Raw genomic sequence first — 72,089 nt, forward strand, 5'->3', positions numbered from 1 at the left:
GTGGTAGAGACTTGAAACCAAGCTCTGCACCCCCATTTCTGGACATTCCGGATCTAACGGTGCCACCCTCGCGTCTCTACGAGGTCGGGAAGTGGGTCAACCAGAACCTTGAAGACTCTGGTGCATACCTCGACGGGTTTTTGGAGGATAACGTTTGAAGGAAAGGTGGTAGAGATGTGAAACTAAGCTCTGCACCCCCATTTTTGGACATTCCGGATCCAAGGGTACCACCATCGAGTCTCTACAAGGTTGGGAAGTGGGTCAACTAGAACCTCGAGGACTCTGGTGCATACCTGGATGGGTTTTTGTGGAATAACTTTTGAAGTGAATGTGGTACAGACTTGAAAGCAGGCTCTGCACCCCCATAACTTTGTCTGCACACACACACACACACACACACACACACACCCACACCCACAACACACATACATACACACACAAGTGAACACATCAGAATGTTAGGTGGCTGTGATGTCATCAAAGGCAACGTGATGACGTCACAGACACTGTGCTTTGATCTAGCATGGGCTCTGTGATGCCATCAGTGTTAGGTTATAACCCTAGCACCATGTCATTATCATACCTCCACTGGTTTTCGGGGGATAACTTTTGAAGGGATGGTGGTAGAGACTTGAAACCAAGCTCTGCACCCCCATTTCTGGACATTCCGGATCTAACGGTGCCACCCTCGCGTCTCTACGACGTCGGGAAGTGGGTCAACCAGAACCTCGAGGACTCTGGTGCATACCTCGACAGGTTTCGGGGGCTAACTTTTGAAGGGATGGTGGTAGAGACTTGAAACCAAGCTCTGCACCCCCATTTCTGGACATTCCGGATCTAACGGTGCCACCCTCGCGTCTCTACGAGGTCGGGAAGTGGGTCAACCAGAACCTTGAAGACTCTGGTGCATACCTCGACGGGTTTTTGGAGGATAACGTTTGAAGGAAAGGTGGTAGAGATGTGAAACTAAGCTCTGCACCCCCATTTTTGGACATTCCGGATCCAAGGGTACCACCATCGAGTCTCTACAAGGTTGGGAAGTGGGTCAACTAGAACCTCGAGGACTCTGGTGCATACCTGGACGGGTTTTTGTGGAATAACTTTTGAAGTGAATGTGGTACAGACTTGAAAGCAGGCTCGGCACCCCCATAACTTTGTCTGCACACACACACACACACACACACACACCCACACCCACAACACACATACACACACACACAAGTGAACACATCAGAATGTTAGGTGGCTGTGATGTCATCAAAGGCAACGTGATGACGTCACAGACAATGTGCTTTGATCTAGCATGGGCTCTGTGATGCCATCAGTGTTAGGTTATAACCCTAGCACCATGTCATTATCATACCTCCACTGGTTTTCGGGGGATAACTTTTGAAGGGATGGTGGTAGAGACTTGAAACCAAGCTCTGCACCCCCATTTCCGGACATTCCGGATCCAACGGTGCCACCCTCGAGTCTCTACGACGTCGGGAAGTGGGTCAACCAGAACCTCGAGGACTCTGGTGCATACCTCGACAGGTTTCGGGGGATAACTTTTGAAGGGATGGTGGTAGAGACTTGAAACCAAGCTCTGCACCCCCATTTTCGGACATTCCGGATCCAACGGTGCCACCATCGAGTCTCTACGACGTCGGGAAGTGGGTCAACCAGAACCTCGAGGACTCTGGTGCATACCTCGACGGGTTTTTGGAGGATAACGTTTGAAGGAAAGGTGGTAGAGACGTGAAACTAAGCTCTGCACCCCCATTTTTGGACATTCCGGATCCAAGGGTACCACCATCGAGTCTCTACAAGGTTGGGAAGTGGGTCAACTAGAACCTCGAGGACTCTGGTGCATACCTGGATGGGTTTTTGTGGAATAACTTTTGAAGTGAATGTGGTACAGACTTGAAAGCAGGCTCGGCACCCCCATAACTTTGTCTGCACACACACACACACACACACACACACCCACACCCACAACACACATACACACACACACAAGTGAACACATCAGAATGTTAGGTGGCTGTGATGTCATCAAAGGCAACGTGATGACGTCACAGACACTGTGCTTTGATCTAGCATGGGCTCTGTGATGCCATCAGTGTTAGGTTATAACCCTAGCACCATGTCATTATCATACCTCCACTGGTTTTCGGGGGATAACTTTTGAAGGGATGGTGGTAGAGACTTGGAACCAAGCTCTGCACCCCCATTTTCGGACATTCCGGATCCAACGGTGCCACCCTCGAGTCTCTACGAGGTCGGCAAGTGGGTCAACCAGAACCTCGAGGACTCTGGTGCATACCTCGACAGGTTTCGGGAGATAACTTTTGAAGGGATGGTGGTAGAGACTTGAAACCAAGCTCTGCACCCCCATTTTCGGACATTCCGGATCCAACGGTGCCACCATCGAGTCTCTACGACGTCGGGAAGTGGGTCAACCAGAACCTCGAGGACTCTGGTGCATACCTCGACAGGTTTCGGGGGCTAACTTTTGAAGGGATGGTGGTAGAGACTTGAAACCAAGCTCTGCACCCCCATTTCTGGACATTCCGGATCCAACGGTGCCACCCTCGCGTCTCTACGAGGTCGGGAAGTGGGTCAACCAGAACCTTGAAGACTCTGGTGCATACCTCGACGGGTTTTTGGAGGATAACGTTTGAAGGAAAGGTGGTAGAGACGTGAAACTAAGCTCTGCACCCCCATTTTTGGACATTCCGGATCCAAGGGTACCACCATCGAGTCTCGACAAGGTTGGGAAGTGGGTCAACTAGAACCTCGAGGACTCTGGTGCATACCTCGACAGGTTTCGGGAGATAACTTTTGAAGGGATGGTGGTAGAGACTTGAAACCAAGCTCTGCACCCCCATTTTCGGACATTCCGGATCCAACGGTGCCACCATCGAGTCTCTACGACGTCGGGAAGTGGGTCAACCAGAACCTCGAGGACTCTGGTGCATACCTCGACAGGTTTCGGGGGCTAACTTTTGAAGGGATGGTGGTAGAGACTTGAAACCAAGCTCTGCACCCCCATTTCTGGACATTCCGGATCCAACGGTGCCACCCTCGCGTCTCTACGAGGTCGGGAAGTGGGTCAACCAGAACCTTGAAGACTCTGGTGCATACCTCGACGGGTTTTTGGAGGATAACGTTTGAAGGAAAGGTGGTAGAGACGTGAAACTAAGCTCTGCACCCCCATTTTTGGACATTCCGGATCCAAGGGTACCACCATCGAGTCTCTACAAGGTTGGGAAGTGGGTCAACTAGAACCTCGAGGACTCTGGTGCATACCTGGACGGGTTTTTGTGGAATAACTTTTGAAGTGAATGTGGTACAGACTTGAAAGCAGGCTCTGCACCCCCATAACTTTGTCTGCACACACACACACACACACACACACACACACACACACCCACAACACACATACACACACACACAAGTGAACACATCAGAATGTTAGGTGGCTGTGATGTCATCAAAGGCAACGTGATGACGTCACAGACACTGTGCTTTGATCTAGCATGGGCTCTGTGATGCCATCAGTGTTAGGTTATAACCCTAGCACCATGTCATTATCATACCTCCACTGGTTTTCGGGGGATAACTTTTGAAGGGATGGTGGTAGAGACTTGACACCAAGCTCTGCACCCCCATTTTCGGACATTCCGGATCCAACGGTGCCACCCCCGAGTCTCTACGACGTCGGGAAGTGGGTCAACCAGAACCTCGAGGACTCTGGTGCATACCTCGACAGGTTTCGGGGGCTAACTTTTGAAGGGATGGTGGTAGAGACTTGAAACCAAGCTCTGCACCCCCATTTCTGGACATTCCGGATCTAACGGTGCCACCCTCACGTCTCTACGAGGTCGGGAAGTGGGTCAACCAGAACCTTGAAGACTCTGGTGCATACCTCGACGGGTTTTTGGAGGATAACGTTTGAAGGAAAGGTGGTAGAGATGTGAAACTAAGCTCTGGACCCCCATTTTTGGACATTCCGGATCCAAGGGTACCACCATTGAGTCTCTACAAGGTTGGGAAGTGGGTCAACTAGAACCTTGAGGACTCTGGTGCATACCTGGACGGGTTTTTGTGGAATAACTTTTGAAGTGAATGTGGTACAGACTTGAAAGCAGGCTCTGCACCCCCATAACTTTGTCTGCACACACACACACACACACACACACACACACCCACACCCACAACACACATACACACACACACAAGTGAACACATCAGAATGTTAGGTGGCTGTGATGTCATCAAAGGCAACGTGATGACGTCACAGACACTGTGCTTTGATCTAGCATGGGCTCTGTGATGCCATCAGTGTTAGGTTATAACCCTAGCACCATGTCATTATCATACCTCCACTGGTTTTCGGGGGATAACTTTTGAAGGGATGGTGGTAGAGACTTGGAACCAAGCTCTGCACCCCCATTTTCGGACATTCCGGATCCAACGGTGCCACCCTCGAGTCTCTACGAGGTCGGGAAGTGGGTCAACCAGAACCTCGAGGACTCTGGTGCATACCTCGACAGGTTTCGGGAGATAACTTTTGAAGGGATGGTGGTAGAGACTTGAAACCAAGCTCTGCACCCCCATTTTCGGACATTCCGGATCCAACGGTGCCACCATCGAGTCTCTACGACGTCGGGAAGTGGGTCAACCAGAACCTCGAGGACTCTGGTGCATACCTCGACAGGTTTCGGGGGCTAACTTTTGAAGGGATGGTGGTAGAGACTTGAAACCAAGCTCTGCACCCCCATTTCTGGACATTCCGGATCCAACGGTGCCACCCTCGCGTCTCTACGAGGTCGGGAAGTGGGTCAACCAGAACCTTGAAGACTCTGGTGCATACCTCGACGGGTTTTTGGAGGATAACGTTTGAAGGAAAGGTGGTAGAGACGTGAAACTAAGCTCTGCACCCCCATTTTTGGACATTCCGGATCCAAGGGTACCACCATCGAGTCTCTACAAGGTTGGGAAGTGGGTCAACTAGAACCTCGAGGACTCTGGTGCATACCTGGACGGGTTTTTGTGGAATAACTTTTGAAGTGAATGTGGTACAGACTTGAAAGCAGGCTCTGCACCCCCATAACTTTGTCTGCACACACACACACACACACACACACACACACACACCCACAACACACATACACACACACACAAGTGAAAACATCAGAATGTTAGGTGGCTGTGATGTCATCAAAGGCAACGTGATGACGTCACAGACACTGTGCTTTGATCTAGCATGGGCTCTGTGATGCCATCAGTGTTAGGTTATAACCCTAGCACCATGTCATTATCATACCTCCACTGGTTTTCGGGGGATAACTTTTGAAGGGATGGTGGTAGAGACTTGAAACCAAGCTCTGCACCCCCATTTCCGGACATTCCGGATCCAACGGTGCCACCCTCGAGTCTCTACGACGTCGGGAAGTGGGTCAACCAGAACCTCGAGGACTCTGGTGCATACCTCGACAGGTTTCGGGGGATAACTTTTGAAGGGATGGTGGTAGAGACTTGAAACCAAGCTCTGCACCCCCATTTTCGGACATTCCGGATCCAACGGTGCCACCATCGAGTCTCTACGACGTCGGGAAGTGGGTCAACCAGAACCTCGAGGACTCTGGTGCATACCTCGACGGGTTTTTGGAGGATAACGTTTGAAGGAAAGGTGGTAGAGACGTGAAACTAAGCTCTGCACCCCCATTTTTGGACATTCCGAATCCAAGGGTACCACCATCGAGTCTCTACAAGGTTGGGAAGTGGGTCAACTAGAACCTCGAGGACTCTGGTGCATACCTGGACGGGTTTTTGTGGAATAACTTTTGAAGTGAATGTGGTACAGACTTGAAAGCAGGCTCTGCACCCCCATAACTTTGTCTGCACACACACACACACACACACACACACCCACACCCACAACACACATACACACACACACAAGTGAACACATCAGAATGTTAGGTGGCTGTGATGTCATCAAAGGCAACGTGATGACGTCACAGACACTGTGCTTTGATCTAGCATGGGCTCTGTGATGCCATCAGTGTTAGGTTATAACCCTAGCACCATGTCATTATCATACCTCCACTGGTTTTCGGGGGATAACTTTTGAAGGGATGGTGGTAGAGACTTGACACCAAGCTCTGCACCCCCATTTTCGGACATTCCGGATCCAACGGTGCCACCATCGAGTCTCTACGACGTCGGGAAGTGGGTCAACCAGAACCTCGAGGACTCTGGTGCATACCTCGACAGGTTTCGGGGGCTAACTTTTGAAGGGATGGTGGTAGAGACTTGAAACCAAGCTCTGCACCCCCATTCCTGGACATTCCGGATCTAACGGTGCCACCCTCGCGTCTCTACGAGGTCGGGAAGTGGGTCAACCAGAACCTTGAAGACTCTGGTGCATACCTCGACGGGTTTTTGGAGGATAACGTTTGAAGGAAAGGTGGTAGAGATGTGAAACTAAGCTCTGCACCCCCATTTTTGGACATTCCGGATCCAAGGGTACCACCATCGAGTCTCTACAAGGTTGGGAAGTGGGTCAACTAGAACCTCGAGGACTCTGGTGCATACCTGGATGGGTTTTTGTGGAATAACTTTTGAAGTGAATGTGGTACAGACTTGAAAGCAGGCTCTGCACCCCCATAACTTTGTCTGCACACACACACACACACACACACACACACACCCACACCCACAACACACATACATACACACACAAGTGAACACATCAGAATGTTAGGTGGCTGTGATGTCATCAAAGGCAACGTGATGACGTCACAGACACTGTGCTTTGATCTAGCATGGGCTCTGTGATGCCATCAGTGTTAGGTTATAACCCTAGCACCATGTCATTATCATACCTCCACTGGTTTTCGGGGGATAACTTTTGAAGGGATGGTGGTAGAGACTTGAAACCAAGCTCTGCACCCCCATTTCTGGACATTCCGGATCTAACGGTGCCACCCTCGCGTCTCTACGACGTCGGGAAGTGGGTCAACCAGAACCTCGAGGACTCTGGTGCATACCTCGACAGGTTTCGGGGGCTAACTTTTGAAGGGATGGTGGTAGAGACTTGAAACCAAGCTCTGCACCCCCATTTCTGGACATTCCGGATCTAACGGTGCCACCCTCGCGTCTCTACGAGGTCGGGAAGTGGGTCAACCAGAACCTTGAAGACTCTGGTGCATACCTCGACGGGTTTTTGGAGGATAACGTTTGAAGGAAAGGTGGTAGAGATGTGAAACTAAGCTCTGCACCCCCATTTTTGGACATTCCGGATCCAAGGGTACCACCATCGAGTCTCTACAAGGTTGGGAAGTGGGTCAACTAGAACCTCGAGGACTCTGGTGCATACCTGGACGGGTTTTTGTGGAATAACTTTTGAAGTGAATGTGGTACAGACTTGAAAGCAGGCTCGGCACCCCCATAACTTTGTCTGCACACACACACACACACACACACACACCCACACCCACAACACACATACACACACACACAAGTGAACACATCAGAATGTTAGGTGGCTGTGATGTCATCAAAGGCAACGTGATGACGTCACAGACAATGTGCTTTGATCTAGCATGGGCTCTGTGATGCCATCAGTGTTAGGTTATAACCCTAGCACCATGTCATTATCATACCTCCACTGGTTTTCGGGGGATAACTTTTGAAGGGATGGTGGTAGAGACTTGAAACCAAGCTCTGCACCCCCATTTCCGGACATTCCGGATCCAACGGTGCCACCCTCGAGTCTCTACGACGTCGGGAAGTGGGTCAACCAGAACCTCGAGGACTCTGGTGCATACCTCGACAGGTTTCGGGGGATAACTTTTGAAGGGATGGTGGTAGAGACTTGAAACCAAGCTCTGCACCCCCATTTTCGGACATTCCGGATCCAACGGTGCCACCATCGAGTCTCTACGACGTCGGGAAGTGGGTCAACCAGAACCTCGAGGACTCTGGTGCATACCTCGACGGGTTTTTGGAGGATAACGTTTGAAGGAAAGGTGGTAGAGACGTGAAACTAAGCTCTGCACCCCCATTTTTGGACATTCCGGATCCAAGGGTACCACCATCGAGTCTCTACAAGGTTGGGAAGTGGGTCAACTAGAACCTCGAGGACTCTGGTGCATACCTGGATGGGTTTTTGTGGAATAACTTTTGAAGTGAATGTGGTACAGACTTGAAAGCAGGCTCTGCACCCCCATAACTTTGTCTGCACACACACACACACACACACACACACACACCCACACCCACAACACACATACATACACACACAAGTGAACACATCAGAATGTTAGGTGGCTGTGATGTCATCAAAGGCAACGTGATGACGTCACAGACACTGTGCTTTGATCTAGCATGGGCTCTGTGATGCCATCAGTGTTAGGTTATAACCCTAGCACCATGTCATTATCATACCTCCACTGGTTTTCGGGGGATAACTTTTGAAGGGATGGTGGTAGAGACTTGAAACCAAGCTCTGCACCCCCATTTCTGGACATTCCGGATCTAACGGTGCCACCCTCGCGTCTCTACGACGTCGGGAAGTGGGTCAACCAGAACCTCGAGGACTCTGGTGCATACCTCGACAGGTTTCGGGGGCTAACTTTTGAAGGGATGGTGGTAGAGACTTGAAACCAAGCTCTGCACCCCCATTTCTGGACATTCCGGATCTAACGGTGCCACCCTCGCGTCTCTACGAGGTCGGGAAGTGGGTCAACCAGAACCTTGAAGACTCTGGTGCATACCTCGACGGGTTTTTGGAGGATAACGTTTGAAGGAAAGGTGGTAGAGATGTGAAACTAAGCTCTGCACCCCCATTTTTGGACATTCCGGATCCAAGGGTACCACCATCGAGTCTCTACAAGGTTGGGAAGTGGGTCAACTAGAACCTCGAGGACTCTGGTGCATACCTGGACGGGTTTTTGTGGAATAACTTTTGAAGTGAATGTGGTACAGACTTGAAAGCAGGCTCGGCACCCCCATAACTTTGTCTGCACACACACACACACACACACACACACCCACACCCACAACACACATACACACACACACAAGTGAACACATCAGAATGTTAGGTGGCTGTGATGTCATCAAAGGCAACGTGATGACGTCACAGACACTGTGCTTTGATCTAGCATGGGCTCTGTGATGCCATCAGTGTTAGGTTATAACCCTAGCACCATGTCATTATCATACCTCCACTGGTTTTCGGGGGATAACTTTTGAAGGGATGGTGGTAGAGACTTGACACCAAGCTCTGCACCCCCATTTTCGGACATTCCGGATCCAACGGTGCCACCCCCGAGTCTCTACGACGTCGGGAAGTGGGTCAACCAGAACCTCGAGGACTCTGGTGCATACCTCGACAGGTTTCGGGGGCTAACTTTTGAAGGGATGGTGGTAGAGACTTGAAACCAAGCTCTGCACCCCCATTTCTGGACATTCCGGATCTAACGGTGCCACCCTCGCGTCTCTACGAGGTCGGGAAGTGGGTCAACCAGAACCTTGAAGACTCTGGTGCATACCTCGACGGGTTTTTGGAGGATAACGTTTGAAGGAAAGGTGGTAGAGATGTGAAACTAAGCTCTGCACCCCCATTTTTGGACATTCCGGATCCAAGGGTACCACCATCGAGTCTCTACAAGGTTGGGAAGTGGGTCAACTAGAACCTCGAGGACTCTGGTGCATACCTGGACGGGTTTTTGTGGAATAACTTTTGAAGTGAATGTGGTACAGACTTGAAAGCAGGCTCTGCACCCCCATAACTTTGTCTGCACACACACACACACACACACACACACACACCCACAACACACATACACACACACACAAGTGAACACATCAGAATGTTAGGTGGCTGTGATGTCATCAAAGGCAACGTGATGACGTCACAGACACTGTGCTTTGATCTAGCATGGGCTCTGTGATGCCATCAGTGTTAGGTTATAACCCTAGCACCATGTCATTATCATACCTCCACTGGTTTTCGGGGGATAACTTTTGAAGGGATGGTGGTAGAGACTTGAAACCAAGCTCTGCACCCCCATTTTCGGACATTCCGGATCCAACGGTGCCAACCCCGAGTCTCTACGACGTCGGGAAGTGGGTCAACCAGAACCTCGAGGACTCTGGTGCATACCTCGACAGGTTTCGGGGGCTAACTTTTGAAGGGATGGTGGTAGAGACTTGAAACCAAGCTCTGCACCCCCATTTCTGGACATTCCGGATCTAACGGTGCCACCCTCGCGTCTCTACGAGGTCGGGAAGTGGGTCAACCAGAACCTTGAAGACTCTGGTGCATACCTCGACGGGTTTTTCGAGGATAACGTTTGAAGGAAAGGTGGTAGAGATGTGAAACTAAGCTCTGCACCCCCATTTTTGGACATTCCGGATCCAAGGGTACCACCATCGAGTCTCTACAAGGTTGGGAAGTGGGTCAACTAGAACCTCGAGGACTCTGGTGCATACCTGGACGGGTTTTTGTGGAATAACTTTTGAAGTGAATGTGGTACAGACTTGAAAGCAGGCTCTGCACCCCCATAACTTTGTCTGCACACACACACACACACACACACACACACACACACACCCACAACACACATACACACACACACAAGTGAACACATCAGAATGTTAGGTGGCTGTGATGTCATCAAAGGCAACGTGATGACGTCACAGACACTGTGCTTTGATCTAGCATGGGCTCTGTGATGCCATCAGTGTTAGGTTATAACCCTAGCACCATGTCATTATCATACCTCCACTGGTTTTCGGGGGATAACTTTTGAAGGGATGGTGGTAGAGACTTGGAACCAAGCTCTGCACCCCCATTTTCGGACATTCCGGATCCAACGGTGCCACCCTCGAGTCTCTACGAGGTCGGGAAGTGGGTCAACCAGAACCTCGAGGACTCTGGTGCATACCTCGACAGGTTTCGGGAGATAACTTTTGAAGGGATGGTGGTAGAGACTTGAAACCAAGCTCTGCACCCCCATTTTCGGACATTCCGGATCCAAAGGTGCCACCATCGAGTCTCTACGACGTCGGGAAGTGGGTCAACCAGAACCTCGAGGACTCTGGTGCATACCTCGACAGGTTTCGGGGGCTAACTTTTGAAGGGATGGTGGTAGAGACTTGAAACCAAGCTCTGCACCCCCATTTCTGGACATTCCGGATCCAACGGTGCCACCCTCGCGTCTCTACGAGGTCGGGAAGTGGGTCAACCAGAACCTTGAAGACTCTGGTGCATACCTCGACGGGTTTTTGGAGGATAACGTTTGAAGGAAAGGTGGTAGAGACGTGAAACTAAGCTCTGCACCCCCATTTTTGGACATTCCGGATCCAAGGGTACCACCATCGAGTCTCTACAAGGTTGGGAAGTGGGTCAACTAGAACCTCGAGGACTCTGGTGCATACCTGGACGGGTTTTTGTGGAATAACTTTTGAAGTGAATGTGGTACAGACTTGAAAGCAGGCTCTGCACCCCCATAACTTTGTCTGCACACACACACACACACACACACACACACACACACACACACCCACAACACACATACACACACACACAAGTGAACACATCAGAATGTTAGGTGGCTGTGATGTCATCAAAGGCAACGTGATGACGTCACAGACACTGTGCTTTGATCTAGCATGGGCTCTGTGATGCCATCAGTGTTAGGTTATAACCCTAGCACCATGTCATTATCATACCTCCACTGGTTTTCGGGGGATAACTTTTGAAGGGATGGTGGTAGAGACTTGACACCAAGCTCTGCACCCCCATTTTCGGACATTCCGGATCCAACGGTGCCACCCCCGAGTCTCTACGACGTCGGGAAGTGGGTCAACCAGAACCTCGAGGACTCTGGTGCATACCTCGACAGGTTTCGGGGGCTAACTTTTGAAGGGATGGTGGTAGAGACTTGAAACCAAGCTCTGCACCCCCATTTCTGGACATTCCGGATCTAACGGTGCCACCCTGGCGTCTCTACGAGGTCGGGAAGTGGGTCAACCAGAACCTTGAAGACTCTGTTGCATACCTCGACGGGTTTTTGGAGGATAACGTTTGAAGGAAAGGTGGTAGAGATGTGAAACTAAGCTCTGCACCCCCATTTTTGGACATTCCGGATCCAAGGGTACCACCATCGAGTCTCTACAAGGTTGGGAAGTGGGTCAACTAGAACCTCGAGGACTCTGGTGCATACCTGGACGGGTTTTTGTGGAATAACTTTTGAAGTGAATGTGGTACAGACTTGAAAGCAGGCTCGGCACCCCCATAACTTTGTCTGCACACACACACACACACACACACACACCCACACCCACAACACACATACACACACACACAAGTGAACACATCAGAATGTTAGGTGGCTGTGATGTCATCAAAGGCAACGTGATGACGTCACAGACACTGTGCTTTGATCTAGCATGGGCTCTGTGATGCCATCAGTGTTAGGTTATAACCCTAGCACCATGTCATTATCATACCTCCACTGGTTTTCGGGGGATAACTTTTGAAGGGATGGTGGTAGAGACTTAAAACCAAGCTCTGCACCCCCATTTTCGGACATTCCGGATCCAACGGTGCCACCCCCGCGTCTCTACGACGTCGGGAAGTGGGTCAACCAGAACCTCGAGGACTCTGGTGCATACCTCGACAGGTTTCGGGGGCTAACTTTTGAAGGGATGGTGGTAGAGACTTGAAACCAAGCTCTGCACCCCCATTTCTGGACATTCCGGATCCAACGGTGCCACCCTCGCGTCTCTACGAGGTCGGGAAGTGGGTCAACCAGAACCTTGAAGACTCTGGTGCATACCTCGACGGGTTTTTGGAGGATAACGTTTGAAGGAAAGGTGGTAGAGACGTGAAACTAAGCTCTGCACCCCCATTTTTGGACATTCCGGATCCAAGGGTACCACCATCGAGTCTCTACAAGGTTGGGAAGTGGGTCAACTAGAACCTCGAGGACTCTGGTGCATACCTGGACGGGTTTTTGTGGAATAACTTTTGAAGTGAATGTGGTACAGACTTGAAAGCAGGCTCTGCACCCCCATAACTTTGTCTGCACACACACACACACACACACACACACCCACACCCACAACACACATACACACACACACAAGTGAACACATCAGAATGTTAGGTGGCTGTGATGTCATCAAAGGCAACGTGATGACGTCACAGACGCTGTGCTTTGATCTAGCATGGGCTCTGTGATGCCATCAGTGTTAGGTTATAACCCTAGCACCATGTCATTATCATACCTCCACTGGTTTTCGGGGGATAACTTTTGAAGGGATGGTGGTAGAGACTTGACACCAAGCTCTGCACCCCCATTTTCGGACATTCCGGATCCAACGGTGCCACCCTCGAGTCTCTACGACGTCGGGAAGTGGGTCAACCAGAACCTCAAGGACTCTGGTGCATACCTCGACAGGTTTCGGGGGCTAACTTTTGAAGGGATGGTGGTAGAGACTTGAAACCAAGCTCTGCACCCCCATTTCTGGACATTCCGGATCTAACGGTGCCACCCTCGCATCTCTACGAGGTCGGGAAGTGGGTCAACCAGAACCTTGAAGACTCTGGTGCATACCTCGACGGGTTTTTGGAGGATAACGTTTGAAGGAAAGGTGGTAGAGACGTGAAACTAAGCTCTGCACCCCCATTTTTGGACATTCCGGATCCAAGGGTACCACCATCGAGTCTCTACAAGGTTGGGAAGTGGGTCAACTAGAACCTCGAGGACTCTGGTGCATACCTGGACGGGTTTTTGTGGAATAACTTTTGAAGTGAATGTGGTACAGACTTGAAAGCAGGCTCTGCACCCCCATAACTTTGTCTGCACACACACACACACACACACACACACCCACACCCACAACACACATACACACACACACACACAAGTGAACACATCAGAATGTTAGGTGGCTGTGATGTCATCAAAGGCAACGTGATGACGTCACAGACACTGTGCTTTGATCTAGCATGGGCTCTGTGATGCCATCAGTGTTAGGTTATAACCCTAGCACCATGTCATTATCATACCTCCACTGGTTTTCGGGGGGATAACTTTTGAAGGGATGGTGGTAGAGACTTGAAACCAAGCTCTGCACCCCCATTTTCGGACATTCCGGATCCAACGGTGCCACCCTCGAGTCTCTACGAGGTCGGGAAGTGGGTCAACCAGAACCTCGAGGACTCTGGTGCATACCTCGACAGGTTTCGGGAGATAACTTTTGAAGGGATGGTGGTAGAGACTTGAAACCAAGCTCTGCACCCCCATTTTCGGACATTCCGGATCCAACGGTGCCACCATCGAGTCTCTACGACGTCGGGAAGTGGGTCAACCAGAACCTCGAGGACTCTGGTGCATACCTCGACAGGTTTCGGGGGCTAACTTTTGAAGGGATGGTGGTAGAGACTTGAAACCAAGCTCTGCACCCCCATTTCTGGACATTCCGGATCCAACGGTGCCACCCTCGCGTCTCTACGAGGTCGGGAAGTGGGTCAACCAGAACCTTGAAGACTCTGGTGCATACCTCGACGGGTTTTTGGAGGATAACGTTTGAAGGAAAGGTGGTAGAGACGTGAAACTAAGCTCTGCACCCCCATTTTTGGACATTCCGGATCCAAGGGTACCACCATCGAGTCTCTACAAGGTTGGGAAGTGGGTCAACTAGAACCTCGAGGACTCTGGTGCATACCTGGACGGGTTTTTGTGGAATAACTTTTGAAGTGAATGTGGTACAGACTTGAAAGCAGGCTCTGCACCCCCATAACTTTGTCTGCACACACACACACACACACACACACACACACCCACACCCACAACACACATACACACACACACAAGTGAACACATCAGAATGTTAGGTGGCTGTGATGTCATCAAAGGCAACGTGATGACGTCACAGACACTGTGCTTTGATCTAGCATGGGCTCTGTGATGCCATCAGTGTTAGGTTATAACCCTAGCACCATGTCATTATCATACCTCCACTGGTTTTCGGGGGATAACTTTTGAAGGGATGGTGGTAGAGACTTGAAACCAAGCTCGGCACCCCCATTTTCGGACATTCCGGATCCAACGGTGCCACCCTCGAGTCTCTACGAGGTCGGGAAGTGGGTCAACCAGAACCTCGAGGACTCTGGTGCATACCTCGACAGGTTTCGGGAGATAACTTTTGAAGGGATGGTGGTAGAGACTTGAAACCAAGCTCTGCACCCCCATTTTCGGACATTCCGGATCCAACGGTGCCACCATCGAGTCTCTACGACGTCGGGAAGTGGGTCAACCAGAACCTCGAGGACTCTGGTGCATACCTCGACAGGTTTCGGGGGCTAACTTTTGAAGGGATGGTGGTAGAGACTTGAAACCAAGCTCTGCACCCCCATTTCTGGACATTCCGGATCCAACGGTGCCACCCTCGCGTCTCTACGAGGTCGGGAAGTGGGTCAACCAGAACCTTGAAGACTCTGGTGCATACCTCGACGGGTTTTTGGAGGATAACGTTTGAAGGAAAGGTGGTAGAGACGTGAAACTAAGCTCTGCACCCCCATTTTTGGACATTCCGGATCCAAGGGTACCACCATCGAGTCTCTACAAGGTTGGGAAGTGGGTCAACTAGAACCTCGAGGACTCTGGTGCATACCTGGACGGGTTTTTGTGGAATAACTTTTGAAGTGAATGTGGTACAGACTTGAAAGCAGGCTCTGCACCCCCATAACTTTGTCTGCACACACACACACACACACACACACACACACCCACACCCACAACACACATACACACACACACAAGTGAACACATCAGAATGTTAGGTGGCTGTGATGTCATCAAAGGCAACGTGATGACGTCACAGACACTGTGCTTTGATCTAGCATGGGCTCTGTGATGCCATCAGTGTTAGGTTATAACCCTAGCACCATGTCATTATCATACCTCCACTGGTTTTCGGGGGATAACTTTTGAAGGGATGGTGGTAGAGACTTGAAACCAAGCTCTGCACCCCCATTTTCGGACATTCCGGATCCAACGGTGCCACCCTCGAGTCTCTACGAGGTCGGGAAGTGGGTCAACCAGAACCTCGAGGACTCTGGTGCATACCTCGACAGGTTTCGGGAGATAACTTTTGAAGGGATGGTGGTAGAGACTTGAAACCAAGCTCTGCACCCCCATTTTCGGACATTCCGGATCCAACGGTGCCACCATCGAGTCTCTACGACGTCGGGAAGTGGTTCAACCCGAACCTCGAGGACTCTGGTGCATACCTCGACAGGTTTCGGGGGCTAACTTTTGAAGGGATGGTGGTAGAGACTTGAAACCAAGCTCTGCACCCCCATTTCTGGACATTCCGGATCCAACGGTGCCACCCTCGCGTCTCTACGAGGTCGGGAAGTGGGTCAACCAGAACCTTGAAGACTCTGGTGCATACCTCGACGGGTTTTTGGAGGATAACGTTTGAAGGAAAGGTGGTAGAGACGTGAAACTAAGCTCTGCACCCCCATTTTTGGACATTCCGGATCCAAGGGTACCACCATCGAGTCTCTACAAGGTTGGGAAGTGGGTCAACTAGAACCTCGAGGACTCTGGTGCATACCTGGACGGGTTTTTGTGGAATAACTTTTGAAGTGAATGTGGTACAGACTTGAAAGCAGGCTCTGCACCCCCATAACTTTGTCTGCACACACACACACACACACACACACCCACACCCACAACACACATACACACACACACAAGTGAACACATCAGAATGTTAGGTGGCTGTGATGTCATCAAAGGCAACGTGATGACGTCACAGACACTGTGCTTTGATCTAGCATGGGCTCTGTGATGCCATCAGTGTTAGGTTATAACCCTAGCACCATGTCATTATCATACCTCCACTGGTTTTCGGGGGATAACTTTTGAAGGGATGGTGGTAGAGACTTGACACCAAGCTCTGCACCCCCATTTTCGGACATTCCGGATCCAACGGTGCCACCCTCGAGTCTCTACGACGTCGGAAGTGGGTCAACCAGAACCTCGAGGACTCTGGTGCATACCTCGACAGGTTTCGGGGGCTAACTTTTGAAGGGATGGTGGTAGAGACTTGAAACCAAGCTCTGCACCCCCATTTCTGGACATTCCGGATCTAACGGTGCCACCCTCGCGTCTCTACGAGGTCGGGAAGTGGGTCAACCAGAACCTTGAAGACTCTGGTGCATACCTCAACGGGTTTTTGGAGGATAACGTTTGAAGGAAAGGTGGTAGAGACGTGAAACTAAGCTCTGCACCCCCATTTTTGGACATTCCGGATCCAAGGGTACCACCATCGAGTCTCTACAAGGTCGGGAAGTGGGTCAACCAGAACCTCGAGGACTCTGGTGCATACCTCGACAGGTTTCGGGAGATAACTTTTGAAGGGATGGTGGTAGAGACTTGAAACCAAGCTCTGCACCCCCATTTTCGGACATTCCGGATCCAACGGTGCCACCATCGAGTCTCTACGACGTCGGGAAGTGGTTCAACCCGAACCTCGAGGACTCTGGTGCATACCTCGACAGGTTTCGGGGGCTAACTTTTGAAGGGATGGTGGTAGAGACTTGAAACCAAGCTCTGCACCCCCATTTCTGGACATTCCGGATCCAACGGTGCCACCCTCGCGTCTCTACGAGGTCGGGAAGTGGGTCAACCAGAACCTTGAAGACTCTGGTGCATACCTCGACGGGTTTTTGGAGGATAACGTTTGAAGGAAAGGTGGTAGAGACGTGAAACTAAGCTCTGCACCCCCATTTTTGGACATTCCGGATCCAAGGGTACCACCATCGAGTCTCTACAAGGTTGGGAAGTGGGTCAACTAGAACCTCGAGGACTCTGGTGCATACCTGGACGGGTTTTTGTGGAATAACTTTTGAAGTGAATGTGGTACAGACTTGAAAGCAGGCTCTGCACCCCCATAACTTTGTCTGCACACACACACACACACACACACACCCACACCCACAACACACATACACACACACACAAGTGAACACATCAGAATGTTAGGTGGCTGTGATGTCATCAAAGGCAACGTGATGACGTCACAGACACTGTGCTTTGATCTAGCATGGGCTCTGTGATGCCATCAGTGTTAGGTTATAACCCTAGCACCATGTCATTATCATACCTCCACTGGTTTTCGGGGGATAACTTTTGAAGGGATGGTGGTAGAGACTTGACACCAAGCTCTGCACCCCCATTTTCGGACATTCCGGATCCAACGGTGCCACCCTCGAGTCTCTACGACGTCGGAAGTGGGTCAACCAGAACCTCGAGGACTCTGGTGCATACCTCGACAGGTTTCGGGGGCTAACTTTTGAAGGGATGGTGGTAGAGACTTGAAACCAAGCTCTGCACCCCCATTTCTGGACATTCCGGATCTAACGGTGCCACCCTCGCGTCTCTACGAGGTCGGGAAGTGGGTCAACCAGAACCTTGAAGACTCTGGTGCATACCTCAACGGGTTTTTGGAGGATAACGTTTGAAGGAAAGGTGGTAGAGACGTGAAACTAAGCTCTGCACCCCCATTTTTGGACATTCCGGATCCAAGGGTACCACCATCGAGTCTCTACAAGGTTGGGAAGTGGGTCAACTAGAACCTCGAGGACTCTGGTGCATACCTGGACGGGTTTTTGTGGAATAACTTTTGAAGTGAATGTGGTACAGACTTGAAAGCAGGCTCTGCACCCCCATAACTTTGTCTGCACACACACACACACACACACACACACCCACACCCACAACACACATACACACACACACAAGTGAACACATCAGAATGTTAGGTGGCTGTGATGTCATCAAAGGCAACGTGATGACGTCACAGACACTGTGCTTTGATCTAGCATGGGCTCTGTGATGCCATCAGTGTTAGGTTATAACCCTAGCACCATGTCATTATCATACCTCCACTGGTTTTCGGGGGATAACTTTTGAAGGGATGGTGGTAGAGACTTGAAACCAAGCTCTGCACCACCATTTTCGGACATTCCGGATCCAACGGTGCCACCCTCGAGTCTCTACGAGGTCGGGAAGTGGGTCAACCAGAACCTCGAGGACTCTGGTGCATACCTCGACAGGTTTCGGGAGATAACTTTTGAAGGGATGGTGGTAGAGACTTGAAACCAAGCTCTGCACCCCCATTTTCGGACATTCCGGATCCAACGGTGCCACCATCGAGTCTCTACGACGTCGGGAAGTGGGTCAACCAGAACCTCGAGGACTCTGGTGCATACCTCGACAGGTTTCGGGGGCTAACTTTTGAAGGGATGGTGGTAGAGACTTGAAACCAAGCTCTGCACCCCCATTTCTGGACATTCCGGATCCAACGGTGCCAGCCTCGCGTCTCTACGAGGTCGGGAAGTGGGTCAACCAGAACCTCGAGGACTCTGGTGCATACCTGGACGGGTTTTTGTGGAATAACTTTTGAAGTGAATGTGGTACAGACTTGAAAGCAGGCTCTGCACCCCCATAACTTTGTCTGCACACACACACACACACACACACACACCCACACCCACAACACACATACACACACACACAAGTGAACACATCAGAATGTTAGGTGGCTGTGATGTCATCAAAGGCAACGTGATGACGTCACAGACACTGTGCTTTGATCTAGCATGGGCTCTGTGATGCCATCAGTGTTAGGTTATAACCCTAGCACCATGTCATTATCATACCTCCACTGGTTTTCGGGGGATAACTTTTGAAGGGATGGTGGTAGAGACTTGACACCAAGCTCTGCACCCCCATTTTCGGACATTCCGGATCCAACGGTGCCACCCTCGAGTCTCTACGACGTCGGGAAGTGGGTCAACCAGAACCTCGAGGACTCTGGTGCATACCTCGACAGGTTTCGGGGGCTAACTTTTGAAGGGATGGTGGTAGAGACTTGAAACCAAGCTCTGCACCCCCATTTCTGGACATTCCGGATCTAACGGTGCCACCCTCGCGTCTCTACGAGGTCGGGAAGTGGGTCAACCAGAACCTTGAAGACTCTGGTGCATACCTCAACGGGTTTTTGGAGGATAACGTTTGAAGGAAAGGTGGTAGAGATGTGAAACTAAGCTCTGCACCCCCATTTTTGGACATTCCGGATCCAAGAGTACCACCATCGAGTCTCTACAAGGTTGGGAAGTGGGTCAACTAGAACCTCGAGGACTCTGGTGCATACCTGGACGGGTTTTTGTGGAATAACTTTTGAAGTGAATGTGGTACAGACTTGAAAGCAGGCTCTGCACCCCCATAACTTTGTCTGCACACACACACACACACACACACACACACACCCACACCCACAACACACATACACACACACACAAGTGAACACATCAGAATGTTAGGTGGCTGTGATGTCATCAAAGGCAACGTGATGACGTCACAGACACTGTGCTTTGATCTAGCATGGGCTCTGTGATGCCATCAGTGTTAGGTTATAACCCTAGCACCATGTCATTATCATACCTCCACTGGTTTTCGGGGGATAACTTTTGAAGGGATGGTGGTACAGACTTGAAACCAAGCTCTGCACCCCCATTTTCGGACATTCCGGATCCAACGGTGCCACCCTCGAGTCTCTACGAGGTCGGGAAGTGGGTCAACCAGAACCTCGAGGACTCTGGTGCATACCTCGACAGGTTTCGGGAGATAACTTTTGAAGGGATGGTGGTAGAGACTTGAAACCAAGCTCTGCACCCCCATTTTCGGACATTCCGGATCCAACGGTGCCACCCTCGAGTCTCTACGAGGTCGGGAAGTGGGTCAACCAGAACCTCGAGGACTCTGGTGCATACCTCGACAGGTTTCGGGAGATAACTTTTGAAGGGATGGTGGTAGAGACTTGAAACCAAGCTCTGCACCCCCATTTTCGGACATTCCGGATCCAACGGTGCCACCATCGAGTCTCTACGACGTCGGGAAGTGGGTCAACCAGAACCTCGAGGACTCTGGTGCATACCTCGACAGGTTTCGGGGGCTAACTTTTGAAGGGATGGTGGTAGAGACTTGAAACCAAGCTCTGCACCCCCATTTCTGGACATTCCGGATCCAACGGTGCCACCCTCGCGTCTCTACGAGGTCGGGAAGTGGGTCAACCAGAACCTTGAAGACTCTGGTGCATACCTCGACGGGTTTTTGGAGGATAACGTTTGAAGGAAAGGTGGTAGAGACGTGAAACTAAGCTCTGCACCCCCATTTTTGGACATTCCGGATCCAAGGGTACCACCATCGAGTCTCTACAAGGTTGGGAAGTGGGTCAACTAGAACCTCGAGGACTCTGGTGCATACCTGGACGGGTTTTTGTGGAATAACTTTTGAAGTGAATGTGGTACAGACTTGAAAGCAGGCTCTGCACCCCCATAACTTTGTCTGCACACACACACACACACACACACACACACACACACACACACCCACAACACACATACACACACACACAAGTGAACACATCAGAATGTTAGGTGGCTGTGATGTCATCAAAGGCAACGTGATGACGTCACAGACACTGTGCTTTGATCTAGCATGGGCTCTGTGATGCCATCAGTGTTAGGTTATAACCCTAGCACCATGTCATTATCATACCTCCACTGGTTTTCGGGGGATAACTTTTGAAGGGATGGTGGTAGAGACTTGAAACCAAGCTCTGCACCCCCATTTCCGGACATTCCGGATCCAACGGTGCCACCCTCGAGTCTCTACGACGTCGGGAAGTGGGTCAACCAGAACCTCGAGGACTCTGGTGCATACCTCGACAGGTTTCGGGGGATAACTTTTGAAGGGATGGTGGTAGAGACTTGAAACCAAGCTCTGCACCCCCATTTTCGGACATTCCGGATCCAACGGTGCCACCATCGAGTCTCTACGACGTCGGGAAGTGGGTCAACCAGAACCTCGAGGACTCTGGTGCATACCTCGACGGGTTTTTGGAGGATAACGTTTGAAGGAAAGGTGGTAGAGACGTGAAACTAAGCTCTGCACCCCCATTTTTGGACATTCCGGATCCAAGGGTACCACCATCGAGTCTCTACAAGGTTGGGAAGTGGGTCAACTAGAACCTCGAGGACTCTGGTGCATACCTGGACGGGTTTTTGTGGAATAACTTTTGAAGTGAATGTGGTACAGACTTGAAAGCAGGCTCTGCACCCCCATAACTTTGTCTGCACACACACACACACACACACACACACCCACACCCACAACACACATACACACACACACAAGTGAACACATCAGAATGTTAGGTGGCTGTGATGTCATCAAAGGCAACGTGATGACGTAACAGACACTGTGCTTTGATCTAGCATGGGCTCTGTGATGCCATCAGTGTTAGGTTATAACCCTAGCACCATGTCATTATCATACCTCCACTGGTTTTCGGGGGATAACTTTTGAAGGGATGGTGGTAGAGACTTGACACCAAGCTCTGCACCCCCATTTTCGGACATTCCGGATCCAACGGTGCCACCCCCGAGTCTCTACGACGTCGGGAAGTGGGTCAACCAGAACCTCGAGGACTCTGGTGCATACCTCGACAGGTTTCGGGGGCTAACTTTTGAAGGGATGGTGGTAGAGACTTGAAACCAAGCTCTGCACCCCCATTTCTGGACATTCCGGATCTAACGGTGCCACCCTGGCGTCTCTACGAGGTCGGGAAGTGGGTCAACCAGAACCTTGAAGACTCTGGTGCATACCTCGACGGGTTTTTGGAGGATAACGTTTGAAGGAAAGGTGGTAGAGACGTGAAACTAAGCTCTGCACCCCCATTTTTGGACATTCCGGATCCAAGGGTACCACCATCGAGTCTCTACAAGGTTGGGAAGTGGGTCAACTAGAACCTCGAGGACTCTGGTGCATACCTGGACGGGTTTTTGTGGAATAACTTTTGAAGTGAATGTGGTACAGACTTGAAAGCAGGCTCGGCACCCCCATAACTTTGTCTGCACACACACACACACACACACACACACCCACACCCACAACACACATACACACACACACAAGTGAACACATCAGAATGTTAGGTGGCTGTGATGTCATCAAAGGCAACGTGATGACGTCACAGACACTGTGCTTTGATCTAGCATGGGCTCTGTGATGCCATCAGTGTTAGGTTATAACCCTAGCACCATGTCATTATCATACCTCCACTGGTTTTCGGGGGATAACTTTTGAAGGGATGGTGGTAGAGACTTGAAACCAAGCTCTGCACCCCTATTTTCGGACATTCCGGATCCAACGGTGCCACCCCCGCGTCTCTACGACGTCGGGAAGTGGGTCAACCAGAACCTCGAGGACTCTGGTGCATACCTCGACAGGTTTCGGGGGCTAACTTTTGAAGGGATGGTGGTAGAGACTTGAAACCAAGCTCTGCACCCCCATTTCTGGACATTCCGGATCCAACGGTGCCACCCTCGCGTCTCTACGAGGTCGGGAAGTGGGTCAACCAGAACCTTGAAGACTCTGGTGCATACCTCGACGGGTTTTTGGAGGATAACGTTTGAAGGAAAGGTGGTAGAGACGTGAAACTAAGCTCTGCACCCCCATTTTTGGACATTCCGGATCCAAGGGTACCACCATCGAGTCTCTACAAGGTTGGGAAGTGGGTCAACTAGAACCTCGAGGACTCTGGTGCATACCTGGACGGGTTTTTGTGGAATAACTTTTGAAGTGAATGTGGTACAGACTTGAAAGCAGGCTCTGCACCCCCATAACTTTGTCTGCACACACACACACACACACACACACACCCACACCCACAACACACATACACACACACACAAGTGAACACATCAGAATGTTAGGTGGCTGTGATGTCATCAAAGGCAACGTGATGACGTCACAGACGCTGTGCTTTGATCTAGCATGGGCTCTGTGATGCCATCAGTGTTAGGTTATAACCCTAGCACCATGTCATTATCATACCTCCACTGGTTTTCGGGGGATAACTTTTGAAGGGATGGTGGTAGAGACTTGAAACCAAGCTCTGCACCCCCATTTTCGGACATTCCGGATCCAACGGTGCCACCCTCGAGTCTCTACGAGGTCGGGAAGTGGGTCAACCAGAACCTCGAGGACTCTGGTGCATACCTCGACAGGTTTCGGGAGATAACTTTTGAAGGGATGGTGGTAGAGACTTGAAACCAAGCTCTGCACCCCCATTTTCGGACATTCCGGATCCAACGGTGCCACCATCGAGTCTCTACGACGTCGGGAAGTGGGTCAACCAGAACCTCGAGGACTCTGGTGCATACCTCGACAGGTTTCGGGGGCTAACTTTTGAAGGGATGGTGGTAGAGACTTGAAACCAAGCTCTGCACCCCCATTTCTGGACATTCCGGATCCAACGGTGCCACCCTCGCGTCTCTACGAGGTCGGGAAGTGGGTCAACCAGAACCTTGAAGACTCTGGTGCATACCTCGACGGGTTTTTGGAGGATAACGTTTGAAGGAAAGGTGGTAGAGACGTGAAACTAAGCTCTGCACCCCCATTTTTGGACATTCCGGATCCAAGGGTACCACCATCGAGTCTCTACAAGGTTGGGAAGTGGGTCAACTAGAACCTCGAGGACTCTGGTGCATACCTGGACGGGTTTTTGTGGAATAACTTTTGAAGTGAATGTGGTACAGACTTGAAAGCAGGCTCTGCACCCCCATAACTTTGTCTGCACACACACACACACACACACACACACACACCCACACCCACAACACACATACACACACACACAAGTGAACACATCAGAATGTTAGGTGGCTGTGATGTCATCAAAGGCAACGTGATGACGTCACAGACACTGTGCTTTGATCTAGCATGGGCTCTGTGATGCCATCAGTGTTAGGTTATAACCCTAGCACCATGTCATTATCATACCTCCACTGGTTTTCGGGGGATAACTTTTGAAGGGATGGTGGTAGAGACTTGAAACCAAGCTCTGCAACCCCATTTTGGAACATTCCGGATCCAACGGTGCCACCCTCGAGTCTCTACGAGGTCGGGAAGTGGGTCAACCAGAACCTCGAGGACTCTGGTGCATACCTCGACAGGTTTCGGGAGATAACTTTTGAAGGGATGGTGGTAGAGACTTGAAACCAAGCTCTGCACCCCCATTTTCGGACATTCCGGATCCAACGGTGCCACCATCGAGTCTCTACGACGTCGGGAAGTGGTTCAACCCGAACCTCGAGGACTCTGGTGCATACCTCGACAGGTTTCGGGGGCTAACTTTTGAAGGGATGGTGGTAGAGACTTGAAACCAAGCTCTGCACCCCCATTTCTGGACATTCCGGATCCAACGGTGCCACCCTCGCGTCTCTACGAGGTCGGGAAGTGGGTCAACCAGAACCTTGAAGACTCTGGTGCATACCTCGACGGGTTTTTGGAGGATAACGTTTGAAGGAAAGGTGGTAGAGACGTGAAACTAAGCTCTGCACCCCCATTTTTGGACATTCCGGATCCAAGGGTACCACCATCGAGTCTCTACAAGGTTGGGAAGTGGGTCAACTAGAACCTCGAGGACTCTGGTGCATACCTGGACGGGTTTTTGTGGAATAACTTTTGAAGTGAATGTGGTACAGACTTGAAAGCAGGCTCTGCACCCCCATAACTTTGTCTGCACACACACACACACACACACACACCCACACCCACAACACACATACACACACACACAAGTGAACACATCAGAATGTTAGGTGGCTGTGATGTCATCAAAGGCAACGTGATGACGTCACAGACACTGTGCTTTGATCTAGCATGGGCTCTGTGATGCCATCAGTGTTAGGTTATAACCCTAGCACCATGTCATTATCATACCTCCACTGGTTTTCGGGGGATAACTTTTGAAGGGATGGTGGTAGAGACTTGACACCAAGCTCTGCACCCCCATTTTCGGACATTCCGGATCCAACGGTGCCACCCTCGAGTCTCTACGACGTCGGAAGTGGGTCAACCAGAACCTCGAGGACTCTGGTGCATACCTCGACAGGTTTCGGGGGCTAACTTTTGAAGGGATGGTGGTAGAGACTTGAAACCAAGCTCTGCACCCCCATTTCTGGACATTCCGGATCTAACGGTGCCACCCTCGCGTCTCTACGAGGTCGGGAAGTGGGTCAACCAGAACCTTGAAGACTCTGGTGCATACCTCAACGGGTTTTTGGAGGATAACGTTTGAAGGAAAGGTGGTAGAGACGTGAAACTAAGCTCTGCACCCCCATTTTTGGACATTCCGGATCCAAGGGTACCACCATCGAGTCTCTACAAGGTCGGGAAGTGGGTCAACCAGAACCTCGAGGACTCTGGTGCATACCTCGACAGGTTTCGGGAGATAACTTTTGAAGGGATGGTGGTAGAGACTTGAAACCAAGCTCTGCACCCCCATTTTCGGACATTCCGGATCCAACGGTGCCACCATCGAGTCTCTACGACGTCGGGAAGTGGTTCAACCCGAACCTCGAGGACTCTGGTGCATACCTCGACAGGTTTCGGGGGCTAACTTTTGAAGGGATGGTGGTAGAGACTTGAAACCAAGCTCTGCACCCCCATTTCTGGACATTCCGGATCCAACGGTGCCACCCTCGCGTCTCTACGAGGTCGGGAAGTGGGTCAACCAGAACCTTGAAGACTCTGGTGCATACCTCGACGGGTTTTTGGAGGATAACGTTTGAAGGAAAGGTGGTAGAGACGTGAAACTAAGCTCTGCACCCCCATTTTTGGACATTCCGGATCCAAGGGTACCACCATCGAGTCTCTACAAGGTTGGGAAGTGGGTCAACTAGAACCTCGAGGACTCTGGTGCATACCTGGACGGGTTTTTGTGGAATAACTTTTGAAGTGAATGTGGTACAGACTTGAAAGCAGGCTCTGCACCCCCATAACTTTGTCTGCACACACACACACACACACACACACCCACACCCACAACACACATACACACACACACAAGTGAACACATCAGAATGTTAGGTGGCTGTGATGTCATCAAAGGCAACGTGATGACGTCACAGACACTGTGCTTTGATCTAGCATGGGCTCTGTGATGCCATCAGTGTTAGGTTATAACCCTAGCACCATGTCATTATCATACCTCCACTGGTTTTCGGGGGATAACTTTTGAAGGGATGGTGGTAGAGACTTGACACCAAGCTCTGCACCCCCATTTTCGGACATTCCGGATCCAACGGTGCCACCCTCGAGTCTCTACGACGTCGGAAGTGGGTCAACCAGAACCTCGAGGACTCTGGTGCATACCTCGACAGGTTTCGGGGGCTAACTTTTGAAGGGATGGTGGTAGAGACTTGAAACCAAGCTCTGCACCCCCATTTCTGGACATTCCGGATCTAACGGTGCCACCCTCGCGTCTCTACGAGGTCGGGAAGTGGGTCAACCAGAACCTTGAAGACTCTGGTGCATACCTCAACGGGTTTTTGGAGGATAACGTTTGAAGGAAGGGTGGTAGAGACGTGAAACTAAGCTCTGCACCCCCATTTTTGGACATTCCGGATCCAAGGGTACCACCATCGAGTCTCTACAAGGTTGGGAAGTGGGTCAACTAGAACCTCGAGGACTCTGGTGCATACCTGGACGGGTTTTTGTGGAATAACTTTTGAAGTGAATGTGGTACAGACTTGAAAGCAGGCTCTGCACCCCCATAACTTTGTCTGCACACACACACACACACACACACACACCCACACCCACAACACACATACACACACACACAAGTGAACACATCAGAATGTTAGGTGGCTGTGATGTCATCAAAGGCAACGTGATGACGTCACAGACACTGTGCTTTGATCTAGCATGGGCTCTGTGATGCCATCAGTGTTAGGTTATAACCCTAGCACCATGTCATTATCATACCTCCACTGGTTTTCGGGGGATAACTTTTGAAGGGATGGTGGTAGAGACTTGAAACCAAGCTCTGCACCACCATTTTCGGACATTCCGGATCCAACGGTGCCACCCTCGAGTCTCTACGAGGTCGGGAAGTGGGTCAACCAGAACCTCGAGGACTCTGGTGCATACCTCGACAGGTTTCGGGAGATAACTTTTGAAGGGATGGTGGTAGAAACTTGAAACCAAGCTCTGCACCCCCATTTTCGGACATTCCGGATCCAACGGTGCCACCATCGAGTCTCTACGACGTCGGGAAGTGGGTCAACCAGAACCTCGAGGACTCTGGTGCATACCTCGACAGGTTTCGGGGGCTAACTTTTGAAGGGATGGTGGTAGAGACTTGAAACCAAGCTCTGCACCCCCATTTCTGGACATTCCGGATCCAACGGTGCCACCCTCGCGTCTCTACGAGGTCGGGAAGTGGGTCAACCAGAACCTTGAAGACTCTGGTGCATACCTCGACGGGTTTTTGGAGGATAACGTTTGAAGGAAAGGTGGTAGAGACGTGAAACTAAGCTCTGCACCCCCATTTTTGGACATTCCGGATCCAAGGGTACCACCATCGAGTCTCTACAAGGTTGGGAAGTGGGTCAACTAGAACCTCGAGGACTCTGGTGCATACCTGGACGGGTTTTTGTGGAATAACTTTTGAAGTGAATGTGGTACAGACTTGAAAGCAGGCTCTGCACCCACATAACTTTGTCTGCACACACACACACACACACACACACACCCACACCCACAACACACATACACACACACACAAGTGAACACATCAGAATGTTAGGTGGCTGTGATGTCATCAAAGGCAACGTGATGACGTCACAGACGCTGTGCTTTGATCTAGCATGGGCTCTGTGATGCCATCAGTGTTAGGTTATAACCCTAGCACCATGTCATTATCATACCTCCACTGGTTTTCGGGGGATAACTTTTGAAGGGATGGTGGTAGAGACTTGACACCAAGCTCTGCACCCCCATTTTCGGACATTCCGGATCCAACGGTGCCACCCTCGAGTCTCTACGACGTCGGGAAGTGGGTCAACCAGAACCTCGAGGACTCTGGTGCATACCTCGACAGGTTTCGGGGGCTAACTTTTGAAGGGATGGTGGTAGAGACTTGAAACCAAGCTCTGCACCCCCATTTCTGGACATTCCGGATCTAACGGTGCCACCCTCGCGTCTCTACGAGGTCGGGAAGTGGGTCAACCAGAACCTTGAAGACTCTGGTGCATACCTCAACGGGTTTTTGGAGGATAACGTTTGAAGGAAAGGTGGTAGAGACGTGAAACTAAGCTCTGCACCCCCATTTTTGGACATTCCGGATCCAAGGGTACCACCATCGAGTCTCTACAAGGTTGGGAAGTGGGTCAACTAGAACCTCGAGGACTCTGGTGCATACCTGGACGGGTTTTTGTGGAATAACTTTTGAAGTGAATGTGGTACAGACTTGAAAGCAGGCTCTGCACCCCCATAACTTTGTCTGCACACACACACACACACACACACACACCCACACCCACAACACACATACACACACACACAAGTGAACACATCAGAATGTTAGGTGGCTGTGATGTCATCAAAGGCAACGTGATGACGTCACAGACACTGTGCTTTGATCTAGCATGGGCTCTGTGATGCCATCAGTGTTAGGTTATAACCCTAGCACCATGTCATTATCATACCTCCACTGGTTTTCGGGGGATAACTTTTGAAGGGATGGTGGTAGAGACTTGAAACCAAGCTCTGCACCCCCATTTTCGGACATTCCGGATCCAACGGTGCCACCCTCGAGTCTCTACGAGGTCGGGAAGTGGGTCAACCAGAACCTCGAGGACTCTGGTGCATACCTCGACAGGTTTCGGGAGATAACTTTTGAAGGGATGGTGGTAGAGACTTGAAACCAAGCTCTGCACCCCCATTTTCGGACATTCCGGATCCAACGGTGCCACCATCGAGTCTCTACGACGTCGGGAAGTGGGTCAACCAGAACCTCGAGGACTCTGGTGCATACCTCGACAGGTTTCGGGGGCTAACTTTTGAAGGGATGGTGGTAGAGACTTGAAACCAAGCTCTGCACCCCCATTTCTGGACATTCCGGATCCAACGGTGCCACCCTCGCGTCTCTACGAGGTCGGGAAGTGGGTCAACCAGAACCTTGAAGACTCTGGTGCATACCTCGACGGGTTTTTGGAGGATAACGTTTGAAGGAAAGGTGGTAGAGACGTGAAACTAAGCTCTGCACCCCCATTTTTGGACATTCCGGATCCAAAGGTACCACCATCGAGTCTCTACAAGGTTGGGAAGTGGGTCAACTAGAACCTCGAGGACTCTGGTGCATACCTGGACGGGTTTTTGTGGAATAACTTTTGAAGTGAATGTGGTACAGACTTGAAAGCAGGCTCTGCACCCCCATAACTTTGTCTGCACACACACACACACACACACACACACACACCCACACCCACAACACACATACACACACACACAAGTGAACACATCAGAATGTTAGGTGGCTGTGATGTCATCAAAGGCAACGTGATGACGTCACAGACACTGTGCTTTGATCTAGCATGGGCTCTGTGATGCCATCAGTGTTAGGTTATAACCCTAGCACCATGTCATTATCATACCTCCACTGGTTTTCGGGGGATAACTTTTGAAGGGATGGTGGTAGAGACTTGAAACCAAGCTCTGCACCCCCATTTTCGGACATTCCGGATCCAACGGTGCCACCCTCGAGTCTCTACGAGGTCGGGAAGTGGGTCAACCAGAACCTCGAGGACTCTGGTGCATACCTCGACAGGTTTCGGGAGATAACTTTTGAAGGGATGGTGGTAGAGACTTGAAACCAAGCTCTGCACCCCCATTTTCGGACATTCCGGATCCAACGGTGCCACCATCGAGTCTCTACGACGTCGGGAAGTGGGTCAACCAGAACCTCGAGGACTCTGGTGCATACCTCGACAGGTTTCGGGGGCTAACTTTTGAAGGGATGGTGGTAGAGACTTGAAACCAAGCTCTGCACCCCCATTTCTGGACATTCCGGATCCAACGGTGCCACCCTCGCGTCTCTACGAGGTCGGGAAGTGGGTCAACCAGAAACTTGAAGACTCTGGTGCATACCTCGACGGGTTTTTGGAGGATAACGTTTGAAGGAAAGGTGGTAGAGACGTGAAACTAAGCTCTGCACCCCCATTTTTGGACATTCCGGATCCAAGGGTACCACCATCGAGTCTCTACAAGGTTGGGAAGTCGGTCAACTAGAACCTCGAGGACTCTGGTGCATACATGGACGGGTTTTTGTGGAACAACTTTTGAAGTGAATGTGGTACAGACTTGAAAGCAGGCTCTGCACCCCCATAACTTTGTCTGCACACACACACACACACACACACACACACACACACACACAACACACATACACACACACACAAGTGAACACATCAGAATGTTAGGTGGCTGTGATGTCATCAAAGGCAACGTGATGACGTCACAGACACTGTGCTTTGATCTAGCATGGGCTCTGTGATGCCATCAGTGTTAGGTTATAACCCTAGCACCATGTCATTATCATACCTCCACTGGTTTTCGGGGGATAACTTTTGAAGGGATGGTGGTAGAGACTTGACACCAAGCTCTGCACCCCCATTTTCGGACATTCCGGATCCAACGGTGCCACCCTCGAGTCTCTACGACGTCGGGAAGTGGGTCAACCAGAACCTCGAGGACTCTGGTGCATACCTCGACAGGTTTCGGGGGCTAACTTTTGAAGGGATGGTGGTAGAGACTTGAAACCAAGCTCTGCACCCCCATTTCTGGACATTCCGGATCTAACGGTGCCACCCTCGCGTCTCTACGAGGTCGGGAAGTGGGTCAACCAGAACCTTGAAGACTCTGGTGCATACCTCAACGGGTTTTTGGAGGATAACGTTTGAAGGAAAGGTGGTAGAGATGTGAAACTAAGCTCTGCACCCCCATTTTTGGACATTCCGGATCCAAGGGTACCACCATCGAGTCTCTACAAGGTTGGGAAGTGGGTCAACTAGAACCTCGAGGACTCTGGTGCATACCTGGACGGGTTTTTGTGGAATAACTTTTGAAGTGAATGTGGTACAGACTTGAAAGCAGGCTCTGCACCCCCATAACTTTGTCTGCACACACACACACACACACACACACACCCACACCCACAACACACATACACACACACACAAGTGAACACATCAGAATGTTAGGTGGCTGTGATGTCATCAAAGGCAACGTGATGACGTAACAGACACTGTGCTTTGATCTAGCATGGGCTCTGTGATGCCATCAGTGTTAGGTTATAACCCTAGCACCATGTCATTATCATACCTCCACTGGTTTTCGGGGGATAACTTTTGAAGGGATGGTGGTAGAGACTTGACACCAAGCTCTGCACCCCCATTTTCGGACATTCCGGATCCAACGGTGCCACCCCCGAGTCTCTACGACGTCGGGAAGTGGGTCAACCAGAACCTCGAGGACTCTGGTGCATACCTCGACAGGTTTCGGGGGCTAACTTTTGAAGGGATGGTGGTAGAGACTTGAAACCAAGCTCTGCACCCCCATTTCTGGACATTCCGGATCTAACGGTGCCACCCTGGCGTCTCTACGAGGTCGGGAAGTGGGTCAACCAGAACCTTGAAGACTCTGTTGCATACCTCGACGGGTTTTTGGAGGATAACGTTTGAAGGAAAGGTGGTAGAGATGTGAAACTAAGCTCTGCACCCCCATTTTTGGACATTCCGGATCCAAGGGTACCACCATCGAGTCTCTACAAGGTTGGGAAGTGGGTCAACTAGAACCTCGAGGACTCTGGTGCATACCTGGACGGGTTTTTGTGGAATAACTTTTGAAGTGAATGTGGTACAGACTTGAAAGCAGGCTCGGCACCCCCATAACTTTGTCTGCACACACACACACACACACACACACACCCACACCCACAACACACATACACACACACACAAGTGAACACATCAGAATGTTAGGTGGCTGTGATGTCATCAAAGGCAACGTGATGACGTCACAGACACTGTGCTTTGATCTAGCATGGGCTCTGTGATGCCATCAGTGTTAGGTTATAACCCTAGCACCATGTCATTATCATACCTCCACTGGTTTTCGGGGGATAACTTTTGAAGGGATGGTGGTAGAGACTTGAAACCAAGCTCTGCACCCCCATTTTCGGACATTCCGGATCCAACGGTGCCACCCCCGCGTCTCTACGACGTCGGGAAGTGGGTCAACCAGAACCTCGAGGACTCTGGTGCATACCTCGACAGGTTTCGGGGGCTAACTTTTGAAGGGATGGTGGTAGAGACTTGAAACCAAGCTCTGCACCCCCATTTCTGGACATTCCGGATCCAACGGTGCCACCCTCGCGTCTCTACGAGGTCGGGAAGTGGGTCAACCAGAACCTTGAAGACTCTGGTGCATACCTCGACGGGTTTTTGGAGGATAACGTTTGAAGGAAAGGTGGTAGAGACGTGAAACTAAGCTCTGCACCCCCATTTTTGGACATTCCGGATCCAAGGGTACCACCATCGAGTCTCTACAAGGTTGGGAAGTGGGTCAACTAGAACCTCGAGGACTCTGGTGCATACCTGGACGGGTTTTTGTGGAATAACTTTTGAAGTGAATGTGGTACAGACTTGAAAGCAGGCTCTGCACCCCCATAACTTTGTCTGCACACACACACACACACACACACACACCCACACCCACAACACACATACACACACACACAAGTGAACACATCAGAATGTTAGGTGGCTGTGATGTCATCAAAGGCAACGTGATGACGTCACAGACGCTGTGCTTTGATCTAGCATGGGCTCTGTGATGCCATCAGTGTTAGGTTATAACCCTAGCACCATGTCATTATCATACCTCCACTGGTTTTCGGGGGATAACTTTTGAAGGGATGGTGGTAGAGACTTGAAACCAAGCTCTGCACCCCCATTTTCGGACATTCCGGATCCAACGGTGCCACCCTCGAGTCTCTACGAGGTCGGGAAGTGGGTCAACCAGAACCTCGAGGACTCTGGTGCATACCTCGACAGGTTTCGGGAGATAACTTTTGAAGGGATGGTGGTAGAGACTTGAAACCAAGCTCTGCACCCCCATTTTCGGACATTCCGGATCCAACGGTGCCACCATCGAGTCTCTACGACGTCGGGAAGTGGGTCAACCAGAACCTCGAGGACTCTGGTGCATACCTCGACAGGTTTCGGGGGCTAACTTTTGAAGGGATGGTGGTAGAGACTTGAAACCAAGCTCTGCACCCCCATTTCTGGACATTCCGGATCCAACGGTGCCACCCTCGCGTCTCTACGAGGTCGGGAAGTGGGTCAACCAGAACCTTGAAGACTCTGGTGCATACCTCGACGGGTTTTTGGAGGATAACGTTTGAAGGAAAGGTGGTAGAGACGTGAAACTAAGCTCTGCACCCCCATTTTTGGACATTCCGGATCCAAGGGTACCACCATCGAGTCTCTACAAGGTTGGGAAGTGGGTCAACTAGAACCTCGAGGACTCTGGTGCATACCTGGACGGGTTTTTGTGGAATAACTTTTGAAGTGAATGTGGTACAGACTTGAAAGCAGGCTCTGCACCCCCATAACTTTGTCTGCACACACACACACACACACACACACACACACCCACACCCACAACACACATACACACACACACAAGTGAACACATCAGAATGTTAGGTGGCTGTGATGTCATCAAAGGCAACGTGATGACGTCACAGACACTGTGCTTTGATCTAGCATGGGCTCTGTGATGCCATCAGTGTTAGGTTATAACCCTAGCACCATGTCATTATCATACCTCCACTGGTTTTCGGGGGATAACTTTTGAAGGGATGGTGGTAGAGACTTGAAACCAAGCTCTGCACCCCCATTTTCGGACATTCCGGATCCAACGGTGCCACCCTCGAGTCTCTACGAGGTCGGGAAGTGGGTCAACCAGAACCTCGAGGACTCTGGTGCATACCTCGACAGGTTTCGGGAGATAACTTTTGAAGGGATGGTGGTAGAGACTTGAAACCAAGCTCTGCACCCCCATTTTCGGACATTCCGGATCCAACGGTGCCACCATCGAGTCTCTACGACGTCGGGAAGTGGTTCAACCCGAACCTCGAGGACTCTGGTGCATACCTCGACAGGTTTCGGGGGCTAACTTTTGAAGGGATGGTGGTAGAGACTTGAAACCAAGCTCTGCACCCCCATTTCTGGACATTCCGGATCCAACGGTGCCACCCTCGCGTCTCTACGAGGTCGGGAAGTGGGTCAACCAGAACCTTGAAGACTCTGGTGCATACCTCGACGGGTTTTTGGAGGATAACGTTTGAAGGAAAGGTGGTAGAGACGTGAAACTAAGCTCTGCACCCCCATTTTTGGACATTCCGGATCCAAGGGTACCACCATCGAGTCTCTACAAGGTTGGGAAGTGGGTCAACTAGAACCTCGAGGACTCTGGTGCATACCTGGACGGGTTTTTGTGGAATAACTTTTGAAGTGAATGTGGTACAGACTTGAAAGCAGGCTCTGCACCCCCATAACTTTGTCTGCACACACACACACACACACACACACCCACACCCACAACACACATACACACACACACAAGTGAACACATCAGAATGTTAGGTGGCTGTGATGTCATCAAAGGCAACGTGATGACGTCACAGACACTGTGCTTTGATCTAGCATGGGCTCTGTGATGCCATCAGTGTTAGGTTATAACCCTAGCACCATGTCATTATCATACCTCCACTGGTTTTCGGGGGATAACTTTTGAAGGGATGGTGGTAGAGACTTGACACCAAGCTCTGCACCCCCATTTTCGGACATTCCGGATCCAACGGTGCCACCCTCGAGTCTCTACGACGTCGGAAGTGGGTCAACCAGAACCTCGAGGACTCTGGTGCATACCTCGACAGGTTTCGGGGGCTAACTTTTGAAGGGATGGTGGTAGAGACTTGAAACCAAGCTCTGCACCCCCATTTCTGGACATTCCGGATCTAACGGTGCCACCCTCGCGTCTCTACGAGGTCGGGAAGTGGGTCAACCAGAACCTTGAAGACTCTGGTGCATACCTCAACGGGTTTTTGGAGGATAACGTTTGAAGGAAAGGTGGTAGAGACGTGAAACTAAGCTCTGCACCCCCATTTTTGGACATTCCGGATCCAAGGGTACCACCATCGAGTCTCTACAAGGTCGGGAAGTGGGTCAACCAGAACCTCGAGGACTCTGGTGCATACCTCGACAGGTTTCGGGAGATAACTTTTGAAGGGATGGTGGTAGAGACTTGAAACCAAGCTCTGCACCCCCATTTTCGGACATTCCGGATCCAACGGTGCCACCATCGAGTCTCTACGACGTCGGGAAGTGGTTCAACCCGAACCTCGAGGACTCTGGTGCATACCTCGACAGGTTTCGGGGGCTAACTTTTGAAGGGATGGTGGTAGAGACTTGAAACCAAGCTCTGCACCCCCATTTCTGGACATTCCGGATCCAACGGTGCCACCCTCGCGTCTCTACGAGGTCGGGAAGTGGGTCAACCAGAACCTTGAAGACTCTGGTGCATACCTCGACGGGTTTTTGGAGGATAACGTTTGAAGGAAAGGTGGTAGAGACGTGAAACTAAGCTCTGCACCCCCATTTTTGGACATTCCGGATCCAAGGGTACCACCATCGAGTCTCTACAAGGTTGGGAAGTGGGTCAACTAGAACCTCGAGGACTCTGGTGCATACCTGGACGGGTTTTTGTGGAATAACTTTTGAAGTGAATGTGGTACAGACTTGAAAGCAGGCTCTGCACCCCCATAACTTTGTCTGCACACACACACACACACACACACACCCACACCCACAACACACATACACACACACACAAGTGAACACATCAGAATGTTAGGTGGCTGTGATGTCATCAAAGGCAACGTGATGACGTCACAGACACTGTGCTTTGATCTAGCATGGGCTCTGTGATGCCATCAGTGTTAGGTTATAACCCTAGCACCATGTCATTATCATACCTCCACTGGTTTTCGGGGGATAACTTTTGAAGGGATGGTGGTAGAGACTTGACACCAAGCTCTGCACCCCCATTTTCGGACATTCCGGATCCAACGGTGCCACCCTCGAGTCTCTACGACGTCGGAAGTGGGTCAACCAGAACCTCGAGGACTCTGGTGCATACCTCGACAGGTTTCGGGGGCTAACTTTTGAAGGGATGGTGGTAGAGACTTGAAACCAAGCTCTGCACCCCCATTTCTGGACATTCCGGATCTAACGGTGCCACCCTCGCGTCTCTACGAGGTCGGGAAGTGGGTCAACCAGAACCTTGAAGACTCTGGTGCATACCTCAACGGGTTTTTGGAGGATAACGTTTGAAGGAAGGGTGGTAGAGACGTGAAACTAAGCTCTGCACCCCCATTTTTGGACATTCCGGATCCAAGGGTACCACCATCGAGTCTCTACAAGGTTGGGAAGTGGGTCAACTAGAACCTCGAGGACTCTGGTGCATACCTGGACGGGTTTTTGTGGAATAACTTTTGAAGTGAATGTGGTACAGACTTGAAAGCAGGCTCTGCACCCCCATAACTTTGTCTGCACACACACACACACACACACACACACCCACACCCACAACACACATACACACACACACAAGTGAACACATCAGAATGTTAGGTGGCTGTGATGTCATCAAAGGCAACGTGATGACGTCACAGACACTGTGCTTTGATCTAGCATGGGCTCTGTGATGCCATCAGTGTTAGGTTATAACCCTAGCACCATGTCATTATCATACCTCCACTGGTTTTCGGGGGATAACTTTTGAAGGGATGGTGGTAGAGACTTGAAACCAAGCTCTGCACCACCATTTTCGGACATTCCGGATCCAACGGTGCCACCCTCGAGTCTCTACGAGGTCGGGAAGTGGGTCAACCAGAACCTCGAGGACTCTGGTGCATACCTCGACAGGTTTCGGGAGATAACTTTTGAAGGGATGGTGGTAGAAACTTGAAACCAAGCTCTGCACCCCCATTTTCGGACATTCCGGATCCAACGGTGCCACCATCGAGTCTCTACGACGTCGGGAAGTGGGTCAACCAGAACCTCGAGGACTCTGGTGCATACCTCGACAGGTTTCGGGGGCTAACTTTTGAAGGGATGGTGGTAGAGACTTGAAACCAAGCTCTGCACCCCCATTTCTGGACATTCCGGATCCAACGGTGCCACCCTCGCGTCTCTACGAGGTCGGGAAGTGGGTCAACCAGAACCTTGAAGACTCTGGTGCATACCTCGACGGGTTTTTGGAGGATAACGTTTGAAGGAAAGGTGGTAGAGACGTGAAACTAAGCTCTGCACCCCCATTTTTGGACATTCCGGATCCAAGGGTACCACCATCGAGTCTCTACAAGGTTGGGAAGTGGGTCAACTAGAACCTCGAGGACTCTGGTGCATACCTGGACGGGTTTTTGTGGAATAACTTTTGAAGTGAATGTGGTACAGACTTGAAAGCAGGCTCTGCACCCACATAACTTTGTCTGCACACACACACACACACACACACACACCCACACCCACAACACACATACACACACACACAAGTGAACACATCAGAATGTTAGGTGGCTGTGATGTCATCAAAGGCAACGTGATGACGTCACAGACGCTGTGCTTTGATCTAGCATGGGCTCTGTGATGCCATCAGTGTTAGGTTATAACCCTAGCACCATGTCATTATCATACCTCCACTGGTTTTCGGGGGATAACTTTTGAAGGGATGGTGGTAGAGACTTGACACCAAGCTCTGCACCCCCATTTTCGGACATTCCGGATCCAACGGTGCCACCCTCGAGTCTCTACGACGTCGGGAAGTGGGTCAACCAGAACCTCGAGGACTCTGGTGCATACCTCGACAGGTTTCGGGGGCTAACTTTTGAAGGGATGGTGGTAGAGACTTGAAACCAAGCTCTGCACCCCCATTTCTGGACATTCCGGATCTAACGGTGCCACCCTCGCGTCTCTACGAGGTCGGGAAGTGGGTCAACCAGAACCTTGAAGACTCTGGTGCATACCTCAACGGGTTTTTGGAGGATAACGTTTGAAGGAAAGGTGGTAGAGACGTGAAACTAAGCTCTGCACCCCCATTTTTGGACATTCCGGATCCAAGGGTACCACCATCGAGTCTCTACAAGGTTGGGAAGTGGGTCAACTAGAACCTCGAGGACTCTGGTGCATACCTGGACGGGTTTTTGTGGAATAACTTTTGAAGTGAATGTGGTACAGACTTGAAAGCAGGCTCTGCACCCCCATAACTTTGTCTGCACACACACACACACACACACACACACCCACACCCACAACACACATACACACACACACAAGTGAACACATCAGAATGTTAGGTGGCTGTGATGTCATCAAAGGCAACGTGATGACGTCACAGACACTGTGCTTTGATCTAGCATGGGCTCTGTGATGCCATCAGTGTTAGGTTATAACCCTAGCACCATGTCATTATCATACCTCCACTGGTTTTCGGGGGATAACTTTTGAAGGGATGGTGGTAGAGACTTGAAACCAAGCTCTGCACCACCATTTTCGGACATTCCGGATCCAACGGTGCCACCCTCGAGTCTCTACGAGGTCGGGAAGTGGGTCAACCAGAACCTCGAGGACTCTGGTGCATACCTCGACAGGTTTCGGGAGATAACTTTTGAAGGGATGGTGGTAGAGACTTGAAACCAAGCTCTGCACCCCCATTTTCGGACATTCCGGATCCAACGGTGCCACCATCGAGTCTCTACGACGTCGGGAAGTGGGTCAACCAGAACCTCGAGGACTCTGGTGCATACCTCGACAGGTTTCGGGGGCTAACTTTTGAAGGGATGGTGGTAGAGACTTGAAACCAAGCTCTGCACCCCCATTTCTGGACATTCCGGATCCAACGGTGCCACCCTCGCGTCTCTACGAGGTCGGGAAGTGGGTCAACTAGAACCTTGAAGACTCTGGTGCATACCTCGACGGGTTTTTGGAGGATAACGTTTGAAGGAAAGGTGGTAGAGACGTGAAACTAAGCTCTGCACCCCCATTTTTGGACATTCCGGATCCAAGGGTACCACCATCGAGTCTCTACAAGGTTGGGAAGTGGGTCAACTAGAACCTCGAGGACTCTGGTGCATACCTGGACGGGTTTTTGTGGAATAACTTTTGAAGTGAATGTGGTACAGACTTGAAAGCAGGCTCTGCACCCACATAACTTTGTCTGCACACACACACACACACACACACACACCCACACCCACAACACACATACACACACACACAAGTGAACACATCAGAATGTTAGGTGGCTGTGATGTCATCAAAGGCAACGTGATGACGTCACAGACGCTGTGCTTTGATCTAGCATGGGCTCTGTGATGCCATCAGTGTTAGGTTATAACCCTAGCACCATGTCATTATCATACCTCCACTGGTTTTCGGGGGATAACTTTTGAAGGGATGGTGGTAGAGACTTGACACCAAGCTCTGCACCCCCATTTTCGGACATTCCGGATCCAACGGTGCCACCCTCGAGTCTCTACGACGTCGGGAAGTGGGTCAACCAGAACCTCGAGGACTCTGGTGCATACCTCGACAGGTTTCGGGGGCTAACTTTTGAAGGGATGGTGGTAGAGACTTGAAACCAAGCTCTGCACCCCCATTTCTGGACATTCCGGATCTAACGGTGCCACCCTCGCATCTCTACGAGGTCGGGAAGTGGGTCAACCAGAACCTTGAAGACTCTGGTGCATACCTCGACGGGTTTTTGGAGGATAACGTTTGAAGGAAAGGTGGTAGAGACGTGAAACTAAGCTCTGCACCCCCATTTTTGGACATTCCGGATCCAAGGGTACCACCATCGAGTCTCTACAAGGTTGGGAAGTGGGTCAACTAGAACCTCGAGGACTCTGGTGCATACCTGGACGGGTTTTTGTGGAATAACTTTTGAAGTGAATGTGGTACAGACTTGAAAGCAGGCTCTGCACCCCCATAACTTTGTCTGCACACACACACACACACACACACACACCCACACCCACAACACACATACACACAGACACAAGTGAACACATCAGAATGTTAGGTGGCTGTGATGTCATCAAAGGCAACGTGATGACGTCACAGACACTGTGCTTTGATCTAGCATGGGCTCTGTGATGCCATCAGTGTTAGGTTATAACCCTAGCACCATGTCATTATCATACCTCCACTGGTTTTCGGGGGATAACTTTTGAAGGGATGGTGGTAGAGACTTGAAACCAAGCTCTGCACCCCCATTTTCGGACATTCCGGATCCAACGGTGCCACCCTCGAGTCTCTACGAGGTCGGGAAGTGGGTCAACCAGAACCTCGAGGACTCTGGTGCATACCTCGACAGGTTTCGGGAGATAACTTTTGAAGGGATGGTGGTAGAGACTTGAAACCAAGCTCTGCACCCCCATTTTCGGACATTCCGGATCCAACGGTGCCACCATCGAGTCTCTACGACGTCGGGAAGTGGGTCAACCAGAACCTCGAGGACTCTGGTGCATACCTCGACAGGTTTCGGGGGCTAACTTTTGAAGGGATGGTGGTAGAGACTTGAAACCAAGCTCTGCACCCCCATTTCTGGACATTCCGGATCCAACGGTGCCACCCTCGCGTCTCTACGAGGTCGGGAAGTGGGTCAACCAGAACCTTGAAGACTCTGGTGCATACCTCGACGGGTTTTTGGAGGATAACGTTTGAAGGAAAGGTGGTAGAGACGTGAAACTAAGCTCTGCACCCCCATTTTTGGACATTCCGGATCCAAAGGTACCACCATCGAGTCTCTACAAGGTTGGGAAGTGGGTCAACTAGAACCTCGAGGACTCTGGTGCATACCTGGACGGGTTTTTGTGGAATAACTTTTGAAGTGAATGTGGTACAGACTTGAAAGCAGGCTCTGCACCCCCATAACTTTGTCTGCACACACACACACACACACACACACACACACCCACACCCACAACACACATACACACACACACAAGTGAACACATCAGAATGTTAGGTGGCTGTGATGTCATCAAAGGCAACGTGATGACGTCACAGACACTGTGCTTTGATCTAGCATGGGCTCTGTGATGCCATCAGTGTTAGGTTATAACCCTAGCACCATGTCATTATCATACCTCCACTGGTTTTCGGGGGATAACTTTTGAAGGGATGGTGGTAGAGACTTGAAACCAAGCTCTGCACCCCCATTTTCGGACATTCCGGATCCAACGGTGCCACCCTCGAGTCTCTACGAGGTCGGGAAGTGGGTCAACCAGAACCTCGAGGACTCTGGTGCATACCTCGACAGGTTTCGGGAGATAACTTTTGAAGGGATGGTGGTAGAGACTTGAAACCAAGCTCTGCACCCCCATTTTCGGACATTCCGGATCCAACGGTGCCACCATCGAGTCTCTACGACGTCGGGAAGTGGGTCAACCAGAACCTCGAGGACTCTGGTGCATACCTCGACAGGTTTCGGGGGCTAACTTTTGAAGGGATGGTGGTAGAGACTTGAAACCAAGCTCTGCACCCCCATTTCTGGACATTCCGGATCCAACGGTGCCACCCTCGCGTCTCTACGAGGTCGGGAAGTGGGTCAACCAGAAACTTGAAGACTCTGGTGCATACCTCGACGGGTTTTTGGAGGATAACGTTTGAAGGAAAGGTGGTAGAGACGTGAAACTAAGCTCTGCACCCCCATTTTTGGACATTCCGGATCCAAGGGTACCACCATCGAGTCTCTACAAGGTTGGGAAGTCGGTCAACTAGAACCTCGAGGACTCTGGTGCATACATGGACGGGTTTTTGTGGAACAACTTTTGAAGTGAATGTGGTACAGACTTGAAAGCAGGCTCTGCACCCCCATAACTTTGTCTGCACACACACACACACACACACACACACACACACACACACAACACACATACACACACACACAAGTGAACACATCAGAATGTTAGGTGGCTGTGATGTCATCAAAGGCAACGTGATGACGTCACAGACACTGTGCTTTGATCTAGCATGGGCTCTGTGATGCCATCAGTGTTAGGTTATAACCCTAGCACCATGTCATTATCATACCTCCACTGGTTTTCGGGGGATAACTTTTGAAGGGATGGTGGTAGAGACTTGAAACCAAGCTCTGCTCCCCCATTTTCGGACATTCCGGATCCAACGGTGCCACCCTCGAGTCTCTACGAGGTCAGAAGTGGGTCAACCAGAACCTCGAGGACTCTGGTGCATACCTCGACAGGTTTCGGGGGCTAACTTTTGAAGGGATGGTGGTAGAGACTTGAAACCAAGCTCTGCACCCCCATTTCTGGACATTCCGGATCTAACGGTGCCACCCTCGCGTCTCTACGAGGTCGGGAAGTGGGTCAACCAGAACCTTGAAGACTCTGGTGCATACCTCAACGGGTTTTTGGAGGATAACGTTTGAAGGAAAGGTGGTAGAGATGTGAAACTAAGCTCTGCACCCCCATTTTTGGACATTCTGGATCCAAGGGTACCACCATCGAGTCTCTACAAGGTTGGGAAGTGGGTCAACTAGAACCTCGAGGACTCTGGTGCATACCTGGACGGGTTTTTGTGGAATAACTTTTGAAGTGAATGTGGTACAGACTTGAAAGCAGGCTCTGCACCCCCATAACTTTGTCTGCACACACACACACACACACACACACACACACCCACACCCACAACACACATACACACACACACAAGTGAACACATCAGAATGTTAGGTGGCTGTGATGTCATCAAAGGCAACGTGATGACGTCACAGACACTGTGCTTTGATCTAGCATGGGCTCTGTGATGCCATCAGTGTTAGGTTATAACCCTAGCACCATGTCATTATCATACCTCCACTGGTTTTCGGGGGATAACTTTTGAAGGGATGGTGGTAGAGACTTGAAACCAAGCTCTGCACCCCCATTTTCGGACATTCCGGATCCAACGGTGCCACCCCCGAGTCTCTACGACGTCGGGAAGTGGGTCAACCAGAACCTCGAGGACTCTGGTGCATACCTCGACAGGTTTCGGGGGCTAACTTTTGAAGGGATGGTGGTAGAGACTTGAAACCAAGCTCTGCACCCCCATTTCTGGACATTCCGGATCTAACGGTGCCACCCTCGCGTCTCTACGAGGTCGGGAAGTGGGTCAACCAGAACCTTGAAGACTCTGGTGCATACCTCGACGGGTTTTTCGAGGATAACGTTTGAAGGAAAGGTGGTAGAGATGTGAAACTAAGCTCTGCACCCCCATTTTTGGACATTCCGGATCCAAGGGTACCACCATCGAGTCTCTACAAGGTTGGGAAGTGGGTCAACTAGAACCTCGAGGACTCTGGTGCATACCTGGACGGGTTTTTGTGGAATAACTTTTGAAGTGAATGTGGTACAGACTTGAAAGCAGGCTCTGCACCCCCATAACTTTGTTTGCACACACACACACACACACACACACACACACACACACACACACCCACAACACACATACACACACACACAAGTGAACACATCAGAATGTTAGGTGGCTGTGATGTCATCAAAGGCAACGTGATGACGTCACAGACACTGTGCTTTGATCTAGCATGGGCTCTGTGATGCCATCAGTGTTAGGTTATAACCCTAGCACCATGTCATTATCATACCTCCACTGGTTTTCGGGGGATAACTTTTGAAGGGATGGTGGTAGAGACTTGAAACCAAGCTCTGCACCCCCATTTTCGGACATTCCGGATCCAACGGTGCCACCCTCGAGTCTCTACGAGGTCGGGAAGTGGGTCAACCAGAACCTCGAGGACTCTGGTGCATACCTCGACAGGTTTCGGGAGATAACTTTTGAAGGGATGGTGGTAGAGACTTGAAACCAAGCTCTGCACCCCCATTTTCGGACATTCCGGATCCAACGGTGCCACCATCGAGTCTCTACGACGTCGGGAAGTGGGTCAACCAGAACCTCGAGGACTCTGGTGCATACCTCGACAGGTTTCGGGGGCTAAATTTTGAAGGGATGGTGGTAGAGACTTGAAACCAAGCTCTGCACCCCCATTTCTGGACATTCCGGATCCAACGGTGCCACCCTCGCGTCACTACGAGGTCGGGAAGTGGGTCAACCAGAACCTTGAAGACTCTGGTGCATACCTCGACGGGTTTTTGGAGGATAACGTTTGAAGGAAAGGTGGTAGAGACGTGAAACTAAGCTCTGCACCCCCATTTTTGGACATTCCGGATCCAAGGGTACCACCATCGAGTCTCTACAAGGTTGGGAAGTGGGTCAACTAGAACCTCGAGGACTCTGGTGCATACCTGGACGGGTTTTTGTGGAATAACTTTTGAAGTGAATGTGGTACAGACTTGAAAGCAGGCTCTGCACCCCCATAACTTTGTCTGCACACACACACACACACACACACACACACACCCACACCCACAACACACATACACACACACACAAGTGAACACATCAGAATGTTAGGTGGCTGTGATGTCATCAAAGGCAACGTGATGACGTCACAGACACTGTGCTTTGATCTAGCATGGGCTCTGTGATGCCATCAGTGTTAGGTTATAACCCTAGCACCATGTCATTATCATACCTCCACTGGTTTTCGGGGGATAACTTTTGAAGGGATGGTGGTAGAGACTTGAAACCAAGCTCTGCACCCCCATTTTCGGACATTCCGGATCCAACGGTGCCACCCTCGAGTCTCTACGAGGTCGGGAAGTGGGTCAACCAGAACCTCGAGGACTCTGGTGCATACCTCGACAGGTTTCGGGAGATAACTTTTGAAGGGATGGTGGTAGAGACTTGAAACCAAGCTCTGCACCCCCATTTTCGGACATTCCGGATCCAACGGTGCCACCATCGAGTCTCTACGACGTCGGGAAGTGGTTCAACCCGAACCTCGAGGACTCTGGTGTATACCTCGACAGGTTTCGGGGGCTAACTTTTGAAGGGATGGTGGTAGAGACTTGAAACCAAGCTCTGCACCCCCATTTCTGGACATTCCGGATCCAACGGTGCCACCCTCGCGTCTCTATGAGGTCGGGAAGTGGGTCAACCAGAACCTTGAAGACTCTGGTGCATACCTCGACGGGTTTTTGGAGGATAACGTTTGAAGGAAAGGTGGTAGAGACGTGAAACTAAGCTCTGCACCCCCATTTTTGGACATTCCGGATCCAAGGGTACCACCATCGAGTCTCTACAAGGTTGGGAAGTGGGTCAACTAGAACCTCGAGGACTCTGGTGCATACCTGGACGGGTTTTTGTGGAATAACTTTTGAAGTGAATGTGGTACAGACTTGAAAGCAGGCTCTGCACCCCCATAACTTTGTCTGCACACACACACACACACACACCCACACCCACAACACACATACACACACACACAAGTGAACACATCAGAATGTTAGGTGGCTGTGATGTCATCAAAGGCAACGTGATGACGTCACAGACACTGTGCTTTGATCTAGCATGGGCTCTGTGATGCCATCAGTGTTAGGTTATAACCCTAGCACCATGTCATTATCATACCTCCACTGGTTTTCGGGGGATAACTTTTGAAGGGATGGTGGTAGAGACTTGACACCAAGCTCTGCACCCCCATTTTCGGACATTCCGGATCCAACGGTGCCACCCTCGAGTCTCTACGACGTCGGGAAGTGGGTCAACCAGAACCTCGAGGACTCTGGTGCATACCTCGACAGGTTTCGGGGGCTAACTTTTGAAGGGATGGTGGTAGAGACTTGAAACCAAGCTCTGCACCCCCATTTCTGGACATTCCGGATCTAACGGTGCCATCCTCGCGTCTCTACGAGTTCGGGAAGTGGGTCAACCAGAACCTTGAAGACTCTGGTGCATACCTCAACGGGTTTTTGGAGGATAACGTTTGAAGGAAAGGTGGTAGAGATGTGAAACTAAGCTCTGCACCCCCATTTTTGGACATTCCGGATCCAAGAGTACCACCATCGAGTCTCTACAAGGTTGGGAAGTGGGTCAACTAGAACCTCGAGGACTCTGGTGCATACCTGGACGGGTTTTTGTGGAATAACTTTTGAAGTGAATGTGGTACAGACTTGAAAGCAGGCTCTGCACCCCCATAACTTTGTCTGCACACACACACACACACACACACACACACACCCACACCCACAACACACATACACACACACACAAGTGAACACATCAGAATGTTAGGTGGCTGTGATGTCATCAAAGGCAACGTGATGACGTCACAGACACTGTGCTTTGATCTAGCATGGGCTCTGTGATGCCATCAGTGTTAGGTTATAACCCTAGCACCATGTCATTATCATACCTCCACTGGTTTTCGGGGGATAACTTTTGAAGGGATGGTGGTACAGACTTGAAACCAAGCTCTGCACCCCCATTTTCGGACATTCCGGATCCAACGGTGCCACCCTCGAGTCTCTACGAGGTCGGGAAGTGGGTCAACCAGAACCTCGAGGACTCTGGTGCATACCTCGACAGGTTTCGGGAGATAACTTTTGAAGGGATGGTGGTAGAGACTTGAAACCAAGCTCTGCACCCCCATTTTCGGACATTCCGGATCCAACGGTGCCACCCTCGAGTCTCTACGAGGTCGGGAAGTGGGTCAACCAGAACCTCGAGGACTCTGGTGCATACCTCGACAGGTTTCGGGAGATAACTTTTGAAGGGATGGTGGTAGAGACTTGAAACCAAGCTCTGCACCCCCATTTTCGGACATTCCGGATCCAACGGTGCCACCATCGAGTCTCTACGACGTCGGGAAGTGGGTCAACCAGAACCTCGAGGACTCTGGTGCATACCTCGACAGGTTTCGGGGGCTAACTTTTGAAGGGATGGTGGTAGAGACTTGAAACCAAGCTCTGCACCCCCATTTCTGGACATTCCGGATCCAACGGTGCCACCCTCGCGTCTCTACGAGGTCGGGAAGTGGGTCAACCAGAACCTTGAAGACTCTGGTGCATACCTCGACGGGTTTTTGGAGGATAACGTTTGAAGGAAAGGTGGTAGAGACGTGAAACTAAGCTCTGCACCCCCATTTTTGGACATTCCGGATCCAAGGGTACCACCATCGAGTCTCTACAAGGTTGGGAAGTGGGTCAACTAGAACCTCGAGGACTCTGGTGCATACCTGGACGGGTTTTTGTGGAATAACTTTTGAAGTGAATGTGGTACAGACTTGAAAGCAGGCTCTGCACCCCCATAACTTTGTCTGCACACACACACACACACACACACACACACCCACACCCACAACACACGTACACACACACACAAGTGAACACATCAGAATGTTAGGTGGCTGTGATGTCATCAAAGGCAACGTGATGACGTCACAGACACTGTGCTTTGATCTAGCATGGGCTCTGTGATGCCATCAGTGTTAGGTTATAACCCTAGCACCATGTCATTATCATACCTCCACTGGTTTTCGGGGGATAACTTTTGAAGGGATGGTGGTAGAGACTTGAAACCAAGCTCTGCACCCCCATTTTCGGACATTCCGGATCCAACGGTGCCACCCTCGAGTCTCTACGAGGTCGGGAAGTGGGTCAACCAGAACCTCGAGGACTCTGGTGCATACCTCGACAGGTTTCGGGGGCTAACTTTTGAAGGGATGGTGGTAGAGACTTGAAACCAAGCTCTGCACCCCCATTTTCGGACATTCCGGATCCAACGGTGCCACCATCGAGTCTCTACGACGTCGGGAAGTGGGTCAACCAGAACCTCGAGGACTCTGGTGCATACCTCGACAGGTTTCGGGGGCTAACTTTTGAAGGGATGGTGGTAGAGACTTGAAACCAAGCTCTGCACCCCCATTTCTGGACATTCCGGATCTAACGGTGCCACCCTCGCGTCTCTACGAGGTCGGGAAGTGGGTCAACCAGAACCTTGAAGACTCTGGTGCATACCTCGACGGGTTTTTGGAGGATAACGTTTGAAGGAAAGGTGGTAGAGATGTAAAACTAAGCTCTGCACCCCCATTTTTGGACATTCCGGATCCAAGGGTACCACCATCGAGTCTCTACAAGGTTGGGAAGTGGGTCAACTAGAACCTCGAGGACTCTGGTGCATACCTGGACGGGTTTTTGTGGAATAACTTTTGAAGTGAATGTGGTACAGACTTGAAAGCAGGCTCTGCACCCCCATAACTTTGTCTGCACACACACACACACACACACACACACACACCCACACCCACAACACACATACACACACACACAAGTGAACACATCAGAATGTTAGGTGGCTGTGATGTCATCAAAGGCAACGTGATGACGTCACAGACACTGTGCTTTGATCTAGCATGGGCTCTGTGATGCCATCAGTGTTAGGTTATAACCCTAGCACCATGTCATTATCATACCTCCACTGGTTTTCGGGGGATAACTTTTGAAGGGATGGTGGTAGAGACTTGAAACCAAGCTCTGCACCCCCATTTTCGGACATTCCGGATCCAACGGTGCCACCCTCGAGTCTCTACGACGTCGGGAAGTGGGTCAACCAGAACCTCGAGGACTCTGGTGCATACCTCGACAGGTTTCGGGGGCTAACTTTTGAAGGGATGGTGGTAGAGACTTGAAACCAAGCTCTGCACCCCCATTTCTTGACATTCCGGATCTAACGGTGCCACCCTCGCGTCTCTACGAGGTCGGGAAGTGGGTCAACCAGAACCTTGAAGACTCTGGTGCATACCTCAACGGGTTTTTGGAGGATAACGTTTGAAGGAAAGGTGGTAGAGATGTGAAACTAAGCTCTGCACCCCCATTTTTGGACATTCTGGATCCAAGGGTACCACCATCGAGTCTCTACAAGGTTGGGAAGTGGGTCAACTAGAACCTCGAGGACTCTGGTGCATACCTGGACGGGTTTTTGTGGAATAACTTTTGAAGTGAATGTGGTACAGACTTGAAAGCAGGCTCTGCACCCCCATAACTTTGTCTGCACACACACACACACACACACACACACACACCCACACCCACAACACACATACACACACACACAAGTGAACACATCAGAATGTTAGGTGGCTGTGATGTCATCAAAGGCAACGTGATGACGTCACAGACACTGTGCTTTGATCTAGCATGGGCTCTGTGATGCCATCAGTGTTAGGTTATAACCCTAGCACCATGTCATTATCATACCTCCACTGGTTTTCGGGGGATAACTTTTGAAGGGATGGTGGTAGAGACTTGAAACCAAGCTCTGCACCCCCATTTTCGGACATTCCGGATCCAACGGTGCCACCCTCGAGTCTCTACGAGGTCGGGAAGTGGGTCAACCAGAACCTCGAGGACTCTGGTGCATACCTCGACAGGTTTCGGGAGATAACTTTTGAAGGGATGGTGGTAGAGACTTGAAACCAAGCTCTGCACCCCCATTTTCGGACATTCCGGATCCAACGGTGCCACCATCGAGTCTCTACGACGTCGGGAAGTGGGTCAACCAGAACCTCGAGGACTCTGGTGCATACCTCGACAGGTTTCGGGGGCTAACTTTTGAAGGGATGGTGGTAGAGACTTGAAACCAAGCTCTGCACCCCCATTTCTGGACATTCCGGATCCAACGGTGCCACCCTCGCGTCTCTACGAGGTCGGGAAGTGGGTCAACCAGAAACTTGAAGACTCTGGTGCATACCTCGACGGGTTTTTGGAGGATAACGTTTGAAGGAAAGGTGGTAGAGACGTGAAACTAAGCTCTGCACCCCCATTTTTGGACATTCCGGATCCAAGGGTACCACCATCGAGTCTCTACAAGGTTGGGAAGTGGGTCAACTAGAACCTCGAGGACTCTGGTGCATACATGGACGGGTTTTTGTGGAACAACTTTTGAAGTGAATGTGGTACAGACTTGAAAGCAGGCTCTGCACCCCCATAACTTTGTCTGCACACACACACACACACACACACACACACACACACACACACAACACACATACACACACACACAAGTGAACACATCAGAATGTTAGGTGGCTGTGATGTCATCAAAGGCAACGTGATGACGTCACAGACACTGTGCTTTGATCTAGCATGGGCTCTGTGATGCCATCAGTGTTAGGTTATAACCCTAGCACCATGTCATTATCATACCTCCACTGGTTTTCGGGGGATAACTTTTGAAGGGATGGTGGTAGAGACTTGAAACCAAGCTCTGCTCCCCCATTTTCGGACATTCCGGATCCAACGGTGCCACCCTCGAGTCTCTACGAGGTCGGAAGTGGGTCAACCAGAACCTCGAGGACTCTGGTGCATACCTCGACAGGTTTCGGGGGCTAACTTTTGAAGGGATGGTGGTAGAGACTTGAAACCAAGCTCTGCACCCCCATTTCTGGACATTCCGGATCTAACGGTGCCACCCTCGCGTCTCTACGAGGTCGGGAAGTGGGTCAACCAGAACCTTGAAGACTCTGGTGCATACCTCAACGGGTTTTTGGAGGATAACGTTTGAAGGAAAGGTGGTAGAGATGTGAAACTAAGCTCTGCACCCCCATTTTTGGACATTCTGGATCCAAGGGTACCACCATCGAGTCTCTACAAGGTTGGGAAGTGGGTCAACTAGAACCTCGAGGACTCTGGTGCATACCTGGACGGGTTTTTGTGGAATAACTTTTGAAGTGAATGTGGTACAGACTTGAAAGCAGGCTCTGCACCCCCATAACTTTGTCTGCACACACACACACACACACACACACACACACCCACACCCACAACACACATACACACACACACAAGTGAACACATCAGAATGTTAGGTGGCTGTGATGTCATCAAAGGCAACGTGATGACGTCACAGACACTGTGCTTTGATCTAGCATGGGCTCTGTGATGCCATCAGTGTTAGGTTATAACCCTAGCACCATGTCATTATCATACCTCCACTGGTTTTCGGGGGATAACTTTTGAAGGGATGGTGGTAGAGACTTGAAACCAAGCTCTGCACCCCCATTTTCGCACATTCCGGATCCAACGGTGCCACCCCCGAGTCTCTACGAGGTCGGGAAGTGGGTCAACCAGAACCTTGAAGACTCTGGTGCATACCTCAACGGGTTTTTGGAGGATAACGTTTGAAGGAAAGGTGGTAGAGATGTGAAACTAAGCTCTGCACCCCCATTTTTGGACATTCTGGATCCAAGGGTACCACCATCGAGTCTCTACAAGGTTGGGAAGTGGGTCAACTAGAACCTCGAGGACTCTGGTGCATACCTGGACGGGTTTTTGTGGAATAACTTTTGAAGTGAATGTGGTACAGACTTGAAAGCAGGCTCTGCACCCCCATAACTTTGTCTGCACACACACACACACACACACACACACACACCCACACCCACAACACACATACACACACACACAAGTGAACACATCAGAATGTTAGGTGGCTGTGATGTCATCAAAGGCAACGTGATGACGTCACAGACACTGTGCTTTGATCTAGCATGGGCTCTGTGATGCCATCAGTGTTAGGTTATAACCCTAGCACCATGTCATTATCATACCTCCACTGGTTTTCGGGGGATAACTTTTGAAGGGATGGTGGTAGAGACTTGACACCAAGCTCTGCACCCCCATTTTCGGACATTCCGGATCCAACGGTGCCACCCTCGAGTCTCTACGACGTCGGGAAGTGGGTCAACCAGAACCTCGAGGACTCTGGTGCATACCTCGACAGGTTTCGGGGGCTAACTTTTGAAGGGATGGTGGTAGAGACTTGAAACCAAGCTCTGCACCCCCATTTCTGGACATTCCGGATCTAACGGTGCCACCCTCGCGTCTCTACGAGGTCGGGAAGTGGGTCAACCAGAACCTTGAAGACTCTGGTGCATACCTCAACGGGTTTTTGGAGGATAACGTTTGAAGGAAAGGTGGTAGAGATGTGAAACTAAGCTCTGCACCCCCATTTTTGGACATTCCGGATCCAAGAGTACCACCATCGAGTCTCTACAAGGTTGGGAAGTGGGTCAACTAGAACCTCGAGGACTCTGGTGCATACCTGGACGGGTTTTTGTGGAATAACTTTTGAAGTGAATGTGGTACAGACTTGAAAGCAGGCTCTGCACCCCCATAACTTTGTCTGCACACACACACACACACACACACACACACACCCACACCCACAACACACATACACACACACACAAGTGAACACATCAGAATGTTAGGTGGCTGTGATGTCATCAAAGGCAACGTGATGACGTCACAGACACTGTGCTTTGATCTAGCATGGGCTCTGTGATGCCATCAGTGTTAGGTTATAACCCTAGCACCATGTCATTATCATACCTCCACTGGTTTTCGGGGGATAACTTTTGAAGGGATGGTGGTACAGACTTGAAACCAAGCTCTGCACCCCCATTTTCGGACATTCCGGATCCAACGGTGCCACCCTCGAGTCTCTACGAGGTCGGGAAGTGGGTCAACCAGAACCTCGAGGACTCTGGTGCATACCTCGACAGGTTTCGGGAGATAACTTTTGAAGGGATGGTGGTAGAGACTTGAAACCAAGCTCTGCACCCCCATTTTCGGACATTCCGGATCCAACGGTGCCACCCTCGAGTCTCTACGAGGTCGGGAAGTGGGTCAACCAGAACCTCGAGGACTCTGGTGCATACCTCGACAGGTTTCGGGAGATAACTTTTGAAGGGATGGTGGTAGAGACTTGAAACCAAGCTCTGCACCCCCATTTTCGGACATTCCGGATCCAACGGTGCCACCATCGAGTCTCTACGACGTCGGGAAGTGGGTCAACCAGAACCTCGAGGACTCTGGTGCATACCTCGACAGGTTTCGGGGGCTAACTTTTGAAGGGATGGTGGTAGAGACTTGAAACCAAGCTCTGCACCCCCATTTCTGGACATTCCGGATCCAACGGTGCCACCCTCGCGTCTCTACGAGGTCGGGAAGTGGGTCAACCAGAACCTTGAAGACTCTGGTGCATACCTCGACGGGTTTTTGGAGGATAACGTTTGAAGGAAAGGTGGTAGAGACGTGAAACTAAGCTCTGCACCCCCATTTTTGGACATTCCGGATCCAAGGGTACCACCATCGAGTCTCTACAAGGTTGGGAAGTGGGTCAACTAGAACCTCGAGGACTCTGGTGCATACATGGACGGGTTTTTGTGGAACAACTTTTGAAGTGAATGTGGTACAGACTTGAAAGCAGGCTCTGCACCCCCATAACTTTGTCTGCACACACACACACACACACACACACACACACACACACACACAACACACATACACACACACACAAGTGAACACATCAGAATGTTAGGTGGCTGTGATGTCATCAAAGGCAACGTGATGACGTCACAGACACTGTGCTTTGATCTAGCATGGGCTCTGTGATGCCATCAGTGTTAGGTTATAACCCTAGCACCATGTCATTATCATACCTCCACTGGTTTTCGGGGGATAACTTTTGAAGGGATGGTGGTAGAGACTTGAAACCAAGCTCTGCTCCCCATTGTCGGACATTCCGGATCCAACGGTGACACCCTCGAGTCTCTACGAGGTCGGGAAGTGGGTCAACCAGAACCTCGAGGACTCTGGTGCATACCTCGACAGGTTTCGGGAGATAACTTTTGAAGGGATGGTGGTAGAGACTTGAAACCAAGCTCTGCACCCCCATTTTCGGACATTCCGGATCCAACGGTGCCACCATCGAGTCTCTACGACGTCGGGAAGTGGGTCAACCAGAACCTCGAGGACTCTGGTGCATACCTCGACAGGTTTCGGGGGCTAACTTTTGAAGGGATGGTGGTATGGACTTGAAACCAAGCTCTGCACCCCCATTTCTGGACATTCCGGATCTAACGGTGCCACCCTCGCGTCTCTACGAGGTCGGGAAGTGGGTCAACCAGAACCTTGAAGACTCTGGTGCATACCTCGACGGGTTTTTGGAGGATAACGTTTGAAGGAAAGGTGGTAGAGATGTGAAACTAAGCTCTGCACCCCCATTTTTGGACATTCCGGATCCAAGGGTACCACCATCGAGTCTCTACAAGGTTGGGAAGTGGGTCAACTAGAACCTCGAGGACTCTGGTGCATACCTGGACGGGTTTTTGTGGAATAACTTTTGAAGTGAATGTGGTACAGACTTGAAAGCAGGCTCTGCACCCCCATAACTTTGTCTGCACACACACACACACACACACACACACACACCCACACCCACAACACACATACACACACACACAAGTGAACACATCAGAATGTTAGGTGGCTGTGATGTCATCAAAGGCAACGTGATGACGTCACAGACACTGTGCTTTGATCTAGCATGGGCTCTGTGATGCCATCAGTGTTAGGTTATAACCCTAGCACCATGTCATTATCATACCTCCACTGGTTTTCGGGGGATAACTTTTGAAGGGATGGTGGTAGAGACTTGAAACCAAGCTCTGCACCCCCATTTTCGGACATTCCGGATCCAACGGTGCCACCCTCGAGTCTCTACGACGTCGGGAAGTGGGTCAACCAGAACCTCGAGGACTCTGGTGCATACCTCGACAGGTTTCGGGGGCTAACTTTTGAAGGGATGGTGGTAGAGACTTGAAACCAAGCTCTGCACCCCCATTTCTGGACATTCCGGATCTAACGGTGCCACCCTCGCGTCTCTACGAGGTCGGGAAGTGGGTCAACCAGAACCTTGAAGACTCTGGTGCATACCTCAACGGGTTTTTGGAGGATAACGTTTGAAGGAAAGGTGGTAGAGATGTGAAACTAAGCTCTGCACCCCCATTTTTGGACATTCTGGATCCAAGGGTACCACCATCGAGTCTCTACAAGGTTGGGAAGTGGGTCAACTAGAACCTCGAGGACTCTGGTGCATACCTGGACGGGTTTTTGTGGAATAACTTTTGAAGTGAATGTGGTACAGACTTGAAAGCAGGCTCTGCACCCCCATAACTTTGTCTGCACACACACACACACACACACACACACACACCCACACCCACAACACACATACACACACACACAAGTGAACACATCAGAATGTTAGGTGGCTGTGATGTCATCAAAGGCAACGTGATGACGTCACAGACACTGTGCTTTGATCTAGCATGGGCTCTGTGATGCCATCAGTGTTAGGTTATAACCCTAGCACCATGTCATTATCATACCTCCACTGGTTTTCGGGGGATAACTTTTGAAGGGATGGTGGTAGAGACTTGAAACCAAGCTCTGCACCCCCATTTTCGGACATTCCGGATCCAACGGTGCCACCCTCGAGTCTCTACGACGTCGGGAAGTGGGTCAACCAGAACCTCGAGGACTCTGGTGCATACCTCGACAGGTTTCGGGGGCTAACTTTTGAAGGGATGGTGGTAGAGACTTGAAACCAAGCTCTGCACCCCCATTTCTGGACATTCCGGATCCAACGGTGCCACCCTCGCGTCTCTACGAGGTCGGGAAGTGGGTCAACCAGAAACTTGAAGACTCTGGTGCATACCTCGACGGGTTTTTGGAGGATAACGTTTGAAGGAAAGGTGGTAGAGACGTGAAACTAAGCTCTGCACCCCCATTTTTGGACATTCCGGATCCAAGGGTACCACCATCGAGTCTCTACAAGGTTGGGAAGTGGGTCAACTAGAACCTCGAGGACTCTGGTGCATACATGGACGGGTTTTTGTGGAACAACTTTTGAAGTGAATGTGGTACAGACTTGAAAGCAGGCTCTGCACCCCCATAACTTTGTCTGCACACACACACACACACACACACACACACACACACACAACACACATACACACACACACAAGTGAACACATCAGAATGTTAGGTGGCTGTGATGTCATCAAAGGCAACGTGATGACGTCACAGACACTGTGCTTTGATCTAGCATGGGCTCTGTGATGCCATCAGTGTTAGGTTATAACCCTAGCACCATGTCATTATCATACCTCCACTGGTTTTCGGGGGATAACTTTTGAAGGGATGGTGGTAGAGACTTGAAACCAAGCTCTGCTCCCCCATTTTCGGACATTCCGGATCCAACGGTGCCACCCTCGAGTCTCTACGAGGTCGGAAGTGGGTCAACCAGAACCTCGAGGACTCTGGTGCATACCTCGACAGGTTTCGGGGGCTAACTTTTGAAGGGATGGTGGTAGAGACTTGAAACCAAGCTCTGCACCCCCATTTCTGGACATTCCGGATCTAACGGTGCCACCCTCGCGTCTCTACGAGGTCGGGAAGTGGGTCAACCAGAACCTTGAAGACTCTGGTGCATACCTCAACGGGTTTTTGGAGGATAACGTTTGAAGGAAAGGTGGTAGAGATGTGAAACTAAGCTCTGCACCCCCATTTTTGGACATTCTGGATCCAAGGGTACCACCATCGAGTCTCTACAAGGTTGGGAAGTGGGTCAACTAGAACCTCGAGGACTCTGGTGCATACCTGGACGGGTTTTTGTGGAATAACTTTTGAAGTGAATGTGGTACAGACTTGAAAGCAGGCTCTGCACCCCCATAACTTTGTCTGCACACACACACACACACACACACACACACACCCACACCCACAACACACATACACACACACACAAGTGAACACATCAGAATGTTAGGTGGCTGTGATGTCATCAAAGGCAACGTGATGACGTCACAGACACTGTGCTTTGATCTAGCATGGGCTCTGTGATGCCATCAGTGTTAGGTTATAACCCTAGCACCATGTCATTATCATACCTCCACTGGTTTTCGGGGGATAACTTTTGAAGGGATGGTGGTAGAGACTTGAAACCAAGCTCTGCACCCCCATTTTCGCACATTCCGGATCCAACGGTGCCACCCCCGAGTCTCTACGAGGTCGGGAAGTGGGTCAACCAGAACCTTGAAGACTCTGGTGCATACCTCAACGGGTTTTTGGAGGATAACGTTTGAAGGAAAGGTGGTAGAGATGTGAAACTAAGCTCTGCACCCCCATTTTTGGACATTCTGGATCCAAGGGTACCACCATCGAGTCTCTACAAGGTTGGGAAGTGGGTCAACTAGAACCTCGAGGACTCTGGTGCATACCTGGACGGGTTTTTGTGGAATAACTTTTGAAGTGAATGTGGTACAGACTTGAAAGCAGGCTCTGCACCCCCATAACTTTGTCTGCACACACACACACACACACACACACCCACACCCACAACACACATACACACACACACAAGTGAACACATCAGAATGTTAGGTGGCTGTGATGTCATCAAAGGCAACGTGATGACGTCACAGACACTGTGCTTTGATCTAGCATGGGCTCTGTGATGCCATCAGTGTTAGGTTATAACCCTAGCACCATGTCATTATCATACCTCCACTGGTTTTCGGGGGATAACTTTTGAAGGGATGGTGGTAGAGACTTGAAACCAAGCTCTGCACCCCCATTTTCGGACATTCCGGATCCAACGGTGCCACCCCCGAGTCTCTACGACGTCGGGAAGTGGGTCAACCAGAACCTCGAGGACTCTGGTGCATACCTCGACAGGTTTCGGGGGCTAACTTTTGAAGGGATGGTGGTAGAGACTTGAAACCAAGCTCTGCACCCCCATTTCTGGACATTCCGGATCTAACGGTGCCACCCTCGCGTCTCTACGAGGTCGGGAAGTGGGTCAACCAGAACCTTGAAGACTCTGGTGCATACCTCGACGGGTTTTTCGAGGATAACGTTTGAAGGAAAGGTGGTAGAGATGTGAAACTAAGCTCTGCACCCCCATTTTTGGACATTCCGGATCCAAGGGTACCACCATCGAGTCTCTACAAGGTTGGGAAGTGGGTCAACTAGAACCTCGAGGACTCTGGTGCATACCTGGACGGGTTTTTGTGGAATAACTTTTGAAGTGAATGTGGTACAGACTTGAAAGCAGGCTCTGCACCCCCATAACTTTGTCTGCACACACACACACACACACACACACACACACACACACACCCACAACACACATACACACACACACAAGTGAACACATCAGAATGTTAGGTGGCTGTGATGTCATCAAAGGCAACGTGATGACGTCACAGACACTGTGCTTTGATCTAGCATGGGCTCTGTGATGCCATCAGTGTTAGGTTATAACCCTAGCACCATGTCATTATCATACCTCCACTGGTTTTCGGGGGATAACTTTTGAAGGGATGGTGGTAGAGACTTGAAACCAAGCTCTGCACCCCCATTTCCGGACATTCCGGATCCAACGGTGCCACCCTCGAGTCTCTACGACGTCGGGAAGTGGGTCAACCAGAACCTCGAGGACTCTGGTGCATACCTCGACAGGTTTCGGGGGATAACTTTTGAAGGGATGGTGGTAGAGACTTGAAACCAAGCTCTGCACCCCCATTTTCGGACATTCCGGATCCAACGGTGCCACCATCGAGTCTCTACGACGTCGGGAAGTGGGTCAACCAGAACCTCGAGGACTCTGGTGCATACCTCGACGGGTTTTTGGAGGATAACGTTTGAAGGAAAGGTGGTAGAGACGTGAAACTAAGCTCTGCACCCCCATTTTTGGACATTCCGGATCCAAGGGTACCACCATCGAGTCTCTACAAGGTTGGGAAGTGGGTCAACTAGAACCTCGAGGACTCTGGTGCATACCTGGACGGGTTTTTGTGGAATAACTTTTGAAGTGAATGTGGTACAGACTTGAAAGCAGGCTCTGCACCCCCATAACTTTGTCTGCACACACACACACACACACACACACACACCCACACCCACAACACACATACACACACACACAAGTGAACACATCAGAATGTTAGGTGGCTGTGATGTCATCAAAGGCAACGTGATGACGTCACAGACACTGTGCTTTGATCTAGCATGGGCTCTGTGATGCCATCAGTGTTAGGTTATAACCCTAGCACCATGTCATTATCATACCTCCACTGGTTTTCGGGAGATAACTTTTGAAGGGATGGTGGTAGAGACTTGAAACCAAGCTCTGCACACCCATTTTCGGACATTCCGGATCCAACGGTGCCACCATCGAGTCTCTACGACGTCGGGAAGTGGGTCAACCAGAACCTCGAGGACTCTGGTGCATACCTCGACAGGTTTCGGGGGCTAACTTTTGAAGGGATGGTGGTAGAGACTTGAAACCAAGCTCTGCACCCCCATTTCTGGACATTCCGGATCCAACGGTGCCACCCTCGCGTCTCTACGAGGTCGGGAAGTGGGTCAACCAGAACCTTGAAGACTCTGGTGCATACCTCGACGGGTTTTTGGAGGATAACGTTTGAAGGAAAGGTGGTAGAGACGTGAAACTAAGCTCTGCACCCCCATTTTTGGACATTCCGGATCCAAGGGTACCACCATCGAGTCTCTACAAGGTTGGGAAGTGGGTCAACTAGAACCTCGAGGACTCTGGTGCATACCTGGACGGGTTTTTGTGGAATAACTTTTGAAGTGAATGTGGTACAGACTTGAAAGCAGGCTCTGCACCTCCATAACTTTGTCTGCACACACACACACACACACACACACACACACACACACACCCACAACACACATACACACACACACAAGTGAACACATCAGAATGTTAGGTGGCTGTGATGTCATCAAAGGCAACGTGATGACGTCACAGACACTGTGCTTTGATCTAGCATGGGCTCTGTGATGCCATCAGTGTTAGGTTATAACCCTAGCACCATGTCATTATCATACCTCCACTGGTTTTCGGGGGATAACTTTTGAAGGGATGGTGGTAGAGACTTGAAACCAAGCTCTGCACCCCCATTTCCGGACATTCCGGATCCAACGGTGCCACCCTCGAGTCTCTACGACGTCGGGAAGTGGGTCAACCAGAACCTCGAGGACTCTGGTGCATACCTCGACAGGTTTCGGGGGATAACTTTTGAAGGGATGGTGGTAGAGACTTGAAACCAAGCTCTGCACCCCCATTTTCGGACATTCCGGATCCAACGGTGCCACCATCGAGTCTCTACGACGTCGGGAAGTGGGTCAACCAGAACCTCGAGGACTCTGGTGCATACCTCGACGGGTTTTTGGAGGATAACGTTTGAAGGAAAGGTGGTAGAGACGTGAAACTAAGCTCTGCACCCCCATTTTTGGACATTCCGGATCCAAGGGTACCACCATCGAGTCTCTACAAGGTTGGGAAGTGGGTCAACTAGACCCTCGAGGACTCTGGTGCATACCTGGACGGGTTTTTGTGGAATAACTTTTGAAGTGAATGTGGTACAGACTTGAAAGCAGGCTCGGCACCCCCATAACTTTGTCTGCACACACACACACACACACACACACACCCACACCCACAACACACATACACACACACACAAGTGAACACATCAGAATGTTAGGTGGCTGTGATGTCATCAAAGGCAACGTGATGACGTCACAGACACTGTGCTTTGATCTAGCATGGGCTCTGTGATGCCATCAGTGTTAGGTTATAACCCTAGCACCATGTCATTATCATACCTCCACTGGTTTTCGGGGGATAACTTTTGAAGGGATGGTGGTAGAGACTTGAAACCAAGCTCTGCACCCCCATTTCCGGACATTCCGGATCCAACGGTGCCACCCTCGAGTCTCTACGACGTCGGGAAGTGGGTCAACCAGAACCTCGAGGACTCTGGTGCATACCTCGACAGGTTTCGGGGGATAACTTTTGAAGGGATGGTGGTAGAGACTTGAAACCAAGCTCTGCACCCCCATTTTCGGACATTCCGGATCCAACGGTGCCACCATCGAGTCTCTACGACGTCGGGAAGTGGGTCAACCAGAACCTCGAGGACTCTGGTGCATACCTCGACAGGTTTTGGGGGCTAACTTTTGAAGGGATGGTGGTAGAGACTTGAAACCAAGCTCTGCACCCCCATTTCTGGACATTCCGGATCCAATGGTGCCACCATCGAGTCTCTACAAGGTTGGGAAGTGGGTCAACTAGAACCTCGAGGACTCTGGTGCATACCTGGACGGGTTTTTGTGGAATAACTTTTGAAGTGAATGTGGTACAGACTTGAAAGCAGGCTCTGCACCCCCATAACTTTGTCTGCACACACACACACACACACACACCCACACCCACAACACACATACACACACACACAAGTGAACACATCAGAATGTTAGGTGGCTGTGATGTCATCAAAGGCAACGTGATGACGTCACAGACACTGTGCTTTGATCTAGCATGGGCTCTGTGATGCCATCAGTGTTAGGTTATAACCCTAGCACCATGTCATTATCATACCTCCACTGGTTTTCGGGGGATAACTTTTGAAGGGATGGTGGTAGAGACTTGACACCAAGCTCTGCACCCCCATTTTCGGACATTCCGGATCCAACGGTGCCACCCCCGAGTCTCTACGACGTCGGGAAGTGGGTCAACCAGAACCTCGAGGACTCTGGTGCATACCTCGACAGGTTTCGGGGGCTAACTTTTGAAGGGATGGTGGTAGAGACTTGAAACCAAGCTCTGCACCCCCATTTCTGGACATTCCGGATCTAACGGTGCCACCCTCGCGTCTCTACGAGGTCGGGAAGTGGGTCAACCAGAACCTTGAAGACTCTGGTGCATACCTCGACGGGTTTTTGGAGGATAACGTTTGAAGGAAAGGTGGTAGAGATGTGAAACTAAGCTCTGCACCCCCATTTTTGGACATTCCGGATCCAAGGGTACCACCATCGAGTCTCTACAAGGTTGGGAAGTGGGTCAACTAGACCCTCGAGGACTCTGGTGCATACCTGGACGGGTTTTTGTGGAATAACTTTTGAAGTGAATGTGGTACAGACTTGAAAGCAGGCTCGGCACCCCCATAACTTTGTCTGCACACACACACACACACACACACACACCCACACCCACAACACACATACACACACACACAAGTGAACACATCAGAATGTTAGGTGGCTGTGATGTCATCAAAGGCAACGTGATGACGTCACAGACACTGTGCTTTGATCTAGCATGGGCTCTGTGATGCCATCAGTGTTAGGTTATAACCCTAGCACCATGTCATTATCATACCTCCACTGGTTTTCGGGGGATAACTTTTGAAGGGATGGTGGTAGAGACTTGAAACCAAGCTCTGCACCCCCATTTCCGGACATTCCGGATCCAACGGTGCCACCCTCGAGTCTCTACGACGTCGGGAAGTGGGTCAACCAGAACCTCGAGGACTCTGGTGCATACCTCGACAGGTTTCGGGGGATAACTTTTGAAGGGATGGTGGTAGAGACTTGAAACCAAGCTCTGCACCCCCATTTTCGGACATTCCGGATCCAACGGTGCCACCATCGAGTCTCTACGACGTCGGGAAGTGGGTCAACCAGAACCTCGAGGACTCTGGTGCATACCTCGACAGGTTTTGGGGGCTAACTTTTGAAGGGATGGTGGTAGAGACTTGAAACCAAGCTCTGCACCCCCATTTCTGGACATTCCGGATCCAATGGTGCCACCATCGAGTCTCTACAAGGTTGGGAAGTGGGTCAACTAGAACCTCGAGGACTCTGGTGCATACCTCGACGGGTTTTTGTGGAATAACTTTTGAAGTGAATGTGGTACAGACTTGAAAGCAGGCTCTGCACCCCCATAACTTTGTCTGCACACACACACACACACACACACACACACACCCACACCCACAACACACATACACACACACACAAGTGAACACATCAGAATGTTAGGTGGCTGTGATGTCATCAAAGGCAACGTGATGACGTCACAGACACTGTGCTTTGATCTAGCATGGGCTCTGTGATGCCATCAGTGTTAGGTTATAACCCTAGCACCATGTCATTATCATACCTCCACTGGTTTTCGGGGGATAACTTTTGAAGGGATGGTGGTAGAGACTTGAAACCAAGCTCTGCACCCCCATTTTCGGACATTCCGGATCCAACGGTGCCACCATCGAGTCTCTACGACGTCGGGAAGTGGGTCAACCAGAACCTCGAGGACTCTGGTGCATACCTCGAAAGGTTTCGGGGGATAAGTTTTGAAGGGATGGTGGTACAGACTTGAAACCAAGCTCTGCACCCCCATTGTCGGACATTCCGGATCCAACGGTGCCACCCTCGAGTCTCTACGAGGTCGGGAAGTGGGTCAACCAGAACCTCGAGGACTCTGGTGCATACCTCGACAGGTTTCGGGGGCTAACTTTTGAAGGGATGGTGGTAGAGACTTGAAACCAAGCTCTGCACCCCCATTTCTGGACATTCCGGATCCAACGGTGCCACCCTCGCGTCTCTACGAGGTCGGGAAGTGGGTCAACCAGAACCTTGAAGACTCTGGTGCATACCTCGACGGGTTTTTGGAGGATAACGTTTGAAGGAAAGGTGGTAGAGACGTGAAACTAAGCTCTGCACCCCCATTTTTGGACATTCCGGATCCAAGGGTACCACCATCGAGTCTCTACAAGGTTGGGAAGTGGGTCAACTAGAACCTCGAGGACTCTGGTGCATACCTGGACGGGTTTTTGTGGAATAACTTTTGAAGTGAATGTGGTACAGACTTGAAAGCAGGCTCTGCACCCCCATAACTTTGTCTGCACACACACACACACACACACACACACACCCACACCCACAACACACATACACACACACACAAGTGAACACATCAGAATGTTAGGTGGCTGTGATGTCATCAAAGGCAACGTGATGACGTCACAGACACTGTGCTTTGATCTAGCATGGGCTCTGTGATGCCATCAGTGTTAGGTTATAACCCTAGCACCATGTCATTATCATACCTCCACTGGTTTTCGGGAGATAACTTTTGAAGGGATGGTGGTAGAGACTTGAAACCAAGCTCTGCACCCCCATTTTCGGACATTCCGGATCCAACGGTGCCACCATCGAGTCTCTACGACGTCGGGAAGTGGGTCAACCAGAACCTCGAGGACTCTGGTGCATACCTCGACAGGTTTCGGGGGCTAACTTTTGAAGGGATGGTGGTAGAGACTTGAAACCAAGCTCTGCACCCCCATTTCTGGACATTCCGGATCCAACGGTGCCACCCTCGCGTCTCTACGAGGTCGGGAAGTGGGTCAACCAGAACCTTGAAGACTCTGGTGCATACCTCGACGGGTTTTTGGAGGATAACGTTTGAAGGAAAGGTGGTAGAGATGTGAAACTAAGCTCTGCACCCCCATTTTTGGACATTCCGGATCCAAGGGTACCACCATCGAGTCTCTACAAGGTTGGGAAGTGGGTCAACTAGACCCTCGAGGACTCTGGTGCATACCTGGACGGGTTTTTGTGGAATAACTTTTGAAGTGAATGTGGTACAGACTTGAAAGCAGGCTCTGCACCTCCATAACTTTGTCTGCACACACACACACACACACACACACACACACACACACACACCCACAACACACATACACACACACACAAGTGAACACATCAGAATGTTAGGTGGCTGTGATGTCATCAAAGGCAACGTGATGACGTCACAGACACTGTGCTTTGATCTAGCATGGGCTCTGTGATGCCATCAGTGTTAGGTTATAACCCTAGCACCATGTCATTATCATACCTCCACTGGTTTTCGGGGGATAACTTTTGAAGGGATGGTGGTCGAGACTTGAAACCAAGCTCTGCACCCCCATTTCCGGACATTCCGGATCCAACGGTGCCACCCTCGAGTCTCTACGACGTCGGGAAGTGGGTCAACCAGAACCTCGAGGACTCTGGTGCATACCTCGACAGGTTTCGGGGGATAACTTTTGAAGGGATGGTGGTAGAGACTTGAAACCAAGCTCTGCACCCCCATTTTCGGACATTCCGGATCCAACGGTGCCACCATCGAGTCTCTACGACGTCGGGAAGTGGGTCAACCAGAACCTCGAGGACTCTGGTGCATACCTCGACGGGTTTTTGGAGGATAACGTTTGAAGGAAAGGTGGTAGAGACGTGAAACTAAGCTCTGCACCCCCATTTTTGGACATTCCGGATCCAAGGGTACCACCATCGAGTCTCTACAAGGTTGGGAAGTGGGTCAACTAGAACCTCGAGGACTCTGGTGCATACCTGGACGGGTTTTTGTGGAATAACTTTTGAAGTGAATGTGGTACAGACTTGAAAGCAGGCTCTGCACCCCCATAACTTTGTCTGCACACACACACACACACACACACCCACACCCACAACACACATACACACACACACAAGTGAACACATCAGAATGTTAGGTGGCTGTGATGTCATCAAAGGCAACGTGATGACGTCACAGACACTGTGCTTTGATCTAGCATGGGCTCTGTGATGCCATCAGTGTTAGGTTATAACCCTAGCACCATGTCATTATCATACCTCCACTGGTTTTCGGGGGATAACTTTTGAAGGGATGGTGGTAGAGACTTGAAACCAAGCTCTGCACCCCCATTTCCGGACATTCCGGATCCAACGGTGCCACCCTCGAGTCTCTACGACGTCGGGAAGTGGGTCAACCAGAACCTCGAGGACTCTGGTGCATACCTCGACAGGTTTCGGGGGATAACTTTTGAAGGGATGGTGGTAGAGACTTGAAACCAAGCTCTGCACCCCCATTTTCGGACATTCCGGATCCAACGGTGCCACCATCGAGTCTCTACGACGTCGGGAAGTGGGTCAACCAGAACCTCGAGGACTCTGGTGCATACCTCGACGGGTTTTTGGAGGATAACGTTTGAAGGAAAGGTGGTAGAGACGTGAAACTAAGCTCTGCACCCCCATTTTTGGACATTCCGGATCCAAGGGTACCACCATCGAGTCTCTACAAGGTTGGGAAGTGGGTCAACTAGAACCTCGAGGACTCTGGTGCATACCTGGACGGGTTTTTGTGGAATAACTTTTGAAGTGAATGTGGTACAGACTTGAAAGCAGGCTCTGCACCCCCATAACTTTGTCTGCACACACACACACACACACACCCACACCCACAACACACATACACACACACACAAGTGAACACATCAGAATGTTAGGTGGCTGTGATGTCATCAAAGGCAACGTGATGACGTCACAGACACTGTGCTTTGATCTAGCATGGGCTCTGTGATGCCATCAGTGTTAGGTTATAACCCTAGCACCATGTCATTATCATACCTCCACTGGTTTTCGGGGGATAACTTTTGAAGGGATGGTGGTAGAGACTTGACACCAAGCTCTGCACCCCCATTTTCGGACATTCCGGATCCAACGGTGCCACCCTCGAGTCTCTACGACGTCGGGAAGTGGGTCAACCAGAACCTCGAGGACTCTGGTGCATACCTCGACAGGTTTCGGGGGCTAACTTTTGAAGGGATGGTGGTAGAGACTTGAAACCAAGCTCTGCACCCCCATTTCTGGACATTCCGGATCTAACGGTGCCACCCTCGCGTCTCTACGAGGTCGGGAAGTGGGTCAACCAGAACCTTGAAGACTCTGGTGCATACCTCAACGGGTTTTTGGAGGATAACGTTTGAAGGAAAGGTGGTAGAGATGTGAAACTAAGCTCTGCACCCCCATTTTTGGACATTCCGGATCCAAGAGTACCACCATCGAGTCTCTACAAGGTTGGGAAGTGGGTCAACTAGAACCTCGAGGACTCTGGTGCATACCTGGACGGGTTTTTGTGGAATAACTTTTGAAGTGAATGTGGTACAGACTTGAAAGCAGGCTCTGCACCCCCATAACTTTGTCTGCACACACACACACACACACACACACACACACCCACACCCACAACACACATACACACACACACAAGTGAACACATCAGAATGTTAGGTGGCTGTGATGTCATCAAAGGCAACGTGATGACGTCACAGACACTGTGCTTTGATCTAGCATGGGCTCTGTGATGCCATCAGTGTTAGGTTATAACCCTAGCACCATGTCATTATCATACCTCCACTGGTTTTCGGGGGATAACTTTTGAAGGGATGGTGGTACAGACTTGAAACCAAGCTCTGCACCCCCATTTTCGGACATTCCGGATCCAACGGTGCCACCCTCGAGTCTCTACGAGGTCGGGAAGTGGGTCAACCAGAACCTCGAGGACTCTGGTGCATACCTCGACAGGTTTCGGGAGATAACTTTTGAAGGGATGGTGGTAGAGACTTGAAACCAAGCTCTGCACCCCCATTTTCGGACATTCCGGATCCAACGGTGCCACCCTCGAGTCTCTACGAGGTCGGGAAGTGGGTCAACCAGAACCTCGAGGACTCTGGTGCATACCTCGACAGGTTTCGGGAGATAACTTTTGAAGGGATGGTGGTAGAGACTTGAAACCAAGCTCTGCACCCCCATTTTCGGACATTCCGGATCCAACGGTGCCACCATCGAGTCTCTACGACGTCGGGAAGTGGGTCAACCAGAACCTCGAGGACTCTGGTGCATACCTCGACAGGTTTCGGGGGCTAACTTTTGAAGGGATGGTGGTAGAGACTTGAAACCAAGCTCTGCACCCCCATTTCTGGACATTCCGGATCCAACGGTGCCACCCTCGCGTCTCTACGAGGTCGGGAAGTGGGTCAACCAGAACCTTGAAGACTCTGGTGCATACCTCGACGGGTTTTTGGAGGATAACGTTTGAAGGAAAGGTGGTAGAGACGTGAAACTAAGCTCTGCACCCCCATTTTTGGACATTCCGGATCCAAGGGTACCACCATCGAGTCTCTACAAGGTTGGGAAGTGGGTCAACTAGAACCTCGAGGACTCTGGTGCATACCTGGACGGGTTTTTGTGGAATAACTTTTGAAGTGAATGTGGTACAGACTTGAAAGCAGGCTCTGCACCCCCATAACTTTGTCTGCACACACACACACACACACACACACACACACACCCACACCCACAACACACATACACACACACACAAGTGAACACATCAGAATGTTAGGTGGCTGTGATGTCATCAAAGGCAACGTGATGACGTCACAGACACTGTGCTTTGATCTAGCATGGGCTCTGTGATGCCATCAGTGTTAGGTTATAACCCTAGCACCATGTCATTATCATACCTCCACTGGTTTTCGGGGGATAACTTTTGAAGGGATGGTGGTAGAGACTTGAAACCAAGCTCTGCACCCCCATTTTCGGACATTCCGGATCCAACGGTGCCACCCTCGAGTCTCTACGAGGTCGGGAAGTGGGTCAACCAGAACCTCGAGGACTCTGGTGCATACCTCGACAGGTTTCGGGAGATAACTTTTGAAGGGATGGTGGTAGAGACTTGAAACCAAGCTCTGCACCCCCATTTTCGGACATTCCGGATCCAACGGTGCCACCATCGAGTCTCTACGACGTCGGGAAGTGGTTCAACCCGAACCTCGAGGACTCTGGTGTATACCTCGACAGGTTTCGGGGGCTAACTTTTGAAGGGATGGTGGTAGAGACTTGAAACCAAGCTCTGCACCCCCATTTCTGGACATTCCGGATCCAACGGTGCCACCCTCGCGTCTCTATGAGGTCGGGAAGTGGGTCAACCAGAACCTTGAAGACTCTGGTGCATACCTCGACGGGTTTTTGGAGGATAACGTTTGAAGGAAAGGTGGTAGAGACGTGAAACTAAGCTCTGCACCCCCATTTTTGGACATTCCGGATCCAAGGGTACCACCATCGAGTCTCTACAAGGTTGGGAAGTGGGTCAACTAGAACCTCGAGGACTCTGGTGCATACCTGGACGGGTTTTTGTGGAATAACTTTTGAAGTGAATGTGGTACAGACTTGAAAGCAGGCTCTGCACCCCCATAACTTTGTCTGCACACACACACACACACACACCCACACCCACAACACACATACACACACACACAAGTGAACACATCAGAATGTTAGGTGGCTGTGATGTCATCAAAGGCAACGTGATGACGTCACAGACACTGTGCTTTGATCTAGCATGGGCTCTGTGATGCCATCAGTGTTAGGTTATAACCCTAGCACCATGTCATTATCATACCTCCACTGGTTTTCGGGGGATAACTTTTGAAGGGATGGTGGTAGAGACTTGAAACCAAGCTCTGCTCCCCATTGTCGGACATTCCGGATCCAACGGTGCCACCCTCGAGTCTCTACGAGGTCGGGAAGTGGGTCAACCAGAACCTCGAGGACTCTGGTGCATACCTCGACAGGTTTCGGGAGATAACTTTTGAAGGGATGGTGGTAGAGACTTGAAACCAAGCTCTGCACCCCCATTTTCGGACATTCCGGATCCAACGGTGCCACCATCGAGTCTCTACGACGTCGGGAAGTGGGTCAACCAGAACCTCGAGGACTCTGGTGCATACCTCGACAGGTTTCGGGGGCTAACTTTTGAAGGGATGGTGGTAGAGACTTGAAACCAAGCTCTGCACCCCCATTTCTGGACATTCCGGATCTAACGGTGCCACCCTCGCGTCTCTACGAGGTCGGGAAGTGGGTCAACCAGAACCTTGAAGACTCTGGTGCATACCTCGACGGGTTTTTGGAGGATAACGTTTGAAGGAAAGGTGGTAGAGATGTGAAACTAAGCTCTGCACCCCCATTTTTGGACATTCCGGATCCAAGGGTACCACCATCGAGTCTCTACAAGGTTGGGAAGTGGGTCAACTAGAACCTCGAGGACTCTGGTGCATACCTGGACGGGTTTTTGTGGAATAACTTTTGAAGTGAATGTGGTACAGACTTGAAAGCAGGCTCTGCACCCCCATAACTTTGTCTGCACACACACACACACACACACACACACACACACACACACCCACAACACACATACACACACACACAAGTGAACACATCAGAATGTTAGGTGGCTGTGATGTCATCAAAGGCAACGTGATGACGTCACAGACACTGTGCTTTGATCTAGCATGGGCTCTGTGATGCCATCAGTGTTAGGTTATAACCCTAGCACCATGTCATTATCATACCTCCACTGGTTTTCGGGGGATAACTTTTGAAGGGATGGTGGTAGAGACTTGAAACCAAGCTCTGCACCCCCATTTCCGGACATTCCGGATCCAACGGTGCCACCCTCGAGTCTCTACGACGTCGGGAAGTGGGTCAACCAGAACCTCGAGGACTCTGGTGCATACCTCGACAGGTTTCGGGGGATAACTTTTGAAGGGATGGTGGTAGAGACTTGAAACCAAGCTCTGCACCCCCATTTTCGGACATTCCGGATCCAACGGTGCCACCATCGAGTCTCTACGACGTCGGGAAGTGGGTCAACCAGAACCTCGAGGACTCTGGTGCATACCTCGACGGGTTTTTGGAGGATAACGTTTGAAGGAAAGGTGGTAGAGACGTGAAACTAAGCTCTGCACCCCCATTTTTGGACATTCCGGATCCAAGGGTACCACCATCGAGTCTCTACAAGGTTGGGAAGTGGGTCAACTAGAACCTCGAGGACTCTGGTGCATACCTGGACGGGTTTTTGTGGAATAACTTTTGAAGTGAATGTGGTACAGACTTGAAAGCAGGCTCTGCACCCCCATAACTTTGTCTGCACACACACACACACACACACACACACACCCACACCCACAACACACATACACACACACACAAGTGAACACATCAGAATGTTAGGTGGCTGTGATGTCATCAAAGGCAACGTGATGACGTCACAGACACTGTGCTTTGATCTAGCATGGGCTCTGTGATGCCATCAGTGTTAGGTTATAACCCTAGCACCATGTCATTATCATACCTCCACTGGTTTTCGGGAGATAACTTTTGAAGGGATGGTGGTAGAGACTTGAAACCAAGCTCTGCACCCCCATTTTCGGACATTCCGGATCCAACGGTGCCACCATCGAGTCTCTACGACGTCGGGAAGTGGGTCAACCAGAACCTCGAGGACTCTGGTGCATACCTCGACAGGTTTCGGGGGCTAACTTTTGAAGGGATGGTGGTAGAGACTTGAAACCAAGCTCTGCACCCCCATTTCTGGACATTCCGGATCCAACGGTGCCACCCTCGCGTCTCTACGAGGTCGGGAAGTGGGTCAACCAGAACCTTGAAGACTCTGGTGCATACCTCGACGGGTTTTTGGAGGATAACGTTTGAAG

Source organism: Lutjanus erythropterus, chromosome 17 (assembly GCF_056507025.1).
Source record: "Lutjanus erythropterus isolate fLutEry1 chromosome 17, fLutEry1.hap2, whole genome shotgun sequence".
NCBI classification, from domain to species: domain Eukaryota; kingdom Metazoa; phylum Chordata; class Actinopteri; order Lutjaniformes; family Lutjanidae; genus Lutjanus; species Lutjanus erythropterus.